The sequence below is a fragment of the Magnolia sinica genome, chromosome 3 (assembly GCF_029962835.1).
Source record: "Magnolia sinica isolate HGM2019 chromosome 3, MsV1, whole genome shotgun sequence".
NCBI lineage: Eukaryota > Viridiplantae > Streptophyta > Magnoliopsida > Magnoliales > Magnoliaceae > Magnolia > Magnolia sinica.
Window position 1 is genome coordinate 129,403,911 of NC_080575.1, and position 72,089 is coordinate 129,475,999.

At 42.0% G+C, this 72,089-nt stretch overlaps 5 protein-coding genes across 5 annotated transcripts; 4 read left to right on the top strand and 1 right to left on the bottom strand.

Annotated features, from left to right (window-relative positions):
- Positions 1 to 4,914: 4,914 nt before the first annotated feature.
- Positions 4,915 to 9,794, top strand: LOC131241304 (protein trichome birefringence-like 24). Its single transcript, XM_058240095.1, has 3 exons — positions 4,915 to 5,292; positions 5,718 to 6,004; positions 8,736 to 9,794. The coding sequence occupies exons 1-3, from the start codon at positions 5,061 to 5,063 to the stop codon at positions 9,507 to 9,509; spliced, it is 1,293 nt and encodes a 430-aa protein (XP_058096078.1). The 5' UTR covers positions 4,915 to 5,060; the 3' UTR covers positions 9,510 to 9,794.
- A 16,581-nt stretch (positions 9,795 to 26,375) lies between these two features.
- LOC131241305 (high mobility group B protein 6-like) lies at positions 26,376 to 29,675 on the top strand. The gene is made up of 11 exons (XM_058240096.1): positions 26,376 to 26,864; positions 26,992 to 27,123; positions 27,407 to 27,649; positions 27,741 to 27,769; positions 27,862 to 27,967; positions 28,094 to 28,159; positions 28,240 to 28,305; positions 28,384 to 28,488; positions 28,585 to 28,676; positions 29,200 to 29,284; positions 29,394 to 29,675. Exons 1-11 carry the CDS (start codon positions 26,418 to 26,420, stop codon positions 29,523 to 29,525), a joined length of 1,503 nt encoding a protein of 500 aa, XP_058096079.1. The 5' UTR covers positions 26,376 to 26,417; the 3' UTR covers positions 29,526 to 29,675.
- A 3,069-nt stretch (positions 29,676 to 32,744) lies between these two features.
- LOC131241306 (uncharacterized) lies at positions 32,745 to 33,363 on the bottom strand. Its single transcript, XM_058240097.1, has one exon. It carries the CDS (start codon positions 33,293 to 33,295, stop codon positions 32,888 to 32,890), a length of 408 nt encoding a protein of 135 aa, XP_058096080.1. The 5' UTR covers positions 33,296 to 33,363; the 3' UTR covers positions 32,745 to 32,887.
- A 15,318-nt stretch (positions 33,364 to 48,681) lies between these two features.
- On the top strand, positions 48,682 to 55,777 carry LOC131241307 (probable GABA transporter 2). Its single transcript, XM_058240098.1, has 7 exons — positions 48,682 to 48,981; positions 49,179 to 49,409; positions 51,342 to 51,439; positions 53,427 to 53,613; positions 53,940 to 54,070; positions 54,474 to 54,710; positions 55,197 to 55,777. Exons 1-7 carry the CDS (start codon positions 48,900 to 48,902, stop codon positions 55,584 to 55,586), a joined length of 1,356 nt encoding a protein of 451 aa, XP_058096081.1. The 5' UTR covers positions 48,682 to 48,899; the 3' UTR covers positions 55,587 to 55,777.
- A 6,282-nt stretch (positions 55,778 to 62,059) lies between these two features.
- LOC131241308 (uncharacterized) lies at positions 62,060 to 63,052 on the top strand. Its single transcript, XM_058240099.1, has one exon. The coding sequence runs from the start codon at positions 62,112 to 62,114 to the stop codon at positions 62,559 to 62,561; it is 450 nt and encodes a 149-aa protein (XP_058096082.1). The 5' UTR covers positions 62,060 to 62,111; the 3' UTR covers positions 62,562 to 63,052.
- Positions 63,053 to 72,089: the final 9,037 nt, after the last annotated feature.

Consider the following 72,089-nt stretch of genomic DNA (forward strand, 5'->3'; position numbering starts at 1 on the left):
ACACATTACGCTCGAATCCAAGACATTTGAAAATTTTAATTATGTTTGGTATTTTATAATTGGAATGCACTGGAATCAAAAGTTATTGTTTTGCTGCATGTATTTTGAAACGATTGGATTCCTATATTATATTTGTAGAAGTTAAATTTGATTAAATAAATCATTCACAACATTCGAAAATGGTAAACATACATTGTAATAAGTCAAATCACAACATACATTTTGGGTAAAACTTAAGGTAATTCTTAACATTAGGTAGGTTATAAAAGTGAGTCACAAATGAACAATCATTTACTTTTCAATAGCTTCAATAAGCTTTGGGTCAAAGACAATCACGTAGGAGCCCAGTGATATATATTTGAAATCTACTCCTACCATGAAATGGGCCATCCAATGTTATACCTATGGTCAAAATTTTAGGTTGACCTGCAATTCAAGTGGGGCCCACTAAAGAAATGTATCGAAACTTGCATTCGATCTCTTTAGAATCCTTGTCACTTCGTCCCACCAACCATTTAGTTCACTTCACTCTTATTTCAAAACCATGTAAAAATCACATCAATTAGATGATAATAAGAGACAAGGAATTGGACCCCAATCAAATCGTGGATTTCAAATCTAATTTAATTGAAAATTTTCAAATTAACCCCTTTCAAATTCCAAGAAAAATAAAAGAAAAATGTAAAATTCTAAAATTATAATTCTTTTCAACTATCATAAATTTCTCTCCCCTTTTTCTCTTATACCCTTATAGTAAAATCTAGACTACAAAACATAATATCTAACTTTAACATGATTGGAAAATCAAGCTGTGAAACATAATTGAAAGAATGAGGGCATGTTTGGGAGCGTGGATTTAGAACACCCTAGATTCAAAACCCCTTGGATTTGAAACCCCCTCGATTTAATATCTTTTTCTTGTGTTTGACACCCTATATTAGAAATTAACTTTAATCCAAAAGTAGCTATGCATGGTATATTTACAAGGGTTTGAACTTCCTTATTAAATCGACTTTAATATATCTAACTAGTGAACATATATAATGTTTGATACAATGGTTGTAATAAGTTGTTGGAAGATATGTTTTGCCCAATAACGATGAAATTCCAGGTCTCGGATGGGCTACAAGCACAAGATTATGTCCGAGTGACTATCCAACAATTTTTTACCATTGATTTACATGGACAATGTTTGGACAACGCTGATCATCATATTAAAGTACTTATACTGATGCAATTGATAATTTACTTGTTTTGGGATATCATTAGTGGGCCATGTGCCCAATAGATTAAGGGCTTGTTTGGGAGTGTGGATTTGAAGTCCCCTGATTCAGAACCCTTGGATTTAAAACCATCTAGATTTGAAATCCTCTTATTGTATTTGGCACCTTAGATTCAAATTCCCTTGTAACCAAAAGTAGTAATGCATAGTATATTTATAGGGGTTTGAATTTAATTAATAAATCAATTTTAATATCTCTAATTAGTGTACGTATGTAATGTTTGACACAATAGTTATAATAAACTCGTTGAAATATATATTTCGATCGAAAATAATGAAATTTCGAGTCTTAGATGGACCACAAGCACATGATCACATTCGAGAGATTAACCAATGATTTTTAACCATTAATTTATATGAACAATGTTTGGCAGTGCAAATCATTGTAATAAAGTGATTATAGTGATGCAATTGATAATTTGATTGTTTAGGGATATCATTAGTGGGCCATGTGCCCCATAAATTAATAGTCTAGTGACACATGTTACACATGCAACTTTGTGAAAAATTTTAGATAAAATCCAAGCTTTCACCTTGAATTTGAAACCCTCCCAACCCCAGGTTATTTTATGGTGCCAATTATATAAGGGGATTTGAAATCCCCTCAAACTCCTCCACATCCATCGTGCCAAATGACCCCTAATAGTTCAATGACACATGTTACACATGCAACTTTTGGCAGGATTTTAAATGTAATCCAAGCTTTCACGGTGGATTTCAAACTCCCATCTTTGAGGGGATTTGAAACCCCTGAATTTGAAATCCTTAATTACTTTATTGTGCCAAAAAATCAAGGGATTTAAAATCCCCTCAAATCCCCCTAAATCCATGGTGCTAAAGGACCCTTGAAAGTCTAGGATTTAGAGTCTTAAATAAGAATGAAAATCCAAATTCATGCCGCCCAATAACCCATAACATCTGGGACTCGTCCTATCTCCAACCAACAAACTTGCCACTGACTGTACAGCTTGGATCATATAATCAGAATGATTTATGAAGGCAGATTAAGAAGAGTGGAATGGACCTAATGGGCGGGCGACATCTTTGATGGTGACGCCAATAGAGATGGGCCCATATGCTAGATGAGAGAGAGACATTTCCAATAACATATGATTCGGAAACCAAAAAGACCCATTCGCTGAATAAGAGAGAGGGAGGGGCCCGTTTGCTAAATGAATGAAAGAGAGAGAGGCAAGTAGATGGTGGCTTACTTTTTCAAGGAGATTGAGAGATGCTGAAATTCGATTAGAAAATGATGCATTGTATGGCGTTGCGTATGTATGTGGTCCAACCATCCTATTAAAGAATCCATGCCTTTCCAGCTGTTCCTGCATCATTTATTTTATAGGACGCGGATTGCGTCCTACTCCCACCCGTACGGTAATCCGTCCGGGCAGGGCTATGTGGGGCTCACCGTGTTGTAAGTGTTTTATCCACTCCGTTCATAGTTTTTCTCAAATCATTTTAAGATATGAACCAAAATATAAGAGAGGTCCACGGCTCCAATGGAACACACCAAAGGAATCTGTAGTGATAAAGACATCCACCGTTGAAACCTTTCTAAGGGCCACCGTGATGTTTTTTTTACCATACAATATATTAATAAGGTAACGTAGACATGGATGAAGTGAAGAAACAAATATCAGCTTGATCCGAAACTTCTCCAGCTCCCAAGAAGTTTTTAATGGTAAAAGTTAAATCCCCACTTGGTGGTCCATTTAATTCTTGTATTTTCACTCATGTTTTGATTCTTCATTAAAAATGATCTGAGAAAAACGATTAACGGCGTGGACAAAACACTTACATCACGGTGGGCCCGACATAGCCCTACCCGGACGGATTACCGTCCGGTCGGGGGTAGGACGCAATCCGCGTCCTATTTTATGTATTCATATCGGGCGAGACTTCGCTGCAACCGGAACCAGCTTTGTTGGTGCGATCCTGACTGTAAGGCCCGCCTTGATGAATGAATTGTATATCCACGCCGTCCATATATTTTTACAGATTATTTTACGTCATGACACCAAAACTGAAGAAGATAAAAAAATTTAAGCGGACCACACCACATGAAACAGTGTTTACTGACCATTAAAAACATTTTGTGGGCTATCAAAGTTTTTCATCAATATTATATTTATTTTTTAATATTTAATCCTGTCTTTTTGACCTTATAAACAGGTTGGATGGTAAAAAAACGTCACGGTGGACCATAGAAATTTTAATGGTGGGCGTTTACCAGCCACTATTTATTTTGGCGCAGTCCACATAAAACTTTGAACTTCTTCATTTTTGGTAGTACCCCTTAAAATAGTGTGGAAAAACATATGGACGGCGTGGATTTACAATGCATGCATCGAGGTGGGCCCTATGGTCAGGGTCGTACCCACGTTACTGGTTCTGGGGTCGCAGCCAAATAGTTCTCATTCACATCAAACTTCACTCCTCTGATAGTTTTGCACCACTTAAAAAATATTGGTGACTCTTCCAACCATACACACGGCATGGTTTTAAGGAAATCTAGACCGTCTAAATTTCTGACCCGATTGTGTACTTATGGTAAACTAAAAATTGTACTATGAAGATAACAATGATAACCATTTGTTTTTCCCTTCAAATTAGTATCACTCATTATTACTTCTATCCATCCATTTGATAACCATTTTGTTTTGATGGTTAGGATTGCTCAATCAGTGCTCCATCCACATTGGGACCCAAAACTTGGATGGTCTTGATAGCTGTAGACCAGTGCCAGGTGTGAGGAGGATGAGTTACCACTACAACATAAGAGTCTGGCCCCAGATCAAATGCCCACCTTGGAATTGATTAGATCTCACTTCATTTTTAACCCAGATGATAAAGCAAGGTCAGACGAAGAAAATGTTGTTTTCGGAGGGTAAACCAAAATCGATCAGGTGAAAGTACCACTTTGCCCTTCTAGCACACTAGAAATAATACAGTGGTTAGAAGGATTATGTAACACCTAATCAAAGGCTTTTTGGGCAATCCTTTGCAAAGGTTCATCTGATGAGACGTAGAAAGGCTACCACCCACTGTTATCATTTCAAGAACATGGCTCCTTTTCTAAGTTATTAATGGCAAACAAGGTTGGGAAATTAGTCAATCTCACAACACTGTACATTCACTGGTGGGTATATCAGATCAACGGCGCCGATTACTGCACCATGGGCCAGGTTGATGATCATATAAAAGTTTTGGGGTTATTTCAAATATATAAATATCCAGCTCTCAATCTATACAAGTGGGGCATCAGATCCAGACCGCTGATCAAATGGGTCTAACCATGGATGGACAATGCTGCAAAGATGAAACTCGGTGCTTTTTTCTATGAATGTGGATGACTGACTCAACGTGTCCATTTACAAACAAGAATCAAACGGTTCATGTCTATCATTGGAAACTATTGGTGCAGGGCCCACCTGATGATTAGGGGACCCTGTGATGTGGGGGCCACACAAAAGATGCCGATTAGATCAAGGGCATTATGGTCAATCTATAAAACAAGGAAATCCCGCTGTAACCAGAGTAGATGCATGTACTTAATTACTTCCTGTTTGATTTAAATTCTCTTCAGCATACAGCTGCAAGAAGAGACAAGAAGGTTTTATTTCTTTTTCTCTTTTATTTTTTATTTTTCAAGTCACCATTTCTTTTCGACATTTGGGTTGTTTTCTGAAATCTCGAAGAGAGAGGTGGAGGCTGTTGGGTTGCCTTTCTTATCTTATTTCCAGAGATTTGTTTTTCTCATGCAAGAGAGAAGATGGTGAAGGAAACAAGGCTTGATTTGAATCAATGGTCTCTCCACAAGCAAAGTCACATCTTTGTGAAGCTAGCCGTTTCAATCCTTCTCGTTGGCCTCGCTTTTCGCCTCTTCTTCTCTCAATCCGTCGGGTTTTCGCCCGTTTCAGACCGCCCCTTGGTGGAGATTGCCGTGACGCCGGTTCCTGGCAAGGCCTTGGAGGCTGAAGAAGATCAAGAACAACCTCAAAAGGGTGTGTAGTTTCAAACATTTTCGAGTTGGGTAAAAAAAAAAAAATCACAAGAAGAGGAATACAATTGGATTTGTGTGTGTGTGTGTGTGTGTGTGTGTGTGTGTGTGTGTGGAAGAAATTAACCAAGTACTCTGTTCTCTTTCGTTGGGTTTTTGAGATAGTGTTGCTGATATCTCCTGAAAAATCTGCATGTTGTTCAAAATAAAGGACTTTTTTTTTTCTTTGGTGTTTGAAGTTGTTGGGTAATTGATAAATGAGTTGGTTTTCTGATGGGAATGAGATTCAAGTATGAACATGTTGAGTGTTTGGCTGCTCTGTTTTTTTTTTTTTTTTTTTCTAAACTGTAGAAGAATTTCATGGGTTTTGCTCTAATTGATGTGGGATTCTGAGTATTTGATTATGTTTTGTATGATCTGTTGTGATAGGTAATGTGGGAAAATGTAATATTTTCAAGGGAGAGTGGGTCCCAAATCCGTCTGGACCGATCTACGACAACGAGAGCTGCCCCATTGTTGAAGGCCATCAGAATTGCATGAAGAATGGGCGGCCCGATTCAGGATATCTTTATTGGAGATGGAAGCCCCGAGACTGCGAACTACCTCCGTTTGATTCAGTGAGATTTCTGGAGTCTATGAGGAATAAGCATTGGGCATTCATTGGTGATTCAATCTCCCGCAACCATGTCCAGTCATTACTTTGCATTCTCTCTAAGGTGAATTGGCTGGCTACTTTTGAATTTTACTGTTTTCATGGCACTGTATTTAGAGGAATTATAGGTTCCTGCTTGCTCATCAGCAATTATATGGTTTGCGATCCACAGGATTCTTGCATGCGGGATATGGTTCAATGATCTAAGCCATTGATCTGATGTAGTGCTGTGGATGAGGGGTTCTCTGGAAATCTTAACCTTCCATCTGTATGGCAGCATACAGATGTAGAGCTATGGTTTGCATTCAAAAGAAAATCGGCTAAATATTTAAGGATTAGCCGATTCCAATCTGGGAGATTTCTGGGCATTACTCATGATTGTTGGAGCTCATCAATGGTTTGGATCACCTATCCTTGGGTTCCACATGCACAAAAACCTGTCCCTCGACGGACTGTAGAAGTGTTACTGAGCAGGAGCTCATAATCCTCTTGGATTTAATATCATGAGATTTGAATTTGGTGAAATTGGCGCTGCGTGCATGCTCTGTTAAATAGGATACTTGAGTAGACATGGATTCAAGGACTCGAGATTTGATTTTGGTGAAATTGGCGTTGCGATCATGCTATGTTAACTAGGATACTTGAATAGACATGGATTCAAGGACTGGAAATTTATTTATAGAGAAAAAAAGAGGTTTTGTTTTTGTTTTAACAAATACATATAAAAGGAGGATTTGTTGAGGACTCCAGATCTATTCAGAACCATGTAGGATATTGTTATGAGATTTTAATTAATAACATGTCACTATGGTATGGTGATCTACTTTTATTCCTTAGAATATTCATGACAGTTTTCATAAGTCATGTTATCGACATACTGTATCATTTCATGAACTATTCAGTTAGGGGAGGAGACAGGTATTGTTAAGGTGTTGATCATCATGTTGACATTTGATCTCCCTTTTTAGTTTTGCACTATTTTCTTGATACCCATCTGTTTAAGACAAAGATGCGCAGATATGGAATCCTCATAAAAATGGAACCCCAAAAAGATTGAAACTAGAAGAAACAATACTGAGAACCTCAGTTCTAAAATCTTAGCGGTCTATAGTTGTTGGAAAATGTTCGAGCTTCAAAACTATAGAAGCCAAGCCATTGAACCGGACCATGTCTTGCTTTAAAAAGTATCGAGTGATCCAAGATTAGACCAACCAAAGCCAAGCTGAGCTGAGATGAGAGAGAGAAAGCTGTACCAAACCATCAAATCAAGCCAAGCCATTGAGCCGGACCATGTCTCTGTTTACCCATGTAACTCTGGCCATTGTACTGCATTCATCTAAATCCAAGTCTGCTAGGCTCATTTACATAGTGATACTGTCAAGCTAATTTACCAAAATGTAGTCACCTAGTTAATAAACGATGATGATGTTTTCTTACTCTATTTGTTATGCAAATGCTGCTGGAGTCATCCAATCCTACAGTGCTACACCCCACACTTCTAGGAGAACTTTGGGCCATCACCTTTCTTACCTAAAAATACTATTGCAGCGACCCAAGAAAATTGTTCAGGGCTGAATTAATCTAAAGGGAACTACTTCACAGCATTTGTCCTGTTAGGGGTGCTAACTTCTCATGTTTTTCGTGCCTCTTTCTCTTTCCTCATTCTTCCATAAATTATGCTGGTATGGTCTTGCCTATGCCACTTTTACTGTTCATTAATATAGCAAACTTGTCTAGGTTGGTGCAACCACTTTTATTTCCTAAAAGGATTTCAACCACCCCCCCCCCCCAAATTCTGGAATGGGGAAAGTGACTCAGAAAGGGTATGAGAGTGCTATGAAAATCTTTAGTGTGGATATAATCAAATCTTTCTCTTGTCCTTGTAAACACATTATGATGGTGATAATAACATTCTGGACTATGGTTTGTTCTGTCATATTTCAGCATGCAAAAGCCCTTGAACTGTCTTTCCTCAGATGCTTTTCTTTTCATCATTTTTTGATGTTCCAGTACAGCTGCCTAGGACAACATGTCAATTAGCAATGTCACATTGCCCAAAGTTTCTACTACCCCAGCCAAGGTCCCATTGCATAAAAATTAATAGAAGCCTAAATGGCCACTCTGTGAAATTCAGCTGTTAACCGCATTTCACTCACTTGCCACTTGAGCTGGTTTGATTGCTTTTCTCTGTTGAGTGGGCTTCAGAAATCAAAATGGGGTCTCCACACTTTCTGAATAAAAGCCTATTAGAAATAGCACAAGTTGGTGCCGTTCAAATAATGCTTTTTCCAAACTGAATGTTACTGGTTGAACACATTGATCTTTAGAGAAACCGACTCATGCACATACATCTTGACCTTAGCATTGAATGTGGTTCCAGGCCATCTCCTGCAACTCTCAGCTCCCTTACGAAGAATGGGTCAGATGAATATTAAAATCAATGCCAGCTTATAATAAGGTCTATTCCCTTTTTGTCTGTTTTGTAAACGATTATTTTGTTATTAATGGGCACTAAAATCTTTTGTATCATTTGGACTGGCATTTTTCAAACATGGGCTTGCTAGATCTTGTTCTTATCTTGTGATAACATTCAAGATGAAAAAAAATGGTGGGGCCTAGATTCTGTATCCCACATCCTAAAACTGTTCACTTGGTATTCATGGACAAAGACCGGGACAGTTCATTAGGTGGGCGCTGCCATTTGGGGTCTGTCAGATGATTGTTTTATATACAGAGTGTCAGAAATCATGTTCCTGATGGTATGATTGATCAATTTGAATTGTTGTGTGCCTCAGGTGAGTGAAGCTGTTGAGGTGTACCATGACGAGGAATACAGATCCAAAAGATGGCAATTCCCATCCTACAACTTCACTCTCTCTGTGGTCTGGACCCCCTTCTTAATAAAAGCTGCCATCTTCGAAGACATGAATGGTGTCTCAACATCTGAAATTCAGCTGTATCTTGACATCCTCGACGAGACATGGACCAAACAATATCAGAACTTTGATTATGTGATAATCTCCGGTGGGAAGTGGTTCCTCAAGACAGCAATCTACTGGGAGAACGACGAAGTCATCGGATGCCACTACTGTCCAGGGAAGAACTTGACAGAACTTGGATTTGAGCATGCTTACAGGAAAGCCCTAGAGCTGCTGCTTAACTTCATGATTGCATCTGACCATAAAGCCTTTATTCTGTTTCGGACCTCAACACCAGATCACTTTGAGAATGGGGAGTGGTTCAGTGGAGGAACATGCAATAGAACGGTCCCATTTAAAGATGGAGAGATTGGGCTGATTGACGTGGATAAGACAATGCGGGACATTGAGTTGGATGAATTTGAGAAGGCAGCAACCTTAGCATCAGAGAAGGGATTGAATATGAAGCTTTTGGACACGACCCATCTTTCATTGATGCGGCCTGATGGGCATCCAGGTCCATACCGGCAGTTCCATCCGTTTGCTGAGGATAAAAATGCCAAAGTTCAGAACGACTGTCTGCATTGGTGCTTGCCTGGGCCAATAGACAATTGGAATGATTTGGTCATGGAGATGGTGCTAAACGGTTGATAGCTTCGATGGTGGGCCGTTACAATCAGCACCCATATTTATTGCCTTTAGAGCCACCAGTTTTCAAGGATCCCCACACAGTGACAAAAGGGCTTTGACAAATCCACTGGGGGATCAGAAAGGAACATGCTGTGTATATTACACGTCATTTTGTTAGTAGGTTTTGTATCTGATGCTGTCGTTGTCGATGTCAATCAGCTGGAAATTCTAAGCTTTATTTGGGTCTAGCATTTGCAAGTTTCGGGACTCTACGGTGAAATTCTCTCATATTTTGTTTTGCATGAATCTCATGTCTCTGCTCTCTGTCAGTTTTCTTTGAAATCTGCATGTATGTTTAGTAAGAAATTCAGTCCAGGATTTCAATGAACAATAACTACTGCTGCTTGATCCTCTGTTGATGGCACAGGTCAAACAACTCTCGAATCAACGCCTTGTTGGAAATTTTCGATGGTTTGTAATGATGTGTTTGGAAAATAAAAAAGTAATGAATGATACTTTTTCGGATGGTGTTCAGATCCTTCTTTGGTGGCAATGGAAAATGCAGATTGCGAGGCTGGCGAGACTGCTGAGTCTGCAAATTGCTGGAATAGGACTGTTTGACGCCCTTGCCAAAATGCATTCTGTGGGTTGCACCCAGCTGTCTCGTCCACATATTTTTACACCAGGTGCAGGTGCTAACAGGTCACGTGTGTGGGATCTGAGCCATTCATTAGGTAAGTTGCACTATGAACATGACGTAGGCCACAATTCAGGAAGGTTACACATGTGCAGACAGTCAAAGTCTGTCATGTATTTCTGACCAGTAATTTTTCGTGTCCAACTGTAACAAGCTTGATTAACGGACCAGTCTGACTTTTGGAGAGGTCATCCTCAGGCTGACCTACCTGATGAACAGCCCAGATCTTGCACACGTATGCCATGTTTTCATGTTTGCTCCAAAGTTGAAGCTCCCTCTACACTTGGGCCTTTGCATTTCCTGAATCTGTCAGGGTTCCTTCTAAAGAGGAATTGTATGATGATCCCACAACCTCTATTCTGACTAGTATTGTCCCTGATTTGGTGATCCAGACCATCGTTTTGTTGTGTCACATGCTAGATGGACCATGCCTCTAAAAACTTCTTCCAAAGGGCTTTCTGAAACCTTTCGTTTTGTGGCCCACATGTAGACATTCAATAAAAGAGCTGCAATAATACTCCAAATTTTAACTAAGTCCCTGATTGGGTTACCAATTATCACGGAAATGTAAAAAAGGAAAAGTAGAGCAACGATTACAAATGACGAATTGGTAGTTTTGAGTTCTTAATGATGAAACTTTTCCTTTACATCAATGACATGATTTGCCAATCCAAACAGGCTCTAAAAATGGTCCAACCATCAGTTACTGGAATCTTCTAATTTGGGAGATCTTTGAGGCGTAGCCATGGAGGTGGGACTCAACTGGCTAGTGTGGGGCCATGGCTAACTGATCCATGAATCTCCCTGATTGGAAGATTCTACCCACCAGTTTTGCGCCATGTTTCTGTTGAATCTGGACCATTTATATTAAGCTTGGCCTCATTTGGCACCTTGGATTTGGAAAGTTCCTTTAATCTAAAAGTAGTTATGCATATAGTATATTTACAAGGGTTTGAATTTAATTACTAAATCAATTTTAATATCACTAATTAGTGCACGTATGTAATACTTGACACAATGGTTGTAATCAGTTTTGGCTGCAAATGATGAGATTCTAAGTCTTGAATGGGCTACAAGCACAAGATCACATCTAAGTGACAAACCAGCAATTTTTAATTGTTGATTTACATAAACAATGTTTGGACGGTGCAGATCATTCTATTAAAGTAAATTTAGTGATGCAATTGATAATATAATTATTTTGGAATATCATCAATGGGCCATGTGCCCTATAAATTAGTAGTGGTGGCAAACATGTTGCACATGGACTCTTGGAAGGATTTTAGATGTAATCTTATGATGTAGAGCGGGTCGCGGACAGTTTCATGGCCAAGATGGATCAGAAAAGGCCCGGTTGACGACAGAAGTGATCCAGACCGTTGGACCTTAGATCGGGCATATCTTAGAATCCGAAATGAGTTACCTGACGTAAAATATATGATTTTGGTGTAGAATGAGCTACTTTAGCCAACCAACCCTGCTATGCCGGGTTACACAACCCGGAATTGCGAAAAACTCCTGGATCGACGGTCGTTTTCCTCCTTTAATTTCGTTTTTAGTATAAATAGTAAGTTTTAGTTTGATTATAACTCTTCACCCGTCGGGCTTTAGGAGTTGCGTCCAACGTGAAAAGAGCTTAGAAAAATTAGGGGAACGGTTTGGTGAAGCCAAATAGGACACTTACTATTTTTGGCCGAAAACCATGCGCACTAGTAGACATCACGACAGTCTATAAATAGTAAGTTTACTATTTATAGTAAGTCACGGATTCTAGGAGTTTTAGTTGTAGTTTGATTCTGATTTCTTTCTCATTGCTTGGTACCCCTATTTAAGGGTTGTAAATTCATTTTTAGTTATCAATTAATCAATTTTGAATTTCTTAGAATTTATTTATATTTTCTGCTTTCCTTCCCCGTGGATTCGAGAAGTTTCTGTGAGGAGTCCAGAGAAGCTCCGTGGATTCGGAATAGTTATCCTCATCACGTTCATCCCTACGTTAATTGGTATCAGAGCGAGGATTCCCCTCGGGCCAATGACAAACAACAAAGGTATGAATCAAAATCCTGTGGACGGTGATCAAGGGATTCGTTATTTTTTGGAAAGAATGGAAGCTTTCCACCGGGGAGTCAATTGACCATGCAAGGGCTGCAGGCAACTCTCGACCGTCTTGCGGATACGCTACTTCCGCCCCGAGCCCTAGGCGGTGCTCCACCACCCATGGTTGCTGTACGATACAATACCGATTTTCATAGAGCACTACCAGTGGCAAACCGCAGGGCTACATCAGGTGATTCAAGTTCTAGCGACGAGGACCTTAATGAGGGTTTTGGCCGACGACCAATCCATGGATGTGATCATCTAGATCGTGCTGAAAGAGACTATCGAGGTAAGGCTGAACTTCCTAGTTTTAACGGTTTATTACGTATAGAAGATTTTCTCGATTGGCTAGCCAAAGTAGAGAGATATTTTGATTATATGGACGTGCCAGATCATAAAAGGGTAAAATTGGTAGCGTTTAAATTAAAATCTAGTGCTTCTGCATGGTGGGAATAATTATAACTCTCACGAGCCCGCCAAAACAAGGCGCCCATCTCATCATGACCATGGATGAGACGTCTTCTTCGATCACGATTTCTCCTCAGTGATTATGAGTAGATATTATTCCAGCAATATCAAAATTACCGACAAGTAAATCGAACTGTCATAGATTACATTAAAGAATTCCAACAGTTGGCTACACGAAACGATCTGTCAGAATCTAAGTCACAGAAGGTGGCACGATTTATAGGTGGATTGCGACCGATAATTTAGGATTGAGTTCATATGTACCCAGTCGGGACCGTGGATGAAGCAGTTCAATTAGTGGGTAGGGTAGAAACACAACTTGTAAGAGCTCATTCTCGTCCATATCCTTCAACTTGACCCCCATGACAGGTCCCACGCAGGATCCAGTGCTGGTGCGAGGAAAAGATTCACCAAGCCATTTATCAAACACTTGTCTTCAACGTCCAGCAGCACACTTGACTATAAACGAAGGGGGGCACTGAAGATGAGGCCGCAGAAGAAGACCATGACTTTTATGAATATGAACAAACCACTGAAGAAATAGCAGGTGGCGATGAAGTAACGAGCGAGGATCGTGGCGAATTTCTAGTTGTGAGGCGATTACTGTATGCCCCACGAAAGGAATTACATTCACAGCGACACAATATATTTCGTACTCGGTGCACTGTCAACGGAAAGGTCTGTGATATGATCATAAACAGTGGTAGTAACGAGAACATCGTCTCAAGAGTAATGGTGGACAAGTTGCAGCTACCAACGACGAAGCATCCTTCCCCGTACTCAATTGGCTGGATAAAAAAAAGGTGAATGAGACCAAAGTAACTAAACAATGCACTATCTCGTTTTCAATTGACAAAAATTATAAGGATCAAATACTTTGTGACGTGGTCGACATAGAAGCTTTTCATATGCTACTCGGTCGACCCTAGCAGTCGAACCATGATACAACCTATCGGGGACAAGATAATGTCTACATATTTGTCAAGGATAGTCGAAAAATAATCCTTACCCCTATGGCACAAGAGAACCACCCTAAAGCTTATAAAGTGGAGGGGAGTTCCCTCTTGACCATTTTAGATTTCATGGAGGAATCTAAGGAAACCGGCGAGGTATACGCCGTAGTGGTGAAGGGCAAGGAAGAGGAACCCTCAAACATCCCTCCAAGTTTAAGACTATTGCTAAACGAATTCAAAGAAGTTTGGCCTGATGATCTAGCTGATAGATTGCCCCCTATGAGGTACATCCAACATCACATAAACCTCGTCCCTGAGGCTAGCCTGCCCAACCATCCTCATTATGGGATGAGTCCGAAGGAATGTGGGATACTTCAGGGGCAAGTGAAGGAATTGATCCGTAAGGGTCTCTTGAGAGAGAGCATGAGCCCATGTGCTGTATCAGTATTATTAACTCCAAAAAAGATAGGAGCTGACGTATATGTGTCGACAGTCGGGCAATCAACAAAATTACCATCAAGTATCAGTTCCCAATACCACGGTTGGACGACATGCTCGATATGCTAGAAGGGGCCAAGGTGTTATCTAAACTAGATCTAAGGAGCGGGTGCCATCAGATTCGTATTCAACCCGGTGATGAGTGGAAAACGACATTCAAGACCAAGGAAGGGTTGTATGAGTGGCTGGTCATGCCCTTCGGCCTATCGAATGCACCAAATACCTTTATGCGTCTAATGAATCAAGTTCTAAAATGGTTCATTGGCCGATTTATGGTAGCATATTTTGATGACATATTGATATATAGCCAGGATGAGGCGGAGCACAGGAAACATCTCAAGCAGGTGCTGTAGGTCCTACAAATTAACAAGTTGTACCTCAACTTGAAGAAGTGTAGTTTTTTAGCTGACAGCCTGTTATTTATAGGATTTGTTGTAACGTCCACAGGCATTCATGTGGACGATGAAAAGGTGCGAGCTATTAGGGAATGGTCGATCCCGACAAACATTCATGAGGTGAGGAGTTTTTACAGGTTGGCGACTTTCTATAATCGATTTGTGAGAGATTTTAGAACCATAGTCACGCCTATAAAAGATTGCATAAAAAAAGGACTGTTCCAATGGATCGATAAAGCTGACAAGAGCTTTTATGAGATCAAGCATCGTTTGTCTACAACACCGGTCTTGGTGTTTCCTAATTTTGACAAATTGTTTGAGGTTGAGTGTGACGCTTCATACTTCGAAATTGGGGGATTATTATCAAAGGAAGGTAGGCCGGTAGCCTTCTACAACGAGAAGCTCAGTGAAGCCCGAAAGAAGCGGTCGACTTACGAGCTTGAGTTATACGCAGTTGTTCAGGCGCTGCGATATTTGCGGCATTATCTGATTCAAAGAGAGTTTGTTCTGTACACTGACCATCAAGCATTAAAGTTTATTAATGGTCAGACTAACGTGAATCGTGTGCATGCTAGATAGGTTACATTTTTACAGGAATTCACGTTCGTTCTGAAGTACAAGTCAGGGCAGCAGAACAAGGTGGCTGATGCACTTAGCTGTCGTGCATTACTACTTGTTACAATGAGCAACAAGGTTGTCGGCTTCGACTGTCTCAAGGAGTTGTATACCGAGGATGAGGACTTCAAAGATTCTTGGGTGAAGTGCCAAGAAGGTCACCCCAGTGACCTTCATATACAGGATGATTTTCTCTTCAAAGGGAATCGATTGTGCATCCCCCAAAGTTCTCTGAGGGAGCAGATTATTTAGGAGCTACATGGAGGTGGCCTCGGTGGACACCTTGGGCGAGACAAGACTCGATCTCTTGTGGAAGAGCGGTATTACTGGCCACAATTAGTACGTGATGTGGGAAAAGTAGTACAACGTTGTCATGTTTGTCAGACTTTCAAGGGGCAATCTCAGAATACGGGCCTCTACACCCTGTTACTTGTGCCTGACGGTCCTTGGGAGGATTTATTAATGGACTTTGTGCTTGGTCTCCCACGAATACAATGAGGTATGGACTCAGTGTTCGTGGTGGTAGATCGTTTCTCCAAGATGACATACTTTATCCCATGTAAGAAGACCCTTGATGCAATACACGTGACGAATCTATTCTTCAAGGATGTCGTATGGCTACACGGGGTCCCCAAGACTATTACTTCTGATCGTGACACGAAGTTCATAGCCACTTTTGGCGGACTTTGTGGACTCAATTCGATACACGACTTGAATTCAGTAGTGCTTACCACCCACAGACTGATGGGCAGACTGAAGTTGTGAATCGTACGTTGGGAAACCTTCTTTACTGTATTTTAGGAGAAAAACTGAAGCAGTGAGATTTGGCCTTGTCTCAAGCAGAGTTTGCATTCAACAACATGGTGAACCGCTCGATAGAAAAATCACCATTCCAGATTACTATGGACGAGTGCCTTGCCACATGCTTGACTTGGTCCCTCTGCCCAAAGCACCCAGGCACGAGTATTGTAGTAGAATATATGACATACAAGATCATAGGCATCCATGCAGAAGTGCAGACCAAGCTACATGCCTCTTACGAGAAGTATAAGGAATAAGCGGACAAGCACCGGCGACAAAAAGTGTTCGAGGTGGGCGGCCGCATCATGGTCCATCTGTGGAAAGAGAGATTGCCAACCAGGACGTACAACAAGTTGAAAAAATAAGAAGATTGGACCCATCTCAATCATTCGAAAGATCAATGACAACGCTTATGTTGTTGATCTTCCAGATGACATGACGATCTCACGGACTTTCAACGTCGCGGACCTGACCGAGTATCATGAACCAGCGCAGGATGAGAACTCGAGGACGAGTTCTTTTGAAGTGGAGGGGACTGATGTAGAGCGGGTCGCGGACAGTTTCATGGCCAAGATGGATCAGAAAAGGCCCGGTCGACGACAGAAGTGATCCGGACCGTCGGACCTTAGATCGGGCGTATCTCGCAATCCGGAATGAGTTACCTGACGTAAAATATATGATTTTGGGGTAGAATGAGCTACTTTAGCTAACCAACCCTGCTATGCCGGGTTGCGCAGCTCGGAATTGCGAAAAATCCCTGGATCGACGGTCGTTTCCCTCCTTTAATTTCGTTTTTACTATAAATAGTAAGTTTTAGTTTGATTATAACTCTTCACCTATCGGGCTTTAGGAGTTGTGTCCAACATGAAAAGAGCTTAGAATAATTAGGGGAACGGTTTGGTGAAGCCAAATAGGACACTTACTATTTTTGGCCGAAAACCTTGTGCACTAGTAGACATCACAACTGTTTATAAATAGTAAGTTTACTATTTATTGTAAGCCATGGATTCTAGGAGTTTTAGTTGTAGTTTGATTCTGATTTCTTTCTCATTGCTTGGTATCCCTATTTAAAGGGTTGTGAACTCGTTTTTAGTCATCAATTAATCAATTTTGAATTTCTTAGAATTTATTTCTATTTTCTGCTTTCTTTTCTCGTGGATTCGAGAAGTCTCTGTGAGGAGTCCAGAGAAGCTCCGTGGATTCGGAGTAGTTATCCTCATCACGTTCATCCCTGCATCATCTTAGCTTCTACTTTGGATTTCAAACCCTCTCTTTGTGAAAATCCTCTAGATTATTTTTATTTTTATTTTTTGTGCCAAACGACCTCTTAATCTCTCCAATTCAAATGATAGGATTAATTTCTTCTCTTCTGTTGAGAGCATGATCCATTGGAGGTAGTGCCCAAGAGGCCAGTTCTCTGGATCACCAAACAGTGGGCCCCACTTGTACAGACCTGATGCAGACTATAATGGTCTTATGCATGGCAAAGGGCCGGCCCTGGTCCCTGATCCTCGGGGCTGAAATGGAGCAAAAATCGGACCAATTCTTAGGTGGGTGATGTAGAGCGGGTCGCGGACAGTTACATGGCCAAGATGGATCAGAAAAGGCCCGGTCGACGATAGAAGTGATCCAGACCATCGAACCTTAAATCGGGCGTATCTTGTAATCCGGAATGAGTTATCTGACGTAAAATATATAATTTTGGGGTAGAACGAGCTACTGAAGCCAACCAACCCTGCTACGTCGGGTTGCGCAGCCCGGAATTGCGAAAAACCCCTAGATCAATGGTCGTTTCTCCGTTTTAATTTCGTTTTTACTATAAATAGTAAGTTTTAGTTTGATTATAACTCTTCATCCGTCGGGCTTTAGGAGTTGCGCCCAACGTGAAAAGAGCTTAGAATAATTAGGAGAACGGTTTGGTGAAGCCAAATAGGACACTTACTATTTTTGGCCGAAAACCTTGCGCACTAGTTTACTATTTATAGTAAGTCGCAGATTCTAAGAGTTTGAGTTGTAGTTTGATTTTAATTTCTTTCCCATTGCTTGGTACCCCTATTTAAAGGGTTGTGAACTCATTTTTATTCATCAATTAATCAATTTTGAATTTATTAGAATTTATTTCTATTTTCTGCTTCTTTCCTCGTGGATTCGAGAAGTCTCTGTGAGGAGTCCAGAGAAGCTCCGTGGATTCGGAGTAGTTATCCTCATCATGTTCATCTCTGCGTCAATTGGTATTAAAGCGAGGATTTTCCTCGGGCCGATGGCAAAAAACGAAGGTATGAATCAAAATTCTGTGGACGGTGATCCAGAGATTCGTTATCTTTCGGAAAGAATGGAAGCTTTCCACCGGGAGAGTCAGTTGACCATGCAAGGGCTGCAGGCAACTCTCGACCGTCTTGCGGATGCGCTACTTCCGCCCCGAGCTCTAGGCGGTGCTCCACCACCCGTGGTGGCTCCACCACCCATGGTTGCTGTACGACACAACCCCGATTTTCGTAGAGCACTACCTGTGGCAAACCGTAGGGCTACACCAGATGATTCAAGTTCTAGCGACGAGGACCTTAATGTGGGTTTTACCCGACGACCAATCCATGAAGGTGATCATCTAAATTGTACTGAAAGAGACTATCGAGGTAAGGCTGAACTTCCTAGTTTTAACGGTTTATTACGTATAGAAGATTTTCTCGATTGGCTAGCCGAAGAAGAGAAATATTTTGATTATATAGACGTGCCAAATCATAAGAGGGTAAAATTGGTAGCGTTTAAATTAAAATCTGGTGCTTCTGCATGGTGGGAACAATTACAACTCTCACGAGCTCGCCAGAACAAGGCGCCCATCTCATCATGGCTACGGATGAGACGTCTTCTTCGATCTCGATTTCTCCCCAGTGATTATGAGCAGATATTATTCCAGCAATATTAAAATTGCAGGCAAGGAAATTGAACAATCACAGATTACACTGAAGAATTCCAACGGCTGGCTACACGAAACGATCTATCAGAATCTGAGTCACAGAAGGTGGCACGATTTATAGGTGGGTTGCGACCGACAATTCAGGACCGAGTTCAGATGTACTCAGTCGGGATTGTGGATGAAGCAGTTCAATTGGTGGGTAGGGCAGAAACACAACTTGTAAGAGCTCCTGCTCGTTCATATCCTTCAACTCGACCCCCCATGACGGGTCCCACGTAGGATCCAGTGCTGCTACGAGGAAAAGACCCAGTACCTCAACTTCCTATAACCGCAAACCGTGATACGGGGAGCGGCTCATTCAGGCCTCAACGTGCAGCACCTACAACAGCGAGTCCGAGTAGGATTCCAAATCCTTATGCTCGGCCAAGGTCGAACAATTGTTACCGCTGTGGCCAACCAGGCCACTTATCAAACACTTGTCCTCAACGTCCAGCAGCACACTTGACTATAAACGAAGGGGGCACTGAAGATGAGGCCGCAGAAGAAGACCATCGCTTTGATGAAAATGAACAAATCATTGAAGAAATAGCAGGTGGCGAAGAAATGACGGGCGAGGATCGTGGCGAATTTCTAGTTGTGAAGCGATTGCTGTATACCCCACGAAAGGAATTACATCCACAACAACACAATATATTTCGTACTCGGTGCACCGTCAATGGAAAGGTCTGTGATGTGATCATAGACAGTGGTAGTAGCGAGAACATCGTCTCAAGAGTGATGGTGGATAAGTTGCGGCTACCAACGATGAAACATCCTTCACCGTACTCAATTGGCTGGATAAAAAAGGTGAATGAGACCAAGGTAACTGAACAATGCACTATCTCGTTTTCAATTGGCAAAAATTATAAAGATCAAATACTTTGTGACGTGGTTGATATGGAAACTTGTCATATGTTACTCGGTCAACCCTGGCAGTCGGACCGTGATGCGACCCATCGGGGACGAGATAATATTTATGTATTCGTCAAGGATAGTCAAAAAATAATCCTTACCCATATGGCACCAGAGAACTACCCTGAAGCCTCTAAAGTGGAGGAGAGTTCCCTCTTGACCATTCGGAATTTTATGGAAGAATCCAAGGAAACCGGCGAGGTATACGCTGTAGTGGTGAAGGGCGAGGAAGAGGAACCCTCAAACATCCCTCCAAGTTTAAGACTGTTGCTAAACGAATTCAAAGAAGTCTGGCCTGAGGATTTACCTGATGGATTGCCCCCCATGAGGGACATCCAACATCACATAGACCTTGTCCCTGGGGCTAGCCTGCCTAATCGCCCTCATTATTGGATGAGTCCTAAGGAGTGTGAGATACTTCAGGGGTAAGTGGAGGAATTGATCCGTAAGGGTCTCTTGAGAGAGAGCATGAGCCCATGTGCCGTACTAGCATTATTAACGCCAAAAAAGATGGAAGCTGGCGCATGTGTGTCGACAGCCGAGCAATCAATAAAATTACCATCAAATATCGGTTCCCAATACCACGGTTGGACGACATGCTCGATATGTTAGAAGGGGCTAAGGTGTTCTCTAAACTAGATCTAAGGAGCGGGTACCATTAGATTCGTATTCGACCCGGTGATGAGTGGAAAACGACATTCAAGACCAAGGAAGGGTTGTATGAGTGGCTGGTCATGCCCTTAGGCCTATCGAACGCACCAAGTACTTTTATGCGTTTGATGAATCAAGTTCTAAAACTGTTTACAGGCCGATTTGTGGTAATATATTTTGATGACATATTGATATATAGCCAGGATGAGGCGGAACACAAGAAACATCTCAGGCAGGTGCTACAGGTCCTACAACTTAACAAGTTGTATCTCAACTTGAAGAAGTGTAGTTTTTTAACTGACAGCCTATTGTTTCTAGGATTTGTTGTAACGTCCACAGGCATTCGTGTGGATGATGAAAAGGTGCGAGCTATTAGGGAATGGTCGATCTCGACAAACATTCATGAGGTGAGGAGTTTTCACGGGTTGGCGACTTTCTATCGTCGATTTGTGCGAGATTTTAGCACCATAGTTGCGCCTATAACAGATTGCATGAAAAAAGGACCGTTCCAGTGGACCGATAAAGCTGATAAGAGCTTTCATGAGATCAAACATCGTTTGTCTACAACACCGGTCTTGGTGCTTCCTAATTTCGACAAATTGTTTGAGGTTGAGTATGACGCTTCATACGTCGGAATTGGAGGAGTATTATCATAAGAAGGCAGGCCGGTAGCCTTCTATAGCAAGAAGCTCAGCGAAGCCCGAAAGAAGTGGTCCACTTATGAGCTTGAGTTGTACGCAGTTGTTCAGGCGCTGCAACATTGGTTGCATTATCTGATTCAAAGAGAGTTTGCTTTGTACACTGACCATCAAGCATTAAAGTTTATTAATAGTCAGGCTAACGTGAATCGTGTACATGCTAGATGGGTTGCGTTTTTACAGGAATTCACGTTCGTTCTGAAGCATAAGTCAGGGCAGTAGAACAAGGTGGCTGATGCACTTAGCCGTCGTGCATCACTACTAGTTACAATGAGCAATGAGGTAGTCGGCTTCGACTGTTTCAAGGAGCTGTATGCTGAGGATAAGGACTTCAAAGATTCTTGGATGAAGTGTCAAGAAAGTCACCCCAGTGACCTTCATATACAGGACGATTTTCTCTTCAAAGGGAATCGATTGTGCATCCCTCAAAGTTCTCTGAGGGAGCAGATTATTCAGGAGCTACATGGAGGTGGCCATGGTGGACACTTGGGGCGAGACAAGACGCGAGCTCTTGTGGAAGAGCGGTATTACTGGCCGCAGTTAGTATGTGATGTGGAAAAAGCCGTACAACGTTGTCATGTTTGTTAGACCTCCAAGGGGCAATCTCAGAATACGAGCCTCTATACCCCGTTACCTGTGCCTAACGGTCCTTGGGAGGATTTATCAATGAACTTCGTGCTTGGTCTCCCACGAACACAACGCGGCATAGATTCGGTGTTCGTGGTGGTAGATCGTTTCTAAAAAATGGCGCACTTTATCCCATGCAAGAAGACCCTCGATGCAACACACGTGGCGAATTTATTTTTCAGGGAGGTCGTTCGGCTACACGGGGTCCCAACACCATTACTTCCGATCGTGCCACGAAGTTCATTAGCTACTTTTGGCGGACTTATGGAATCGATTCGATACACGACTTCAATTCAGTAGTGCTTACCACCCACAGACTGATGGGCAGACCGAAGTTGTGAATCGCACGTTGGGAAACCTCCTTCGCTGTATTTCAGGAGAAAAACCGAAGTAGTGGGATTTGGTCTTGTCTCAAGTAGAGTTTGCATTCAACAATATGGTGAACCGCTCGACCGGGAGATCACCGTTCCAGATTATTTACGGAGGAGTGCCTCGCCACACACTTGACTTGGTCCCTCTGCCAAGCACCCAGGCACCAGCATTGCAGCAGAACATATGGCAGACAAGATCATGGGCATCCATGCAGAAGTGCAGACCAAGTTACATGCTTCGAACGAGAAGTATAAGGAACAAGCGGACAAGCATCGGCGACAAAAAGTGTTCGAGGTAGGTGACCGCGTTATGGTCCATTTGCGCAAAGAGAGATTTCCGATCGGGACGTACAACAAGTTGAAAAATAAGAAGATTGGACCGGTACCAATCATCCGAAAGATCAATGCCAACGCTTATGTTGTTGATCTCCCAGATGACATGGCAATTTCACGGACTTTCAATGTCACGGATCTAACCGAGTATCATGAACCAGAGTATGACGAGAACTCGAGGACGAGTTCTTTTGAAGTGGAGGAGACTGATGTAGAGCGGGTCGCGGACAGTTATATGGCCAAGATGGATCAGAAAAGGCCCGGTCGACGACAGAAGTGATCCAGACCATCGAACCTTAAATCGGACGTATCTTGCAATCCGGAATGAGTTATCTGACGTAAAATATATGATTTTGGGGTAGAACGAGCTACTGAAGCCAACCAACCCCGCTACACCGGGTTGCGCAGCCCGGAATTGCTAAAAGCCCCTAGATCAATGGTCGTTTCCCCATTTTAATTTCGTTTTTACTATAAATAATAAGTTTTAGTTTGATTATAACTCTTCATCCGTCGGGCTTTAGGAGTTGCGCCCAACGTGAAAAGAGCTTAGAATAATTAGGAGAACGGTTTAGTGAAGCCAAATAGGACACTTACTATTTTTGGCCGAAAACCTTGCGCACTAGTAGACTTCACGACCGTCTATAAATAGTAAGTTTACTATTTATAGTAAGTCGCGGATTCTAAGAGTTTGAGTTGTAGTTTGATTCTAATTTCTTTCCCATTGCTTGATACCCCTATTTAAAGGGTTGTGAACTCATTTTTATTCATCAATTAATCAATTTCGAATTTATTAGAATTTATTTCTATTTTCTGCTTTCTTTCCTCGTGGATTCGAGAAGTCTCTGTGAGGAGTCCAGAGAAGCTCCATGGATTCGGAGTAGTTATCCTCATCACGTTCATCTCTGCGTCAGTGGGCCACATGCGTACATGGATTCAGACAATTGGCTGTCCATTGTTTTCAACAGGTGCAGCTTGAATTTATGCACCATGTCATTTTTCCGTTAGAACCCACATTTTACCAGACCCAACAGCCATGGACAATTTTAGGGGTAACAGCCCGGGCTAGGCTAATCTAGCCATTTGTTATTGGCCCAAAATCGGCCCAGCCTAATTACAAGCCTGGATTTCCAGCCCGCACCCCGCTCCAGGCCCTACATGGCTAGACGGACCTAAAAAATAGGGTGGGCCAGATAATGTGAATCGGACGTGGGCCTATATTTCTTGGAATGATCATGTACCTCTCAGGTTTGCCTGTAACTAGCATAAGCATTCTATTTTTGTCCAGACACCCCGCCTGAGATCTAGGCCTTTCTTTTGGTGGACCAAGCGGTCGCATCCAAAAAATCAAGACACGGGTATTATATAATGCTTGTTTTTTTTTTTTTTTTTTCGTACTAAATAATGCTCGGGTTGAAAGATTGTACAGTTTGCGGGAGCTTTCAGTTTGTTGGAAGTGGGGGGGACCATGGTGCATGATCCAACGTTGATATGATGGGACGTGCCTTAGATGGGCCATGCATAAAGAAGAACCACGAAGATCCTAGTTGCAACTAGGTACTGAGAGGAGTCAGCCTGAGTCTGATCTGAACCGTCCAAATTCTCATTACTACCGTAAATAACTTATTTTCTGATATTCACGCTTCTTTGATGATAGTAAGATTTTATTTTTGGGGATGAATGATAGCCATTGAAAATTCTCTTTTTGTTTTCACACTTCAAAATTCATCTGCATATGGTGATGATTGGAATAATCCGTTCAGTGTAATTTTATTATGAAGGGTATGGAGTCGACAAGATGGACGGTTCCTATCATTGTATCAGTTAGAATGCGTTCTCCAGCGGGCAGCGAAATCCTAAAATAATTATTTCTTGACCATAGATGTGCATTTATGGGAAAGTTCAGATGTGCCATCTTAACAGCTGATGTATGATGGACATCGAAAATCAGAGCCGTGCAAAAGATGGACCACACAATGAATATTACCTTCCATGAAAATCACACCAATCAACTAATTAGGTGTACCACCATCATATGTACGTCGAATCAGACCATCATCAATTCACCCTGATTTTCTCCCAAGCAGATCATTACGATGTGATGAACCTCTCAACGGGTCGGATTGTCTCTCCAAGGCTCGCAATCCAGCAAAATTACTGTGAGTTTTGGTAAGCTGATGGGCACTTCTGCAAGTGGGCAGTAGCTACACGGCCAACTTGCGGATGTGCTGATCAGTCTGATTTTTGGGCCAGCTTCATTAAAAGTGCGTCTCATGTGATGCATGGTTTGGATGTTGCACAAGCATTTCAGGCACGCGTGTTGGTCTGGATGTTGCACAAGCATTCAGGATACCCGTGTGGCCGCGCATGGACGTGGTTCCTGGGCGTAAAAGGGGCGCGGATTCAGTCAGGTCGGGACCTCATCGATTTCCGTCCGGTCTTTTCCGTGTGGCCCACCTATATGTATTTATTGTATATCCATGCCGTCCATCCGTGTTTTATTACATATATGTTAGAGTATCAACCCAGAAATGAAGCAGATCCATCTTAGAAGGACCACACAACAGGAAACAGTTGTGATTGACCATTAAAAACGTCGTGGGCTACAAAAGTTCTGAATTTATCTGATATTAGTGTTTAACATAACCCAGTTCTTTTTGACATTATCAACAGGTTGGATGGAAAATAAACATTAGGGTGGACCCTAGGAAGTTTTTAATGATAAGCGTTCAATGATCGCTGTTTCCTATGGTGTCGTCTACCTGAGATTCATTATTATTCATTTTTTCGGTCCTTATCCTTAAACGAGCTCAAAAAACGAATGGACGGCGTGGATATACAACATGTACATTGAAATGGACCCCACGGAAAAGACCTGATGGAACTTTGTGAGGTCCGACTTGACTGAATCCGCGCGCGCTCAAAAGTGGATAAAAGGCATGCTATTGGCCGCGCGTCCACACGCTCAAAAGTGGATAAAAGTGCTCCAAACGTGCCAGCGTGGTGTGCCACATGCAGGTATTCATCGTGCCCTGGTTCGGTGGATGCTGACTGTGGGGTCCAACTTGATGTATGTGTATTACATCCACGCGGCCCATCTGTTTTGAAAGCTCATTTTAAAACATGATCCTAAAAAATGGAACAGATCCAAATCACAGGTGGACTACAGCACAGAAAACAGTGGTGATTGAAAACCCACCGTTAAAAATTTCTTAGGGGCCGGCTCAACTTTTATTTTCCATCCCATCTGCTGTTGATAAGGTCTTTAAAGGGCCCACACAAATATAAGCCTGATCCAAGACTCTTGTAGCCCATAAGAGGTTGTGAAAACGGATATAAGGCACATACATCACCGTGGGCCCCACAGTCAGTAAACCACAGAAGCTGAGCCCGTATTTATCTGGCCGGTCTGGCGAGAATTTCTCCCAGGCCTTAGAAAAGTCATGCTGGTTGGCCCACTCATCATGGGTCATACGTTGAACGCAGACCATTAGATATTTTCTCCAACCATCCACATTTTCACAAACGTGTTGCCCACCTGATGCGGACAGGATGGATCTTTTGGGCTAATGGACATTCCTCATGGGCCCTGCCTATGAACGGCCAGGATCTTGAACACATGTCTAGCTCTGATAAAAGTGGGAAGCTTGTTTGGCGTGTACCGGGGCTGCTGCAAATACCGTCACTGAACCGTATGGCAGCCGTTGGCGGAACTCAAATTCCCATCAATTCACTTATTAAAACCCATTTGAATTCGAAAAAACTAGCCGTTTGGATTGTCTCCATAGATTCTCCCTATAAAATCATCTCTGATCATCTCAACCCCCATCTGTCCATCTCTATTCCCATTTCTGCAATCAGCTATGGCAAATGCCACTGCCAACATGCCAAAAGACGTCGAAGTCATTCCTACCAAGAAAGGGCGGACTAGAAAACCATTGAAACCAAGAAAACCGTCCGAAAATGAGGGTAACATCTTGGCAGGAAACCCTTCTCCTTCCCCTCAGGCATTTGCAGACGCCGGAAAGGAAAATCAAGACGGCCTTCGGTTGCTTCTTTCACCGAAGAAAACCAAACCTGCTTCAAAGACAAAGAATCCCAAGCAAACATTCAACGATGAGCTACAAGAAATGCAAGAAAAGCTGCAAAAGATGCGGCTCGAGAAGGAGAAAACAGAAGAGCTGTTGAAGGAGCGAGATGAGATGTTGAAAAGAAAAGAGGAAGAACTTGAAAACCGGGGCAAAGAACAGGAGAAGCTTCAGCTGGAGCTGAAGAAGTTGCAGAAATTGAAGGAATTCAAACCCACCATGGTTTGTAGATTCTCCCACCCATGTTTTGTCACGTCTTCTTTGGATTTTTTTTTTTCTCTCTTTTTTCTTTTTTGGTCTATATTGGTTTTGATTCTGATTCTGTTTCTTGTTCTTGGTGTTATCACAGAGCTTTCCTCTTGTTAAGTCTCTGAGAGAGAAGGAAGAAGAAAGGAAAGACAAGAAGAAGAAGAAGGCATGCCCGGAAAATAAGAAGCCATCTCCGGCATATATTCTATGGTGCAAAGATCAATGGAATGAGGTAAATAAAAGGAAGGGATTAGATACCAACAATCAATCAGCGGTATGGTGGGCCCACACCATTGATCTGGTTGGCCCCAACAGATATAAATTAAGATGCATGGTGGTATCTTTTACGTATCGCCGGCTATATGAACAATTTGGATTGCCAGATGTTGGCCCCCAACATTCTTTTTATTGGGCAGAGCAAATGTTCGATCTATCACCGTATACCAAAAAATAGATACAATTATGCTTGGTCATGAACAAGAAATCCAAAATCATAACATTGGTTTGTGATTTAGGTGAAGAAAGAGAAACCTGATGCTGATTTCAAGGAAATCTCAAACATCTTGGGTGGGAAGTGGAAGAACTTGAGTGCAGAAGAGAAGAAACCCTACGAAGAGAAGTACCAGGCAGATAAAGAATCATACTTACAGGTCGTAGGGAAGGAGAAACGTGAGAAGGAAGCATTGAATCTTCTCGAAGAAGAGCAAAAACAGAAGATGGCCATGGAATTATTAGAACAGTACCTTCAGTTCAAACAGGTTCGGTTGGGACTCACCTTAATTTATCAAGACGAGTCGCAAATTTTCTAATTACAAGAAATGCTAAAAATTGATCGAATCTTTATTGCAGGAAGCGGATAAAGAGAACAAGAAGACGAGGTAAGGCCCTAATTTGTAAAGTCCATCAAGTTTCTTTATGAAAGTCTTCAAATATGTTTTATTTTTAAAAAAAATTTTCCTTTGTTTTGCAGGAAAGAACGAGATCCTTTGAAACCTAAGCAACCTCTAACGGCTTTCTTCCTGTACTCTAATGAACGTCGTGTGGCTCTGCTTACAGAGAATAAGAATGTTTTGGAGGTAATTTGGGTCCCATCTCAGATAGGCCCACCCTTTCACTGATCTTTTACAATCTTGTTTTTAATTTGTTCGTGATTAGTAAGAATTGCTCAACTTGTTGGTTTCTGAATTGGGATCCTTTGGTAGGTTTCTAAGCTATTAGGGGAGGAATGGAAGAACCTATCAGAAGAAAAACGGGCACCTTATGAAGAGGTTTTGGCTTGTTGGACATTTTCTTCTCCGCCTCTGCAAGTCTACAAACACTCTTAATTTCTGTTTCTTCTGTATTTCAGATTGCCAAGAAGCAGAGGGAAGATTACCTGCAACAAATGGAGCTTTACAAACAGAAGAAGAATGAGGTAAGTTTGCATACAAGCAATCAGATTTCTTTTAAGACAGATCTGCAGAAATTGAGAATACATGTTATTTGGAAATAGGAAACGGCAGCTCTTCAAAAGGAAGATGAGGAACAGAGAAAGGTTCAAAAACAGGAAGCCCTGCAACTGCTCAAGAAGAAGGAAAAAACAGAGAACATTGTCAAGGTTTATATACATTAGCTGTCATTGCAGATTCATCCATTCCCGTCATGGTAGTTGGAGAAGGTACATCTGATTGTATTTCATTTTGGCAATGCTCAGAAAACAAAGGAGAAGAGAAAGAAGCAGAAGGAAATGCGGAAAGTCGATCCTAATAAACCAAAGAAGCCTGCCACTTCTTTCCTTCTCTTCAGGTAAAATGACTGTAAACAGACCCAAATTGATCCCTGGATCGCCACCAAATGCCATTTAGATGATATGTGGACAGCTCTAGGGATAACGATGATAATCCGATATCACCCAAACTTCCTGACATCTAATGTTTTTGCAGGATGCACCTAACACCACTTTCCAGAAATATGCAATATTCCATTACCAAACTGATATCACCCAAATTTCATTTGGGAGCACATTTCATGCAGATGGAAGTTTAGCACATCCTACACATCATGCAAATTCGTGTTTTTGCAAGATGAACCAAAAACACCACTTCCCAAAATCAGTTCCATTAATATCCTGATAACACCCAAATGTCATTTGGGAGCGCATTTCGTGCAGATGGAAGTTCAGCACATCCTACCAAACAGCTCCACTTTCCCATAATCTGCAATAATTCAATTCTCATTTTGTGAGAAACACCCAACCAAACAAGCCCAAAGCAAATGCCTTCTGCAGGCAATAGAGTAATAATACCTGGGTTATTTATGTGCCTCGCAGCAAGGAAACAAGGAAGGAATTGTTGGAGGAAAGACCAGGCATCAATAACTCTACTCTCAGTGCTCTGATTTCAGTGAAGTGGAAGGTATTCTATACTAACTGCCAATGAAAAGCAACCATATCACATATCCCCTTTTTGTTTTGTTTTGTTTTGTTTTGTTCTTTTGCTGACGACAGAGATGGCCTTGGTGTAGGAATTAAACCAAGCAGAGAAACAGATATGGAATGATAAGGCATCAAAAGCAATGGTGGCATACAAAAAGGAACTAGAGGAATACAACAACAAAACAGCAGTAGCTGTAGATTGTAGCGACCCACACAGCTAATTGTTTAGTTTGTAAGCATGTTCAAGTGGTTCTGTTGAACATGAAGAGTATTTTGTAATGTCCTGCGAGGAACGATTTTCTTGCAATTCTATCTTCATGATTTCATTAAAAAAAAAAAAATCCAAAAAATTTATTGGTGTTCCATTTACATTCTATTAGCACAAAATTTCAATGTTTGAAAATTGCAAATTTCCTGTACTGCTTAAGCAACCCCACTCCTGCAAACGAGACTGGGAAACTGGATACGAGAACCAGGGATAGTCCACTCGTGAATCAGATTTTTGAATCTTTGTTGCCACCTTGGCCTGATTTCCAGTGATCTGGTGATCATGCCCCACATTTGCATGGATTGGATATCTAAAACAAATGACATATATCCGGCCGATTTTCATACCAAGTGATCATCTGCAGTCCACCTTTAGCATGGATATTATGGATTGGCCTGATTTCATATCAAGTGATCGTCTACACACACGGTATATGGATCGGCCTGATTTCATAAAAGGCAATCACCATGGTGGGACGTACTGTGATGAATCTGCACAGATTAGGAATGTGCATAAGTGACATTAACAGAACTTCTGGTGCCACTGTATCTGATGATTTCTCCAAATGACAGAAGTGATGTGTTTAGTAGCTCCAGGCTAAACAAGAAAGTAAATAAAAAGGAGAAGAAGATTCTTATCAGGTGGAAAATCAATGGAGTTGCACACAAGTGATGTGCAAAAAATGGGTGTTTATCACAAAACGACTCCTTCACTCAACTTACAAAAGCTCGAACACCCTCTTCACTGCCATAATAGATCTCCTGTGAGCTTCTGAATCTCTGTACCCTTCAATTCTGATAGACATCTTTCTTTGAATATAATTCATATAAGAGGTTTTTTTTTATGTTTTTCTATTTTGCTCGAGGCCTCCCAATCTACAAAGAAACTAGGCCTAACAATCATCTATTTCCAACCACGTATCCTCCCAGGATATAATTCGCACTTCTTTTTCCTTCTAATTTCATCAATTTTCAACATCATTTGATATTTTTCTGCAGCCTTTGAAGTTTTAGAAGCCTTCTCTGAAGGTGCCGGAATCCTCCACCAGTTCCTAGGCATCTTGAAAACAATATTCACTTCCCACTATCATACTTTGAAGATACATACCACCATCTCATGTCACTTGTTGTAGCTCAGATAGAACTTTGAACAGAAAGGTGACTGCAACGATCATCTTAGGACATGCTCGAACTTGGCATCAATGCCATAACTGGTATGGTAAGTTGATGCTTAAACCCATCAAGCGATCAAAGTTTCTGTTTGTGAATAAATAAACAAAAAATCACATCATCTGCGAGATCACTTGAAGCTCTTTAACATTAATTGCTTGTTTAAGACATTGCTGCTCAAAATATCTCATCCTCCCCTATCGGGGAAGCGTGTTGAGTAGGAAATCTTCGAGTCAGCTTTGTATAATGAAACAGAAGCACAAAGACACTTTGTAGGGATTTATTCTCTCTTTTTTTCCCAGCAATTTGGATATCATCATCATTATTATCATTCAAGTACAAGTTGAAGGAGTAAAAAGGCAAGGGAAGGGGATGGCCGGAAAGGAGAAAAGGAGGAATTTGGATACATCTACCTTACACTGATAAATTTTCAATTTTTTAAAATTATGTCATCATTATTATTATCATTTAAGTACATGTCGAAGGAGTAAGGCAAGGGGATGGATGAAAAGGAGGTGGGTGGAGGTGGTAAGAAAAGACATGATGACCTTTAATGGAGTATGGTTGTTGATGACCTTTAATGGAGTATGGTTGTTGATGGAGTGGAATAGCCAAAGTCAATTAATTGGGAGCAATATCAACAAGAGTGTTTTCCTTGAAAATAGGCACAACAGAGTGGCCCACATGATCCGACGGCTTACACAATATGGGACCTTCACAAAAACTAAAGACCTATTATGCACGTCTAGTGGTCCATCTAATCACTATGGAGCAGAGAAGTAGCAGAGAAGTCTCCACGCCTCTGATTCTACAGTTAAGATTGCCTTGGATCACAATAATGACTTGTATTGTATAAGGGTGGGCCAAATGGACATATGGTATATGATAATCGCCCTCTCTATTTTCTCTCTGGACTTTCGAAATTACTGAATGTTGTTTCTGAGAAATCTTATCCCTGTTTAAAGAGATTGCTTAGAGAGTTTTAAAAAAAAAGTGAGAGAACTAGAATGGATAACCAGGAAAACTCTCGTGGGACCTGCTCACTAGTAGCCGCCCACTCCCTCCCTCCCTCCCTCCCTCCTTATGTTGTAATTGAGAAAATCGCAATGTAATCATCAACATCGCCTCATCCCATCAATAATTGAGAAAATTATTTACATTTCAATTTCTTCTCTTCTGTCAACTCATCTCAAGTTATTATCAATTTCCTTGGCTGTTGCCAACTATCATCACCTTCCTGTATGTTAGAGAAGCCACATTCAGGTAAAGGACACTACTAGACTCGAAATCCCCTCGAAACATTCAAGGGGTGACATTGTGATGAATGATCTAATAACGCACAGGTTGAAATTTGATGGAGAACCTCACACGAAAAAGAAGAAGAATCGAACTGAAAATGAAATTATGAAAATTAAGTCAGACCTCACACCGGTTTGTGTACGGGTCCAAGATGGACCAGATCCAGTGGGCCATTGGGTTGACCCAACCAACTGATAGAGCATAGGTGACCATTTTCTGGTAACTGGAAATATAAGGCCAGGGCCATCGATTGGGTATTTTGTTTTACTCAATGGATGGACCCCATTAAACTGTTGACGGTCACGATCATTTTCGAGTTACTAATCCCGTTTTGAGGACAATGTCCACAAACCGCAACCCATGATACTATTTTCCTAAAAACCAAAAACGTGTCAACATCCATTAGTCCATGCCCAGTGGGAAAGAAAGGGCCCACCAGATGAATGAGTAGAATCGTTAGATAATGCAGCCACGTGGACCCGATCATGGATGAGCCAAGGCAATTGACTTCATACACTTGAGGCAAAACCTCTTGCATGCTTTTGATGCCGTTGGTGGTTGCAAGATCGGGTTGTCTTGACCACACGCTTAAAATAAAAATCGGATTGATCATTCCTTTCATCACCCAACCTGATGAACCGTATTCGATCATCCCATCATCCTATGATTTTTCATAATAATCATAAAATCACTATCCTACTCGCTGCACAAACATCTCAATTTATCATCCATTTCGGAAAATTATACAAATTCATACAATACCAAAAGAAAATAAAAAGGAAACTAACCCTAACCCTAAATCCTTTTTTTACCAAACCCAAAACCCTCATCATCGGTACGGACATCATCAACTGGTGGTTGGATTATCAGAGGAAGGGTTCTTGTCGGTGGGACCATCTTCATGGCCCGGTTTTTGGAAGGAGGGGAGAGGGTTAGAGCCCTTGATGATCCAACCAAGGGCGAAGAAGGAAGCGCCGGCGAGGATGGCAGTCCCCCAGGCGTGGGAGTACCATTTGCTGTACTGCCGGATCGCAAAACGCCACTGCTCCCTCAGCGTTGCTGCGTCTGGGATTGCCGTCTCTGGTGGATTTGGGAATTGGGGCGGTTTAATCGTCCTCTCTGGTGGATTTGGGAATTGGGGCGGTTTGATCGTCGTCTCTGGTGGATTTGGGAATTGGGGCGGCTTCCTCCCGGCTGTAGATCCCTCAGTAGGAGGGAGGTTTTCTGCAGAGTTCGATTTTTGCAGGTCTGTCATCTTTCTCCTTTCTTTCTCCGGTGCTTGGAGTAGGATGAGAGAAAGGGACGGAGAAATGCCGCAGGAGAAGCTACTAATCCCTTTCCAAAGGAACAATCTTACGAAAGGCGCGTGGACAGTGCATTCGCTCACACGTGGAGTCCTGGATCACGCGTGTAAGATCTCAGTCGGCCCATCTCCAGTCTCGAGTGGTGAAAATCAGGGTGGATACGATCGTGAAGCTGTCTCCTGACTCCACATTCGTACAAAATAATTGATCGGTTTGGAGAAGTTCATGAACGGCCAAGTTCTTTGTACAACTGTGGCCCACTTGATGGTCTAACGGACACTATCTTTGACACATACCATGAAATCAATGGCGATCGCCTGATGGGAGGTTCAGATCTATGACCCGTGTTCCACTTTTCCACATGTGAGTCGGAATGCACTTTCAAAGTCCACTCTCGCGGGTGTAATTAGCACTTTCAGAATCTAACCCATGGTTGTCTTGGGGGGTCATTGGGCCTTTGATTTTAGGCCCAATCCTGCCTGTTTTTATCATATATTGGCCTAGATGAAGGATCAAGAATCCCTTCTTGCTCTGGACAGTCCACTGCATCCAAATGGCACTCTTGCAGTAATAAAAATTAACCATCTTTAAAATGGAGAATGGCAGGTACCCGATTTTTACGACCCAATTTTTACACGTTCGGATCTAATTTTTTGGACCCACCAAATAATTGGGTTGGGCCAGGTCTCCTTTTGGGACCCAGTTAAAGTTGGGTCTAGTCAGGTTTGCATTGGGTCCATCATTAACATTGGGTCCGGTCCTGGTTGGGGCCAATTAAATTTTCCAGTTAATCTGTTAAATATATTAATTGTTCTAATAATGTAATAAGGTTTCCAAAGCCATGCGCATGTAAGAGAGACCAGACCATCTACATAGCGCACGTGTCAAAGTTGAACATGTGTGTTCATTGTAATCCATCCATCGGGTGGGCCAAATCATGAGAATGTCTTATTTAACCCATATCAGACTCAAAACTTAGATTAAAGATCCCACGATACTCTCCACAGATACCTGAGCCTGATCGGATCCAAGGCCAGGTCTTTAAGAACGTGACCCAGACATAGCAAAACCCCAACTAGGTCAAATTAGCTACTGGTAATATATGACGGGGCTTATTGATACATGAGTGAGATCCAGGTCGCTCGTCGGGTGGGGCCAATCATGATATGGGCAGTCGTGAAAGTAAGCCGGTTTATCTGGTGGGCCATTCATGAATATGTCTTATTTAACCGGAAGGCCAGAAAGGCTGCGTTTCTCACTGTAGATTAGGGCTGTTGATGGTGCAAACTCTGCCCAAACCAGCTAAGTAAAACTGACTCCTGACCCTGGCTCTGGCCATTAACCGGCCAAAACAAATAGGCCTGAGCCTGAATCAAGCCCAACCATCCACTTTTGTGCAAGATCTGGGCTGTTCATTAGCTATGCTCCACTATGATTGGTATGATTAAAAAAGCCAAAAGAAAAGGAAATAAAAAAGCACTTGAAACCTTTATTGGGCTGGGCCGAGTAAATGGGATCTGAAAGCAGCCCAAGGCCGGCACAGTTAATAATCGGCTTTAATTTTAAGCTTGTGCCCAGACCTAGGTTCTAACATTATAGCATGAGCCAGGGTGTGATACTGATCCATTAACAGTACTACAGTCCATTGGAAGGCCCAGGATTGGACATTCAGGACTATAATGATTTGTGCTGTGCCTGGATCCAACCTACAATGTGCCTTTTTTTTTTTGGGACTGTTTTGCACCCTTTTTTCTTATTGGAGGATATGTATGATACGTGGCTGATGTAGAGCAGGTTGCCGACAGTTTCATGGACAAAATGGATCAGAAAAGGCCCCATCAGTAGCGAAAGTGATGCGGATTGTCCAAACTGTAAAACAGATATATCTCGCAAATCGCAATGAGTTATTTTGCCATATATGATTTTGGGGTAAGACAAACTACTTTAACCACCCAAATTTGCAAAATACCATCAAATTGACGGCCGATTTTATGTTTTAATTTTGCTGTTACTATTTGTATTAAGTTTAGAATAATTAGGAGAATGGCATGGTGAAGCTAAATAGGACACTTACTGTTTTTGACAGAAAACCATGTGCATTGTATATAAATAGTAAGTTTACTATTTACAGTAAGTCATGACTTCTAGGAGTATTGGTTGTAGTTTAATTTTGAAACTTCTTTCCTGGCTTTGTAAACTCATGTTTTAATTTTGTTGTTACTACTTATATAAAGTTTAGAATAATTAGGAAAATGGCATGGCGAAGCCAAATAGGACACTTACTGTTTTTGGCAGAAAACCATGCGCATCGTCTATACTTATAGTTGTAATTCGTGATTTTTATGAGTTTAAGTTGTAATTGAATTTTGAAACTTCTTCCATGGCTTTGCAAACTTTTTATTGGAATTATCAATCAATTTATGAATTTTTTAGAATTAATTTTTAATTTTCTTACTCCTTTTCTCATGGATTCGAAAAATCTCTATCGAGTTGTCCAATAAGCTCTATGGATTCGAAATAGTTATTCTTGAGGAAGACGGTGATTGACCTCATCACGTTCAGCACAGCCCACATCTTTGAATGGTATAAACAACTCGTGCAATTCCAAGTATGACAAATGGGGCATTGGGGTCCATGGTTCCCTAATCCAGATCATTGGTCAGTTGAATCATAACGCGGACGGAGATTGCATCTCTGTCACTCCCTTTTAGTTTTCCTTCCATGAAACTAAACCATCTTCCCGTTATCTACATCTACACGAATGGGTTGGGACAGGCATTTTGAACCCTTTTCTCTCCTTTATTATGGTTTGTTTACATCTTCATTCTTGGACATTTCCTGCCTATGGTGTTTGGATGTCTTTCTCACGAGACCAAATACGTCACACGTTTGGTGAACGAAATCGAAAGGAGCCGTCTTATCTTTCCTCTTCAAGTATTTGTTGCAAAAGCATATCGTGTACGAGAAGTATTTCCACTAGAGACAATATTTTCGATACTCTGGCAGAACAGGATCATCCATATGCAGCCACTAACTTGCCCTATACAGAACGCAGTCAAGCATCAACCCAAATATGCCACGAATGTTTCAAAATCGGGGAAAGAGTTTTCTACTGTTGAAACCTTACTGAAATATATGTCGATGTTTATATGCCACGAATGTTTCAAATGGTGCCTGTCCAGAAGCGAGGTGGACCATCTTTTTATAAGATGTCAAGTCCACGCATTGTTGACGTGTTCAAGTGCTAAATATGTAACTCTGTTCTGTCTCTCCATTTCTCCACGGAAATATAGTAAAGAATACCTTGTAAACTATATAAACTCTCCATCTCTAAGTGACGTGGGACAAATAAAAAAACTATATTTTTTTTAAAAAATTGAAAATATGGTTGGGAGGGAAAAAAATTATATTCGAAATTTCATTTGAATTTTTAAATTATTATTTTAAGCAGACCTTGCCCATTGCCACCACTGCAAAATGTAGTGAATGGACAGTAACTTTTCAGTAGTAGGGGTTCTGCACGTTGAGAGCGTGGATCACTGCTTTAACGTTCATTTGATTTTCACCTAGTAAACGTGAGGGTAATTTCACTGCGAAAATCGATACAAAATTGTCCACTTAAATATGTGGACCCCATTGTAATGTATATGATATATTCCTGCTGTCTATCTATTTTCTTAGAACATTTTGAGGCAAGAGCTGAAAAATAAGGCAGATGCGACGTGAAAATAACCCACGTGAAAGGAAGTAGTGGCCTTAATTCATACACCGCTAAAAGCCGTTTTCTTCATAGGGCCCACATTGAGGTTTATTCATCATCTTATCTATTCATAAGGTCACTATGCCTGTACATAAACTAAGCTAGATCGGTTGGCTCACCCAACTTGACTTGAAAAAGCTCGATTTGACTCAATTTGAAGGTAAGTTCGAGCCAAGTCGAGCTGATTTTTTGAGCTCAAAAATGAGTTCGAGCTAGCCCTAGCTCAACTCAAATTGGATCGAACCCAACTCGAATCGAACTTGGATCGAACTAGTTTGGTGACTCGGTTACTTTGATATTGATGTTGCTCAACAAGTGTTTGATGAAATGACTCAAAGAAGTGTGGTCGGTGGCAAGGAAGGTATGTATATGAAGCCAATATCCTTTTTTTTTTCTTAATTTTTATATTACTTGGAAGTTGTTTGATAAAATACTTGTAAAATCATTACTGTTGTCTTAAATATAGTGAGATTTTGAAGGTGCAGTCCAGGTGTTTATGAAAAACTATAATTGCGAACTCGACTTGATCTTGGCTCGAACTGGCCAGAGCAATTGGCCGAACCGAGCCAAGCTAGCCAATCATGCTCAAGAACCGAGCCAATCCAAGTTCAAGCTGAAGTCAGCTAGTGGCCGAGCCGACCAGCTCAACTCAGTTCAACTCAATGAACAACCAAAAAGTTTTAAGTGCCCCAAAAAGTTTTTAACAGTAAGCGTTAGATTCTCAATATTTCCAGTGATGTGGTTCACTTGAGCTTTAGATTTGCCTCTCTTTTTTTTTGGTTCATGCCCTAAAATCTGCTAGCATAACAAATGAATGGTGTGGATAAGTTATATACATCACAGTGGCCCCACATTGATTTCATAAATTTCTCCCTTTTGGGAAATCGCTTGCAAGTTGCATGCTTTAGGAGTAGGTACCGTGAGACTTAATATCCCAAACGCAGGAGAGATAACATGACGCCATGGAATCCACACCGTCCATCAGGTACACCACTCCTTGTTTCACCTTGAGTCAAAAAATCAGGCAGATTGGACAATGTAAGACCACTAAATTCACTTGGTATGCCCCGTATGAGTTTTGGAATAGTGTGATTTTTATGCAATTCTTCCATCCTGATGAGGCATATCAGATGAACGGATTGGATGGAAAATAAACATCACAGTGGGCCCTACAGAAAACTAATGGTGGGCGTTCCGTCCATATAGTTTCCTTCGTTATTTTTTACTTGAATTTTAGATTATAATAATTTTTGGTTTCAACGGTTAAAATGAAGCAGTGTAGCTGATGGACGGGGTGGATCTCATGAAAGTCCCACTCACGTGTCTTTTGGCTTCGAGTACCCATAGGTGGTGAAATTCCAATAGGACGTACGTGTGTGGTGGTGTGTGCGTGTGTTATAAAAAATAAAAAATAAAAATAAATTAAAAAATATTGGTGTGTGTGCGTGTGTTATAAAAAATAAAAATAAATAAATAAATTATTATTTTATATAAAAAAAGAAAAAAAAAAAGAAAAAAAGTGTGCATCTTCCACAGAAAAAGTGCAGTGTCCGGCAAGCCAGTGGGCAATTGATTACTAGTGCCACAAATTCGTTCTGTTCCCTGGTGAGTGGGCCCAGGAAGCAATTAAAACATCTGGACCGGTATTCAATTTCATTGATGGGCATGATGACAGTACAAGACAATTTCAAAGATCCCGTTTCTTTCATTGCACCTTTGGCACACGTGGCGGCTTGATGAATGGACCGTTCTAAATTTTCATATATCTTCAAGATAAACCCGGCTGATGGGCTGGTCAGATGCAACACACACTTTTCACGTTAGCATGTGTGCTGCGTGTGGTGCTAATAAATCTCAAAGCATGAGCTCTGCAAGACGGGTTATGTGAAGCCCACCGCCCTCTACAACTACAAGTCAGCTAATGCACACGCTAGAACATGTGCCCGCGTGGCACATAGGTTAAATGTCCAAGCCGTCCATCGTGTAAAACTCACCTTGCAGATGCTCCTGCAGAAGGATAAAGGTGGTCCACTTAGGAGGTATGCCATGATATTATAAATAAGTGGTCAGGTTAATAAAATTCGCTAAATAATTTGGCTTGATTTTTTTCACGCTTGTAAGTTTGTTCAGTTAATTATGGATTATTTGAATAGTGACCAACTTAATTCTCGGCATATGTAATCTACGTAATGACACCCTTCTAATGGATAGCTTGGATATGTTGCATGTGTGCCAAGCTTGCATTTGTGGCTTCATGTGCATTAGCTTACCTGTACACGCGCGTGGGCTTACCAGAGCACCTACCAGATAGTAGAAGCTCTCTATATAATCATATATAAGAAATAATTACGATGGGAATCTCTTCGCTTGCAATGGAACCCGGCTTGAGAATAGTACTACCACTTTTTTCGGGTAAATATTCGACCCAACATGATTTTCCTGGGTCCATCTCTCACAGCCGCTCGTGCCAATGATGGCGACACTTGGCGTAATCAAATCCTACAGCGTAAGGTTACATGTATCTGACAATAAGCTGGGAACCCAAAGACCAAACCTTAATGGGCTAAAGAGAGGCGGGGGGTAAGGTTGGGCTAGGACTAAAGATAGGTTGCATGTATGCTAAGTGTGCAATTTGCATAGAATTAATGATCGTGTGTTTATGAACGTTCATGGTCTTCCTAAAAATTGAAGATTTTTGGACCCACGTTAAATAAGATCATTCATTCACCTGTGGATTGCACCCTAAACATGAGCCAGGTCTTGATATATGTGTTGTATATCCGTACTATCCGTTAGTTTTTGATGGGTTCAATTTTTAGGCATGGTCCCAAGAGTTAAGTAGATATAAATCTCACGTGGACCAGTGGTCATTGAACGCAGCCATTAGAAACTTCCTAATGGTCCCAAGAGTTAAGCTCCATCAAGCTCGTATTTGTATTTACCCTTGACCTGAACATTTTGGTGGGCCCTAAGAAGTTTTTAATAGTAGGTGTTTAATCACTTAGTGTAGTTCACCTGATAATTGGATCTGCTTCATTTTTGGGCTCATACACTAAAACTAGCAGGTAAAACGGATGGGCGGCATCGACATAAAACATATGCATCATGGTCGGGCCCACAGCCACGGATCCACCTGCCTCCTTGGTTCCTCGATCCACCAAAACCGCGTCCCAATAACAAATGGCAGCAGACTATGCCGTTCCTGCAGCGCATTCAATTTCGCGCCGAAAACGCAACAAATCGAAACCGTCCGTCAGAGTTCCATAGCTACTTGTGAGAGTAACGAATGTTAATCTTACTTTCCTGCATGCGCCAGTCTATACGTGTGGTCGGGATGGGCTCCCTTCATAAAGTGGGTCCCACTACCTATTCGATGGTCCGTAAATCATGCCAGTCCAGTCATCATGCGGGCCACAAAAGTATGCCAAATGTGGACCGTGGTCAATCTTGTATAACCGTCCGTTCCTGTAAACATCTGCTCCACGGAATGATCGGACAATCCTGGTTTCTACGGCGCACACGCAAAGCTTCTGGACAGACGAACAGTCCGAATCTGATTACACGTGCTGCGTACGCGCGTGACGGATTAGGAATAGGACGGCTACCCGCGCTAGCAGCCATCGCATTCCACCGTTTCGTGGACGTTACCCCCGAAAAATATCAAGCGGATCCTCTGCTTGGAAAGGAAATTTATCCGTTCCGAACTGGAAGTTTGGTCTTACTTTAGGAGGTATTATGTTCCAGATATTTAAAGAGTGGCCTTTCAAAGACTTTTGGATACCGTTTTGGATGATAATATCTCTGTCCTTGGTACAGAAGAAGTGGTACGGTCTTAGAGTGAAAAAGGAGTTACTTTTTGTTTCAACCTCTAAAAGAGTGGCAGATTGGCTACTTCCCCTACCACCAACCAATGGCTGGTGCTTGGTGGTTTGTGAGCCCCACCACCATGTATGTGTTTCATCCATGCCGTCCATATATTTTTTCAGATCATTTCATGGTATGAGACAAAAAATGAGGTATATCCTAATATCAAGTCAACCACATTACAAGAAACAGTGTTGAATGAGCGAAGGCCATTAAAAACTTTTTGGGGGCCATAAAAGTTTTGGATCAAGCTGATCTTTATTTTTTCCCTTCATCTGTGTTTGTATGAACTAATCAACAGATTGGATGTTAAGTAACCAGTACAGTGGGCCTTAGGAGGATTTTAATGGCTAGGTAGTAAAGGAAGTAAACATGTCGAAAACCACGATCCATATAACATAACAACCACGACTCATATAACATGACAACTACGACACATGCAAACCACGACCCATATGGGGCCACATTGATGTATGTGTATAATCCATGCTGCCCATCCTTTTTGTCGTGTCATTTTAGGGGTAAGGCCCAAATATCAGCCTGATCCAGCGCTCGTGTGGGGCACAAAATAGAAAATAATGGTGACTGTTAAAACTTTTTAGGCTTACCGTGATGTTTGTTAGAAGTGGACACTGCCTAAGTCACGACTTTTTAGGCTCACGGTGAACTGACCGACAAGGTGAATGGATTAGATCACCCTATTGTAGGCCTTAAGCTATGGTACCAATTGTTTAGTAGAAAAGAAAGTAAACACGTTGAAAACCATGATCCATACAACATGACAACTACGACCCATATAATATGACAACTACGACCCATGCAAACCACAACCCAAATGGGCCCACATTGATGTATGTGTATAATCCATGTCGCCTATCTTTTTGTCGTATCATTTTAGGGCTAGGGCCCAAATATCAGCTCGATCCAGTGCTCGTGTGGCCCACATAATAGAAAATAATGGTGGCTGTTGAAACTTTTCAAGCTCACTATGATGTTTGTTAGAAGTGGAAACTGCCCAAGTTAGGACTTTTTAAGCCCTTGACAAGCTAGCTAACAAGGTGGATGGATCAGATCACCCCATTGTGGGCCTAAGCTATGGTATTAATGGTTTGGTAGAAAAGGAAGTGAACACGCTGAAAATCACAATCTATATAGTATAACGACCACGACCCATATAACATGGCAACTACGACCATGTAAACCACGACCTAAATAGGCCCACATTGATGTATGTCTATAATCCATTTCGCCCATCCTTTTTGTCGTGTCATTTTACGACTAGGGCCTAAATATCAGCTCGATCCAATGCTTTTGTGGCCCACAAAATAGAAAATAATGGTGACTGTTGAAAGTTTCTAGGCTCACAGTGATTTTTATTAGAAGTGGACATTGCCCAAGTTAGGACTTTTTGAGCCCAGCCGAGCTAGCTGACAAGGTGGATGGATTGGATCACCCCATTATGAGCCTTAAGCTATGGTACCAATGGTTTGGTAGAAAAGGGATTGAACACGTTGAAAACCACGATCCATACAATATGACAACCACGACCCATATAACATGACAACTATGACCCATGCAAACCACGACCCAAATGGGCCGCAGTTGTATGGATCATAGTTGTCATGTTATATGGGTCTTAGTTATCCTATTATATGGGTCTCAGTTGTATGGGTGCAGTTGTCATGTTATATGGGTTGCAGTTGTCCTGTTATATGGTTCGCAGTTGTATAGATCGCAGTTGTCCTGTTATATGGTTCGCAGTTGTCTTGTTATATGGGTCATAATTGTCCTGTTATATGGGTGACAGTTTTCCTGTTATATGGGTCGCAGTTGTATGGATCGTAATTGTCATGTTATATGGGTCGCAGTTGTCTTGTTATATGGGTCGCAGTTATCTTGTTATATGGGTCGTGGTTATCATATTATATGGGTTGTGGTTGTAATGTGATGTGTGCAGTTCATAAGGGTTGAGGTTGTCATGTGACGTGGACCCCACCTTGATGTAGATGTTTAATCCACGCCGTCCACCACCTTCTCCATATTATTTCAAGCTATGAGCCAAAAATGAGACAGATTTGAGTCCCGAGTGGACTGCACGGAGGGAAACAAAGTCCCACTGTTGGAACTGTAAGTGCTATGTTTTCTAGCTCCTATGATTGTCAAATTTCGTAATGCCAAAACCTCTTGGAATCTGTGTCTTGTGTAGCTCATCTATATATTTAAGATCATGCATCTCATGTACAAGAACAAAGGTCTTTACCTCAAGAACTTCAAATGCAAGATCAATAGATATACAAGTTCAAGTTCAAGTACAACACTAAGTGTTAGTTCAATCTTTCAAGCTTCAATAGTTAAAGGTTTCAAAGCTTCATCCATGTCAAGACAAAGTTCTTTACTTTGGTACTTAAAGCTCAAGATGAAATATAAGTTAAGTATCTCAAGCTCAAGCTTCAAAGCGGTTCAAATTCAAGCTTCAAAGAGTTACAAGTTCAAGCTTCAACATACTTCAAGATGTCGAGCTTCATGTTCGTCAAGATCAACTATCAACCGAAGCAAAAGAAGATTCAATGTTCATATATCACTTATAAGGTATGAATGACCCTATATTGACCATAGGTTGGGTCATATTGATTGCATACTTTAATTGGGTCACTTTATACATATATAGATTGTTTTCTAGACTAGTCTTAGCCTATGTTCGACTAATCCTAGTACTGGCTCGACCAGTTCAAGAAATTCTTCGACTAGTCTAAGGTTTGTTACTAATTTTTGAAATTTTTTGTTATAGTCTCGACCAGTCCTAGAGATTGCTCGACCAATCGAGTGAACAGTGCTCAACTCAAAGTCCAGCAACTAAAATGGGTCTCACACGACCAGTTGAGAGCAGGGCTTGACCGGTCGTAGAGGCCACTCGACTGGTTGAGCAAGCCCTTTGACCAGTTGTGGAATGACCTTATTTTATCGTACCTAAATTTTTAAAAGTTTGTTGGTCCTTCGACCAGTCGAGCTGTCCTCTAGGCTAGTCAAGTGAACAGTTTCTGTACTTATAAATAGAGCACGGTTTTTAGAGTTTGGTATCTAATTCAAGCAAAATCAAGATACTACTCTAAAAGATAAGTTTGTGATATTCTTAAGCTATTTAGTGCTCATTTAATATTCTCTTTAATTAGTTTTTTATATTTGAATTTGTATTCTATATTCTAATCTTATTTGAAGAAGGGATTGAAAATTTTTCATTTCTTAGAATCAAAATCAAATCAAGCTAGCCCAAGATGATTTAATCTAAAAATCATTTAGAACATAAAACATTTTCATAAGTGAGTGTGGACATTGAACATTTACGTTTAACTTCTACTCCGAATTGGTTCTACCGGGCTACATCAAAGGAGAATATCCAGATAAGTATTTTACAGTTTTGTAAATCTATTCCTTTGGTTTCTTTGAGATTGTTCCAGAAAAATCTCTTTCTTTTGGTTTGTCTGAGGTGATCTAGAAAACTCAGAGTATGAGGTTTTTTGAATTGTATAAGCCCACTTGAAAGACACAATTGTGAAGGTTTTAGGTGAACCTTGAAAAACCTATTGTATAGTGAATGCTAATATCCACTGTGTGAGGAAATTAAGAGTGGAGTAGTTGTGTGGCTATTTTTCTAAACAGTTGGTGTACAAACAAGCGAACCACTATAATTTCTGGTCTTGTGGTGATTGATTGATTGTGACATTTTGTGGATGTTGTAATTTCCTTCTACGCATTTGTGGAGAATGTTGTAATCTTTTTATGCAAGTGTGAGAATGTTGTAATAACTTAGTTATTTTCTTTGCTATTTTTACTCTTTATTCCTTTGTATCGGTTTGAGATTTTGATACACAGACCGTTCTAGGAATCAGGTTATCCTACCATAAACTATTGGTTTTTGGTGTAAGATTGTCCTTAGAACAACATCTGTATCAACCTCTCAATACTTGTATATTTGAGATTGTTATTTATTTCTACATTGTGGGATTGTTTAAGTGATATCTTTATTTATATTTGTTAAATTTCGCATTTAATTTTTTAATTTGGCATTGTCCCCCCCCCCCCCCCCCCTCTCTAGGACTCTTAGCTCGACCATTTTAGGAACTTTCTAAGGCCTACTGTTGTGTGTGTATGGGTTGTGGTTTGTATGGGTCGTAGTTGTCATATTATATGGGTCGTGGTTGTCATGTTATATGGATCGTAGTTTCCATGAGTCGTAGTTGTTATGTTATATGGACCGTGGTTGAGGCTTGTTAGAGAATTAGGTTCACATCAGTGGTTGGAAAACATCATGACTTAAATTCATGGGTTGACTCTGAGGTAAGTTTCTATCTTTTCTTATTTTTTATTTAATATCAACGTATGAATATTATATCACACATTTTTCTCATTACGTAGGCCATCGATTTATACTTAAACTACCTATCAACACGTCAAGAAAATCGATCGCGAGGTAGACAGGACTGCGCATTTGTCCCGTCACTATTTACGGTAATGTGAATTTTAGGACCATAGTTTTATTTAAAACATCATTAATTATTTATGTTTCTAACACTATCCAATGTCTCAATAGCAAATCATGAAAATTCAACTTGGCTTGTTGCGCACTTATGAAGCTGAGAACTATAAGGATCGACAGGTCATGAAGTCTGAAAAATTGAATGAAAATCTTATAGATATAGTCGCTAGTGATGGTAAAACGAGACCACTATGAAAATATGAAGTGGTAAGATCTTGGTAATGAGGCCTCTATGCAATTTTGGAAGTGAACCACGATGCATTCCATCTTGGATGACTATCACAATCCATGTAACATGAGAACCACGACCCATGTAGTAGGAAAACCTTGACCGATTATAACCATGACCCATCTTACATGATAACCACGATCCAAGTAACTTTAGAACCGCGACCAATGTAATATATCAACCATAGACCATGACAAGGCCTTTTATGACCGAAAATGGCAACCACGATCCATATATCATAACAACCACGACCCATGTGACATGATAACCACGAACCATAACAACTGACAACCACGATCCATGCAACACGACAACCACGACCCATATGACACGACAACCACGAACCATAACAACTGACAAGCACGATCAATGTTTCATGACAACCACGACCCATATAACATGATAACCACAACCCATATAACATGACAACCACGACCTATATAACATGACAATCACGATTTATATGACATAACAACTACGAACTATAACAACTGACAACCACGATCCATGCATCAAGAAAACCACAACCCATATAACATGACAATCACGACACCTATATAACTGTAAACCACAACCCACATAACAAGTCAACCACGATGCAACATAATGGGGCCAACGAGTTAGGACTTTAATGCGGCCCTTACAACCACGACCCTTACCATATGACAATCACAACCCTCACCACGACCATATATGACATTTTATTACATTCAAAAATTACATTATACGTGAACTCCGTAAGATAACTATAAAATCAACAAGTGAACCTTTCATTTAATTACAAAAAGAATAGGACAAGGAAGAAGAAGAGTGGCTGGATGGGAGCTATAGGTGGACCGATTTGAGGTCTTTGAATTTTTTAGCGGCCTCAGCTTTCGCTTCCTTTGCCGCTTTACACCTCTTGATCCAGATGCACCCTTTTCTTGTTAAAGTCCTGCTCGCAATTATAGTGCAACCTGTTCTTCCTAGCTGCTTTAGAGCGGGCTGACAGAGCCCTACACTCAGCACTAAGCGACGACAGGTGAGACAGAGCAGAAGAACACCGCTCAATTTCTCTATCTACCTAAGAGAAATATCTCCGAGTTGTTGGAGTTCTAAAATTGTCTTCAAAATTTTCAGTGGAGGCCATTGATCTTCAGGAAGATCGACAACATCCCTGAGAAAAAGGAATGGATTACCCATAATGGAAGAACACGAGAAGGACTCGATGCCTTCTTCGAATATCTCATCCATTATTTTGATTGAAAGAGAAAAGAAATTTATAAATGCTTAAGGTGTTCCAATAAGGATTCTGGTTCGGATTGACTTGTAAAAGTAATTTAAAACCCAAATACCACTTTTATAGGCTGGTGAATTAGTCGTTAATGTGATTAGGATGCCGTGCGATTATTGATTTTTTGATGTTAGGAATACCATTTTTCGGGATTATGGGGAAGTAGCGAAATGAATGCGATTTCCCCAAAAAGAATGTGGCGCTATTACCGAAGGGTCGTGGATATGACGAACAATGGGTCGTGGTTGTCATCTACAATGGATTGTGGTTGGGAACCACCACCTAGTGTGTATGACAACCACGACCCTGTCGTGTGATCGTGGTTCACATGCACATTGATTGTGGTTCACATGCACATTGGATCGTGATTGTCATCCACGTTAGATCGTAGTTATGATGAACAATGGATCGTTGTTATATATAGGTCATTGAACGTGGTTGCTAACCACGATCCATATACCGTGACAACCACGACCCATGTAACATAACAACAACAACCCATAACATCTAACAATTACGACCTGTGTAACATGAAAACCACGACCCATATAATATGTCAACCATGATCCATAACAACTGGTAGCCACGATCCACATACCGTCACAACAACGACCCATATAACCTGATAACCACGATACAAGGTTATGGGCCAAGCGAGTTGGGCCTTGCACAGGGCAGTGAAAGGCACGATCCTTATAACATGACGACCACGACCTATCTGACATGAAAACCACGACCCATAACATCTGCCAACCACGACCCATAACATTTGCCAACCACCATCCATGTAACATGATAACCACGACTCATGTGCATGTGAAAAGCACGATCCTTATAACGTGACAACCACGATCCAATGTGCATGTGAACGGCGACATTTGGCCCTTCCCAAGCTCATAAATGCTTCCGTATTCTCAGGGAAAAACGGACTAGCTACTCCCCCTATCACCAGCCATGGGCCCAACCATGATGTATGTGTTTCATCCATTCCATTCATCCATATTTACAGGTCATTTTAGGGTTTGATCCTAAAAATGAGAGGGATAGAAATCTAAGGTGGACCACGACACAGGAAAACAATAGTGATTGGATATCCACCATTAAAATCCTCCTAAGGCCCATTGTACTGTTTATTTGACATCCAATCCGTTGATTAGGTCGTACAGACATAGATGAAAGAAAAAAACAAAGATCAGCTTCATCCAAAACTTTTATGGCCCCTAAAAAGTTTTTAATGGTCTACGACGCTCATTCAACATTGTTTCTTGTAATGTGGTCCACTTGAGATTGAGATATACCTCATTTTTGGTCTCATACCATAAAATGATCTGGAAAAATATATGGACGGCATGGATGAAACACATACATGGTGGTGGGGCCCATAGACCACCGACCACCAGCCATTGGCTAGTGGCATGGGGAGTAGCTAATCCGTTACTTTCTTGGGGGTTGAAATAGAAGGTAACTTCTTCTTCACTCTAGAATCGTACGATTTCTAAACCAAGAACAGAGGCATTTTCATCCGAAATAATTTTCAAAAGTTGTCAGAAGGCCACTCTTGGGATATTTGGAATGTAATACCTCCCAAGGTAATTTAACTAAACGTCGAGGCCAATAGGGCCACATTCCCCTCTTTAATTCCATGTATGTGTATAAAAGTACTTTCCTGTAAATAATTGTTTCCAATATCTTCTTGTATCCGGATCCACTGCTTGAAAATTCACTTATTCTTTATTTAAAAAAATTCATGAAATAAATTCCTCTTCATCTGTTCTTCCTTTTTATCTCATTTTCGATGCTCCCGAGAATCAAATTCGTGAATTCCTCCTTAAATCAACTGTCATGAAACACCCCATCTTCATCTGATCTTCTTTTCCTCACCTTCTCTACCATCAATGGAAACGCTGGAAACAAATGGGTATTCTGATGCCCAACGAGACGACGACGCCGGAGCGGCTTTCGTGCTTGAATCGAAAGGTATAAAACCAAAATTTCCTTTCAATATAATCAAATTTTGGTAATTTTAATATTATATGATCATGTTAGTGGGCCATGAACTATGGTATGGCCCACTAGCATGTACTTGTGTTATCTCTATATGTGCCAACCATTGGATTTTCCTGGCCATATACATTAATAATAATAATACCCCATTCGATGTGTGATTCTTGTAGGGAATTGGCGTCATGCCGGATTCCATCTGACTACGGCGATTGTGGGGCCGACGATTTTAACGTTGCCGTATGCGTTTAGGGGGATGGGGTGGAGTCTAGGCCTCTTTTCACTGACGGTGACGGCCGCCGTTACCTTCTATTCGTATTATCTCATGTCGAAGGTGCTCGATCACTGCGAGAAGGCCGGCCGACGGCATATCCGATTCCGGGAACTCGCTGCTGACGTCTTGGGTACGTGAATTGAACCTTTTGACATTTTTTCGGTCTTCGGGTAATCTAAGGGAGGGTAGATGGGCGTGGGCGGTGTGGGGGGTTACGTTTAGGACGTGCGCCTCCATGGAGCATGATACATGAGCTCTCTTTGACTGTTTCAGATCGTTGCATTGGGTTATTTGAGCCCTTTTTTTGTACAGTATTTTCAATCCTTACGAGAGGGGCTGATTGCTTGATAATCCAGACCATTGGTATGTGGTGTCCTACCGTAGAGACCATACCGCCAAAAAACCTCCTTGATTGGGCAATCCTGACCGTTTTGATTTGTAGCTAAGATCTTGCAATCTTGGAGATTGTTTCACGAATCACAGTGGGACACTTTAGTGATTGAATTACGGAACAAGGAAGGCTACGCGTCAGAACTGAAACGAAAAGGAAAAGAAGAAGAAAAAAAAAAAACGATTAGTGCAGAGCCTAGTGTGGCAAATGGCCAGGGCCAGCCCCGGGTGACCCAGGGCAGGGGCCTAAAGCCACTAAAATTGGCCTAAGGACTGGCCTCAGAATTTGAAATTTAGGTCAACTATTCGGGCAAGGCTGGGTCAGGACCAGTGATAATGGTTCAGCCCGTTTTCCTGTTGTGTGCTACATAAAATTTTTTTTTACAAAAAAACAGAAACAAATAACCATGGGCTATTGAATTTGTACTCTGGTAGAATCTGATGGATGATATGCAGGTGCTTATAAACTATCTAAATTGTGAGCCTCACTGCAAATGGTGAAAAGTATATTGATGCATTTATTTAAGTTCATTTTACAGAATTGATTATTGATTGAGGCATATGCTTGGTCAATGGTGGATGAATGATCTTATTTGACTTAGTACATTGCGTAAATACTTTGATTCTCTGCCAGAATATGATAGTTTATAAAAACCTACTTACACTTTATACATGTAGTATATATGTAACTTAGCGTATTGGCTGGTCCAACCACTGCCCAATCCTAGGTCTGACCAAACGCCAGCCTGGCCCAGAGGCAGGGGCTAGGGTTGAGGCTTCTTTGGTCCATCAAGCTTGGGCCGGGCTATGACTTAGCTTATGGTTTAGGTGAGCCAGGGCTACCCTCTACCCAGCCCCAGCCCCAGCCCCAGCCCATTACCACCCTAGCAGAGCTCCACATCAGCGATCCCGTTGCTTGAAGTGAATCATCTGATGGGCTGTCTCTGGCTTGCCAAAGAGAAGCCGATTGCCTGGTGACCTCTACCAGGATAACCCTAGTGGCAGGCGTTTATGAGTCCACTGTGATGTATATGTTGTATCCATGCTGTCCATCCGTTTTTCCTGCTCATTTTAGGTCGTGGTCCCAGAAATGAAGTAGATCCAAAGTTCAAGTGTACCACACCATATGAAACAGTGGTGATTGAACACCGACCATTAAAAACTTCACGTGAGCCACAAAAGCTGATATTTGTGTTTTTCCCATCATCCAGTTGTGTGTGACTTTATCAACAGGTTGGATGGCAAATAAACATCAATGAGGCCCTAGGAAGGTTTCAATAGCAGGTGTCATTATCTTCACAGTTTCATGTGGTGTGATCCACTTTAGCTTTGCATCTGCCTCATTTTTGGGCTTGTTCCTAAAGTGATCTGATAAAACTGATGGACAGTGGATATTAAACACATACATCATGGTGGGCCCCACAACACGTGCCACCAGGGAGTCCGCTTCCGTGAAAAGAGGACGGGACTTTTCACCCACCACCTATTAAACTGTCAAATTAAGCAATAGATATTCCGTGAGATATGATTAGGTATCTTTTGGAAGTTAAAACCAAAAAGAGAAAGAAAAAAGGAAGATATGATTCGTTATTTTGAAAGAGTCCGTTAGAAAATTTATAAATATGTGTTTATTGTACGAAATCTAATTAGATGGGCGTTTTGGTGTTGGTAGGGTCTGGGTGGATGTTTTATTTCGTGATTTGTGTTCAGACGGCCGTTAACACGGGAGTTTCGATTGGATGCATCTTGCTGGCGGGAGAATGTCTCGAGGTACACCTTACAGTCTGTACTTTTTTATTCCAGCTACAAAGCGATTCGTTTGAGGAGAGATTGAGTGCACGCGATCCCCAGCTGTCACACGTCTTTAGCGACAAGTCTGCCCAACTCACTCGTATGAAGTGAACAGTTGGGAACAAAAGCACCCATCGTCAATTGTTTAATATACGGCCATGGCCCGACTTATGACCGTACCAGCTTGGATTTGGAATTGGGTCAGGTTAGGCTCATAAGGACTGGATTTATTACACGTTTGCCGGTTCACCACGTGTTCCATACACCACTTCAATCTCTCCTCGTGGAATAAGCTCATTCTACAGGGACTGGGCCGGGCCTGGAATTCAATTTGGCCAGGTTTTGAATTGGTGGGGCAGGTACTATTCAAACTTCGAATTTTTCTGGCCCATTCATAGGCTTATGAGGACGAGGGCATGCCATGAAGGGTGTAAATAGGCCTATCTGGACATGTCCAAGGATTGTCTAAGCCCCCAGCCAGAGTGAGCTGTAAGCTTGACCCCTTTCAGGCCCAATATCAAAGGAACTGATTGTTAAAGAACTAGGCGGGCTGGGCTATTCTGTCTCCAAACCAGGCCCAGAGAATTCTCCAAAAAGAGAGAATTCCCGACAAATAATCCTAATCTCGATGAATGTGTAGGTTAGTAAAGGGCACATGCTGTTTTGTTCAGTCAGAGGAGGTATATCTAGCAACTTGCAAAATGATTATAGTATGGTTGACCCAAAGTGGCACGCACTTCTGTGGACTAATCCATGTTTATTCCTTGCCATTGGACGACTGAATTAATTACTTTAGATTGCCTAATGTCTTAATAAATAAATAAAAATGATAGGAAGGAAACTTTGGTCATTTTTGGCCCCATCGTCGAGGGAGCACAACTCAACAGTTGCGCATGTCTGGTGCTCTAGCTGTTTGAATTTGGACTGCGACTATCTTCTTTCAACCGTCCATGTAAATGGCCACCAATTGGATGGTTAAAACTTAGTATCATCCAATCAGTGTGATTTTCAAGCGATTTGGATGGACTGGATTGATTTACTTGTACACCATGCTTATGGTGTATGAGTTTCTAAAATTTCATTAAAAATTGTGTCCAAGGACACACCTAGCATAGCTCTTTATTTCATATAAAGGCACCCAACTAGAGGAAACATGGCTTTTGTTTAGCAGTGAATCCCACCTTTCAGTAACCCAAGCCATTGATCTGGTGGGCCTGTTATGAGGTGAGCCATATTGTAATATTACCCATATCAGAAGATGGTAACCATCTAATGAAATGAAAATGCACATTTTTAACACCCATGTTTCACATTTAAGAGGGATCAGATTGGATGGTTAGGATCATCTGATGGGGGTATTATTGAGGCACCCTTCGTCTAACCCTCAGAGCTAGGTCCCACCTAATGGACAATTTAGATCAGCGAAAAATGGACCCCACGCCCACAGTTTATCAGGCCATTCAATTGTTCAATCACACATTAAATATCTCCTAATTTTTACAAGGGAGAATGAGGTGGTAATGGTACAGAAATGTTTATTACCAAAACAATATCATCTATCTGAAATCTCCATGCTAGATTTCTGTATGAAATATTTCCAACGCAGTCTAATCTTGATCATAATACCATGTGGTGTAGGGATCTGCACTTCAATGTGGCCCCCACATCCAACAACTGTCCGATATAAAGATTTCATGACAATGAAAATGTGGCTTAATTACTTGTTGTGGGCATTTTGTACTGGATCATTCCTTATATATACTAATATAAAACCATGATACGATGATATTGAAGTATAACATTGACAACATAGATATCGATTTGCTCTAGCGATAGATAATTTGCTTCTTGTATACCATTAAAAATTAATAGTTATAGTTAGTTATGTGCTTTCAAAAATTTTCACTAACATTTTTCTCTTGTTTTCTTACCCAAATCATTGCAATTTTTGTTGCTGTCATGAAAGATCATGTATTCCAGTCTCTACCCACATGGGCCCCTCAAACTGTATCAGTTCATAGCAATGGTGACAGTGGTGATGATCCTTCTTTCTCAGCTGCCATCTTTTCACTCCCTCAGATACATCAGCCTAGCTTCTCTTCTTCTTAGCTTGGGCTATTCTTCTTTGGTTGTCATTGCCTGTATTCGTGCAGGTAACACATACATAAAAGATCTCTTATGTTTTCTTTTATTTTTCGAATTGGATATCTAATCTGGCCTAAACATGGTATGCTTTATATTCTAATCTTAATCAAAGGGCATTTAGGCCATCTTTTGGGATTTCTACTCTTCATAGAATTTCCTTAATTTATTAAATGATATTCATGTGCATCTGAAAGACCTCCATTTCTCAATTTTGGAGATTCAAATAAGAGTAGACTTTTTTCTCCATCCCTGAAATGGCAATGGATATTATTCAGGAATGCTTACTTTTATTTGATTTCTATTTTTCAGCAGTTTTGCTTGTTTTGTTGTGTAGGTTACTCCAGAAATGCCCCTCCCAAGGACTACTCCTTAGAACCTAAGAAGTCGATACGAATGTTTGATGCTTTCGCATCCATCTCCATACTTGCTTCGCTTCTTGGGAATGGGATACTGCCTGAGATCCAGGTATTTTCACATCCCAAATTGATTGATGGCCAGGAATGGATCTCTAAAGACAGAAGTGGCAACCCATCCACAAACATTTCACATTTAAGCGGTAGAAGTTGCACCAATTGGAAGATCATCCACTGATTGGTATAATTTTTGGGCATGCCCCATCAACAGTGGGGCTCGCATGATGGACATTCCAAAATCACCAGAAACTTTGCACATATTTGAAGTGCATGGTTGGTATGTTTAACCATGCCTAATGGAAAGAAAATGGCATCATTTACAAATCAGTAAAGCAATACTGACTTATGATCCGAATGGGTCTCAGATGATCTGATCCATTAGATAGAATCTCTTCCAGTGGATCGTTTCTGTAATTTGCACTCTGTGATGTGTGGCTATAATGTGGTTGATACAGGCTACAGTGGCTCCTCCTGCTACAGGAAAGATGGTGAAAGGGCTTGTCATGTGCTACTGCGTTGTATTCGTAACATTCTACTCAACTGCAATCTCTGGATATTGGGCATTTGGTAACAAGGCCAGTTCAAACATTCTCAAGACCCTGATGCCCGATGAAGGGCCTTCTCTGGCCCCAACATGGCAATTGGGCCTTGCAGTCATTTTTGTTCTCTTGCAGCTCTTTGCAATTGGCCTGGTAAGCTTTCTATCTTTCAACCAATGATTTAAAAGACATATTCCTTTGCGAACGTACCCTCGATTGAAGATCATATGATAAAACTGGAATTAAAATCTGCAACTTTTGAGGCATTGATGAACTTTAAGGTTCTTTGCAATGAGTCACACCTGATCATTGCCACTCTTAATGTGTATGTTGTTTGTACTGATAGTGAACTAGGATGGTCCATCTGGTGAGCCTGAATAAGGACAACCAAGGCCACAAGAAGCACACTGACTTGAAAATTCTATCCACGTATTCATTTTCTTTCCCCTCTTGAATGTGGACCAGTTATCCTTTTTAATGCTCACATTGTTGCATGTTCAATGTGATTTTCCACTGTGGGCCATCCATTGTTGATCCTACCATTTCGACAGTTGGGTCCACTGACAGTAAAATCCTGTTTTTAATAGAACAGTAATGAGCCATTTTCATGTTTTTATCCAAGCTTCCGTTGCTAAACAGGTTTATTCTCAAGTGGCTTATGAAATCATGGAAAAGAAATCAGCAGACGTGAAGCAAGGAGTCTTCTCCAAAAGAAACCTAGTCCCAAGGCTACTTCTCCGAACCGTGTATATGGTATGCTGTGCATTTTTTGCAGCAATGCTACCATTCTTCGGTGACATAAATGGTGTAGTAGGAGCTATTGGGTTCATTCCATTGGACTTCATCCTCCCCATGCTCTTATACCACATGACGCACAACCCTCCCAAAACTTCTCTAACCTTCTGGCTCAATGCTTCTATTGTTGTTGTGTTTACTGGCACTGGAATCTTGGGCGCCTTCTCTTCTGTAAGGAAATTGGTCCTCGATGCTAAAAAATTCAAGCTTTTCAGCAGTGATGTTGTGGATTGATCAACAGACTTTTTGTCTAGAGTTGTTTTTTCATGGCAGTTAATGTGCTCAAGCTGGTGGAATCTCTTACAGTTACACATGGTGCAACTAAAAAAATGGTGTGGTGCCGACGGTGAACAAATTGAATTTTATGAACTGAAGTTGATGGAGTTAAAATTCTATTGTATTGAAGTATGCCGTTTGGTGGGCCATTCTAGCTTATTGTCATCTCGCATGTTTTTGTACACTACTTTTGTGAAACCATACATGAAAGTTGAATTATTTGAAGAGAATTAAAGTTCTAGGTTGGTTGCGTGATGAAAGATCAAGATCTGGGCCATACATGAATGGCGAGCTGTGATGTAGTAATGTAAGACAGGTTGTGAATGGATTTATGGAGGCCAAAGATTGAAGGACGAGATGCTACTATCTTGAAATTTAAATAACAAAAATGACAGATTCAAATGCCATTATTTAAATACAAACCTTACTGTTTATTCTAGTTATACATGGTAGAGATAATCGTCTGCAATTGTGCAAACAAGTGCACATGAAGCGATCAGCACCGTTGATATGATGGTCGATTGTGCTTGATCCAAACCATTCATAATGCTTTCTTCAATGAAGATAACATCTGTACCAAAAGTCCAAATTCGAAGATCGTAGCTGTACAATATGTGGCCTTTTCCTGGTTGAATGCAAACAGTTGCCCTATTCAATATTAACCATATCTTTTTTCCCCACTAATCAAGGGTTAGGATTTCCTTTCGGGAGTATCTTTGGTGCACAGGCCATCCACAGTAGGATCCATAATACCTGATCCCATACGCTTGTAACGCTGTCTTTCACGGGAGCCGTGCGCGAGGGCTGTTAGGCAGGCAAGCAGAAACACGTGTGTAGTACAGGTTACGTAAGTTAAACCGTCCAAATCATGGTCCCCACTTTGGTCGTTTTAAACTAAAAACGACATTATTTGATTTCCTAACCAACTTATTGGTGGACATCCAATGGACGGTGAAAATGAAAAATATTAGCCAATGGTCCAGATCCAACAAAGAAAATGCTCACTAATCAGGTGTCGGTATCCTTCATTCAACCCTACGTTTGCATCACGGTCTATTTACCGTGGGCCCAATATTTTGGCCCATTTAATTTGAGTTGATATATGCTGAAAACTTACGATTGCCAGGTGTATCAACCATTACACTATGCCAGAGTATCAAATTGCTCCCCTAGTTGATCGACAGCTTTAGGTTTCAGTGGTGACAATGGTCCATCCGTACAGTGATAGTGGGTCCCATCGGCATATTTATAGGTCTAGGTCACCAACTGAATGTAAGTGGGCCTCAATGTTACCAATAACTGCCCTGGGCCCAGTCAGCGAAGAAATTCACCATTATGGACCGGGAGAGCCCTTCGGGGTTTCGGGCCTGAGCAAGGGCTTGACTACCGGCCTGTTGGTCTCTCAGTCCAGCGCCGTTGGGTACCCAAACCCGTCCCGACACAGGCCAGCTGGAAAAATTTTAAGCCGTTGATTTAAACACCATGGACTGCTAGATCTATGTGATGATATTTATTTAAAAATAAAAATAAAAAAAAATCATGGACGTGATTTTTCAAAGCTACAGACCCACGTCTAGACTGACTACCAAACATAACCTCTTGTCTATAGGTTGTAACGCCCTAAGAAACTATGAATCTAAAACCACCCACACACATAATTCTAGAACTGGCTGTTACGGTGCATAATGGGATTAACCAAGATGGGCATGTTGTTTTGTTAGGAATGCTGTTAGGAACATTGGCTTTCCCCAAATCTCCATAAGAGGCCCTAAAGTCAAGGTGGTATTTGGATAGACAATTATATTTATTAATATCTTAGTTTTAAATATGATTTAATTGACAATGGAAGACTATAATAATAGGTTTAGGGATAGAGTAGATGATAAATGAATTAGGTCTTACCAGTAAACCTGTCCATCCTTTCATGAAAAGCACCTTTGATTGTAGATGCCGCTACTAACGTGTGCCGTGTGGACATTTCTTGCTAATGTGGCCCACCATCTAAGGTCACATTCCTGCTTAAATAATGCCTTTTTTTGGCTTCATCTTCATTTCTTATTTTCTTAATCACAATCATGATAATAAGGACCGGAATCCTCCACACACGCCTTGGCTAAGCTAATGGGGCTCACCATATACATGTTGTATATGTAAAATCCACTCCGTCCGTCCATTGGGTTTCATCCTCAGTACTAAGATCATGGGCAGGAAAAAAAAATGCCTTATCCGAATATCATTCGGGCCACACCGTGTGGACTTGGAGGTTTTAGTAGCAGTTTAAATTATTAACATTGATTTGGCCCATTAGAGTTGTTTTAGCTGGATGATGTTTTGAATGTACGGTTCAAATAATGCTTCTCACCTGATGGACGGAGGGGATTTACATATAAAAACTTGTTGGTCCCACAGAGCTCGAGTGTTTCACGCAGCTGCGTGAAATAGGTGTTGTGAAGCTACCGGTAACTTACTCGAACAAGAAGATGTGAAAACCCCGAGTGTACTCGTTCAAGTGCCCTTTATAATTGTGGTTACCACACATGTGGAATTGAGGCACATGTGTGTGAAATCCGTGCCCCTACTCTATGGATGGCAAATCTCAAACATCAGGCATGCAGATATGGTCGTTAGGTGGGCGACAAGTTATAGAAAACAAAAAAAGGTTAGGATCAATGGACCATCTATCACAATTCCGTGTACCCATGGCCGCTACAGCGGGGATGGCCAGATGGGAAGCTCCCTTGGTCTTACACACGCATGCATCCTCCGCACATGTGATTCGGAACCCCTTGAGTTTGAAATCCTTATATTTAAAGGGGTTTGAATTGCATTACTAAATGAACTTTAATATCTCTAATTAATGTATGTATGTAAAACACAATGATTATAACAAGCTCGTTGAAGTATATACTTAGCTTGAAAAATGATGAAATTGCCAATAACAAGCTCGTTGAAGTATATACTTAGCTTGAAAAATGTTGTTTTACATGGATAATGTTTAGACATTACAAGTCCTTGTATTAAAAGTAATTATAGGGATGCAATTGAATTGACAATCAAATTATTTTGGGATATCATTAGCGTGTCATGTGCTCAATGAATTAATAGTCTAGTGGTACACATGTTGCACGTGCAATTCTTCAAAGGATTTTAAATGTAATCCAAGCTTTTTCCATTGATTTCAAATCCCTTCTTTAAGAGGATTTGCAACCGAATGGATTTGGAAACCCGGACTACGTTACAATGATGCTAAACACATCAGGAGATATGAAATCAAATGTCTCCTCAAACCCCTCCAAATCATGGTGCCAAACGACTTCTAATCCTTCTCGTAAGAATAACAGGAGGTCCACGATAACACGTCACTGTCTATCCTAGTGGGCTAAAGGTAGGTGACACTCATCGAGGGAGATGTATGTGCCACGTCAATCTTACCATCATCTACCCTTGATCTTTTATATCCGCGTTTGGCTGTGAGGATGGCGGATTGAGATTATGCCCGGATGGACGAAGTTTCCTTGTCGGTAGCGGACGCGGATTGCCTATGGATTCTTTGGCAGGACTTCCTGAATTGGAAAGCTAGGTGGGGTCCACTGTGATGTCTGTGAGAAATCCACACCGTCCATCCGTTTTTACAGATCATGTCAGTACATGTTCCCAGAAATGACGCAAATCCAAAACTCAAGTACGATACACAAGAGAGGATTGGACGTTCACTGTTGAAACATTTGTGGGGCCAAAGAAGTCTTGGATCATTCTATTTTTTGTGTTTTCAGTTCATCTCCGTAGGAATGAACTTATGAACGGCATGGATGGCATATAAACACCACGGTACCCCCAGGAAAGTTTCATTTATCTACCCGCGTTTTCTTACCGTGCGGCCCACTTGAGTTTTGGATTTGCATCATTTTTTTGGCTCGTCTCCTGAGATAGTCTGGCAAAACGGATGGACGGGGTGGATTTTCCACAGACATCAAGATGGCCCAACCTAGCTTGCCGTCCGTCGGGAGCAACACACTGGTGCCACGCGTCATTACAGTATGCACTATTGCGACAATGCGTTTCACTCACAAAATGGGTTCATATCGTAATCGCACCACCGTACATTTCCACTACTCCACAACATGTTCCCAAAGAAATGCTCTGGGATTCGCGGCGAGGATAGATTGAAGTGTCGATTCTCAGAACATGTACTGTACCGGCACGTTTATAAGATCCCGACCTCTCATCAGGTGGAGCCTACCAGTAATCAGATCATCGATTCAACGATGGGTTAGATGAGTGGATCAGTTCAATTTACAAAAGGAACAACCAAGTGTAGTTCAACCTGATTTAGAAAAGAGATGACTGGACGCCGCTGATTTTTGATACGTGATACTGATGTAAGAACCCACCTGATAAACGGTCCAGATCTCACATGTGAATAACCTTTGACATTTCTTTGATACCGTTCCCTTCGGCGCTTAAAACGGTAGATATGCATACTTTGTACGAAACATTAAAAAACCAAAGGACAAAAACTGTAATACCATGGCAGAGGGTAATAGATGATACACAAATACTTCGAAATTATTTTAAAATTACACACGTGGCGTACAAATAGTTAAAATAATGGTATAGTGTATTGTATCATTAGCCCAAAATTAAGCTTATTTGGTAATCTGACCATCGGATTGGTGGACATTTATTGGACGGTTAAAAATAAAAAAATCCAGTGGGTCCTATTTCCTCAAACAGATGTCCACAAATCAGAGGTGAGGATCATTCAACTAATCTTTTCTTCGGATTGTGACTTGCGATAGTTTGATGCACCATCTAGTCAGTTTGATTTGAGTTAATACATGCCACGTGCGTAATTTCTGAGTGTCCGTGCATCAAGCGTCATACGCAGCCTGAGTATCATATAACTCCTAAAAAAAACAAAAAGGGCATCCCACCTTTTGTTACAAGTCATGCCTAACGCATGAAAGCTATGCCTAATCTTCCGCTGACCTGCGACGCGCACTCTGCATATCATGCGCGGATTTTTAATTCCGATAAGTGGGGCCCATGGATCAGGTAAATTAGATCTAATCAGTTGGTCTACTGCAAGCCACCGTGGATGGAGTACTCCCCCCAAATCTCCTAGATTTCATGATCTTCACCTCTCAGTGGCTAATAAGAGAAATGTGACAACGGTCCATATCCAACTGAAAAAGGTCCTGATAATTGCCACTGTGATCTTCCAATTAGGAAGACTTTTGGGTCATGGTCCATCCATGGAGGGATTCAACAGATCAATGATGTGAATTACGTAACCATGACCGCTAGAAACCGGTGTACGACTATTGCACAGAGCCGTGGGTCGTGGGTATCATACGGCTACTGAAGATAATGCCGGCATCAGAATTACTCACATCCAACCGGTTGGACGAGTAGTTTCCATCCACCAAGATAACTTTCAAGACATCATGTACGTACCAAATCCACCCCATCCAATAGGTTGGTACCACCATGAAGATAACGATGTAAAATAATTCATTCTCATGCACTCATTAATTGGGCAACACAATAGAAAATAATGTATAACCGCTGATAAATAAAAAAATATAAATATGATCTGCCTGATGGGTGATGGGGCTGATTTTAAAAAAGGTGAACCCATGGTGGTGCAAACCTATCGGACGGGTTGAATGTCAAAAGCAGATGGCATGTTGGAAGTTATCCGATGGGTTGGATGGGAGCATTTCTCCACGATAAATACTAATTTACAAAATGTCATATTTTTAAAATGCGGATGCGTACTACCCCTCTGAGTGGCCACCATGATGTATGGGATTTATCCACACCGTCCATTCATTTTTATCATATCAATTTTGGGTATAAGAACGAAAATAAGGCAGATACAAGGTTCAAGTGGACCACACAGTGGGGACTAAACACTTACCGTTGAAAACTCCTTGGGGGCCGAAGAAGTTTTGAATCAAGCTGATATTTGTGTTTTTACTTCATCCAGGTCCATGTGACCTTATGAACAGGTTGGATGGAAATTAACCATCATGGTGGGCTCTAGGAAGGTCTCAACGGTGGGTGTTACCACCACTGCTGTTTCTTGTGGTGTGGTCCACTTGAGTCTTAGATCAGTCTCCTTATTGGTATTATAAAGTAAAATGATATGAGAAAAATGGATGGACGGTGTGGATAAAATCTACACATCACGGTGTGGATAAAATCCACATATCACGGTACCTAATCCGCGTTTCATATTTTTATAACACATGGATGATGAAAATTAGTGGTAGTGATGGAGAGGACGTGGAAATTGATGGCCGTGATGGAGAGGGCGTGAAAATTAATGGTCACGATGGCGAGGACGTGGAATTCGTCAGTCGTTGCTAACGCGTCTAAACCGACACCAACCATGTGAAAAACTACATCTTCAAACCTTCCCATTCAAACGTTCTTGTATTCTCCTTCTGAATTGGATTACTTCCAAAAGAGGGAGAGATGGAGAAAACGCAAGAAGAGCAAAATCCAAAGCAATCTCAAGAATCCAAATCTCTTGTTTGGGATTGTGATAGCTCCCTCTACGATTCTTTCGAGCTAAAATCATTCAAACGCCAGCTGGATTCCGCCATTGCTTCCAGAAGCCTATCGATGGCGCGCGAGGTGGACCGTCCGCAGCTTACGACATCAAAAAGATCTTCCAAGATTTCTCGATCTCTTCACAAGCTCCTCCGTTCGGTCTTCCGACAAAAACCCGCCTCCGATCCGCTTGTCCGCATGGATGACCGGTCGGAAGACGGGTTCTACGTCGTCTATCAACGGTCCGGCGGGCCCCTAGGAACTAAAGGCGATGACTCCGTCGCAAATTTACCGGAATTCGATTTGCTGGTGAGAAGAACCAAGTCGGAACGATTTACCGATGCTGCCGCCCTCCGTATACCTTGCGTTTGAGGACGATGATTCTCCGACTTCGTGATGGAATATTCCGTTTGCATGGTGTAAGATTCCGGTATTTATCCGTTGGTGTGTGTGTTGTAACTTTTGTAACAGTTTAGTGTAGTTCAATGTTTTATTATAGTGAGAATTTATGTGGGACCCAACTGGCAGTGGGGCACTGGATAGGAGGGATTTGGCCATGGACAGCACATGATACAATATCATCTTGATTTGGCTGATGGATGGTAAGACCATTTTTTGATCTTACCGTCCGTTTTAGATGCCTTAATTGAATGGCCGTGATCACCCAATCACAGTTACGATTGGAACATGTGCAATATACCGTTGGTTTTTTTTTCCTGTCCAATGGTCTTTGTTAATTATAGATGGGCTAACTGGGCCCCACATGAGAATTCTCACTTATAGTAAGGCAGATTAGTATTGTATCATAGCATCTGTTCTGTGTGTGCGAATGTGAGAAATCGTACGTGTTTATAGAATATAAACGGAACCTGAGGTGTGTATGTTAATGGGCACCGTCCAATGTTGTAATTGGATGGTGGTGACTATGGGATCAGTCTGAGACGGTCCATAATCGGGCAAATTGGACGTTCATTCATCGCCACCTTTGATTTGGATTGGGATATGCACCGATTTTTTATTTTTTTTTTCCATACGCGATTTCCTGGATTCTCATATTTACGCAGAGGGGTTGGATCAAGAATTTCAAGTACACGTGGCAGGTTTCTAGGGCAATCCGAACTGTTCATCTGGTGGACGACACTTGGTCGGACCATCTTATCAAACGTTCCATGACTTGATAAGCCGTGCCATCTGATCGGTGATCTTTGGGCCAAGCTAAATAGGTAGTATGTCGGGTTCAAGCTATAAAATGTGGCCCATTGCGACACGGGTCGGGCTTGGGTTGAAACCTAGCCACATCAACGGGCATGGCCGATGACCCGATCTAACCTGGTCCGAAATCCCAGACAAATTAACTAATACAAGATGTGCATAGGCACATACACATAATGTATCTAGTCTATGTGTCCGATAATGGTCTAGGCTGGGCGAACCGAGTTTTCATATTGGTCTGCACTATGGGTCCACCATGGCGTGTGTTTTTTATCCATACAATTCATCCATTTTCCCATGTCATTTTAGCCCATGAGCCCAAAAATGAGACAGATCCATACCTTAAGTTGACTGCACCATAAGTAATGGTGGTGATTGAACACCGACCATCTAACTTTTTCATTGGGTCACGCAGACATGGAGAAGGGGAAAATATAAATATCAGTTATATTCAAAACTTTTGTAGGCCCCCAGGAGTTTTTAATGATAGCCGTTCCATCATCATTATTTCCTTTGGTGTGGTCCACTTGAGATTTGTATTTGCTTCATTTTTATGGATGGCCAGTATGGATACAACACATATCATGATGGGCCCACAGGACCCACCAGTTCTGACGTCAGCAGTAAGGGGGTCACCGCATAATCTGATTCCGGCAGAGAGTGCATTTCTAGTTTTAGACTATTCACTTTCGGATGTCCTCTGATACCGTGCTTAACCCTAGCCCAACCCAAGATTCTTGTATCTTAAACCTAACCTAACCCAGCCCTAGGTTGGGATTTCTCAACCCAAGCCCAACCCAAGCGGGCTTGGTCAGTGGACACACGCTAATATTTTTGTAATTACATTAGTCTATCATATTTTAATACACATCTTATTTTTTGTACTTATAATTTTATTAATTATATATTTATTTATAATAAAGAATTTTGTTTTTTCTAAACAAGTAAGCTAAAATATAAGACAAATACTCCTTTAAAACTAGTGTTGTGTAGCCTGCAGTTTATTTGGGAGAGAAATTCGGCATATTTTATTAGCTTAAGTCATCAGAAATGGCAAGGACAATTAGACTTGTCCGCACGGAAATTTCTTATGCCTTCAGCATAGATGAATTTTAACTGGTCGGAGCGGGGCGGGCTTCGGTAGACCCGGACCCGATCCATTGCCCCTCGTGCCATTATTGACCAGAGACCCGTGTATCTCCAAGGACATCGCGCGCGTGCCTCTTTCCAGCAAAGCTCGTATAATAAAGAAACTGTATCAGAGCCCGTACACTTCCCACGGCATCTAATCACGATGTGAGTTGTAAAACCAGGGACCACAGTAGGGTGTGAGATGTGGGCCCATTGATCGGACGTGCCCTCACCGTATCGATTAAATGCTATTTTCTCCTTCTGATAAAGAGATTGATCCAGATATGTCCATGAAGTTTCTGATATTAATTTTTAATGCTACAGTCATAAATGCATCACGTGAATCATGACTTCATAATAACTTCTCCTCCAAGATAGATTTTTTTATTTTCTGTTTTTATAACTGGTCCGTGCGGCCCACTTCATGGGACGCGGATTAGATACTAACAATGTCAGTGGCGAATTTGCTAATTAAGTGACGTCACCAAACTATGTGGGTCTTACCATGATGTATGTCTTGTATCCACACTGTTCATCCGTTTGGAGAGATCATTTTATGTCAAGATCCAAAAAATGAGGTAAATCTAAAGCTCAAGTGGATTCTACTACAGAAAACAGTGGGGGCAATGACTCCCACCGTTGAAACCTTCTTAAGGCCCACCATGATGTATTTCCGAGATCCACCCTGTTCAAAAGTTACATAGAGATAGTTGAAGGGAAAACACAAATATCACCTTGATCAAAAACTTATGGGGCCCACCGTGATGTTTGTGTTATAACTACTCTATCCATCCCTTTTGCCCGATCATTTTTGGACATGAATGAGGAAATCAAAACTCAAGTGGGCCACACCATTGAAGGCGGTGGGGCTGGAAATCACTATCATATAAAAATCACATAAGCCCGTAAAGGTTTCAAGGGTGTTTTTTTTTTTTTCACTGTTTCCTTTGGTGTGGACACCTAATTTTGGATCTTATTATTATTATTATTATTATTATTAACTAGAGTAATGTCCAAAAATGAGCTGAATGGCTGACTAATGGAATTAGATACAGTGCAAGGGAAGTGGATTGGGTGGTGACCTCGACTGCCACCCAGTTAGGTTAGGTGGTGTTGGGCACTGTGGGTTTTACTGTGCTGCATGTGTTTTATATCCCAGTAGCTTTATTATTATTATTTTTTCTTCTGATTATTTTAAAGCTTTAGCCCAAAAAATGAAGCAGATCGAAGCTTTAATAGACTACACAGGAAACCATAAGTAAGGTCATGCAGACTTAGGTAAACAAAAAACACAGATAATGGCTTGATCCAAAACTTTTGTGCCCTTGAAAAAGTTTTCGGTGGAGACCATTCAATCACCACTTTCCTATGTGGTCCACTTGAGATTGTGAATTACTTTAATATTTTTTGGCTCATGCCTCGTACTGACCTGACAAAATGGGGTAACGATGGCCCTACAACACCTAACACCACCTGCCTTGGTGTGTCGGGGTCACCTGCCGTGCATGTCATAAACTATTTACCTGTTGCCCCTAAGCAACAAATATCCACATTTAATACATAACAAAAGTATTCTGTATTAGTCTAAGGATATGGTTGGATTTTGGAAACCTAGCCCATCAACAGTAGCTTGCATCAAACAAATCTACAGGGTGCATGATAGAGATGCCGATGGCCTGCCAAAGCATTTTTCAGCAACTTCTTGGGACCAAAAGCTAGGTGAACCCGGTTATTATGTTTGCAAGGAATCCACCCCATCTCTCTATTTTGCTACATCATGTTAGGACATAACCTTTCAAATGAGACATGTCCAAAACTTTATATATATATATATATATATATATATATGTTGATGACAAAATTTGGATGGCTCTCCGCTCCGATCCACGAATTCTGAGTTAGTTGAGCATCTTGAACCTGTACACTCACAATGAGCAAAGGAGACCCTGGTCTAGGCAGGGGACCCTCTGATGCCTAAATCAGGTCAGTGGAATCTGAGTCTAAGTTTGTGTGTCGTAAGGGAATACAAGATGTTCTGTACCTATAGCAATGGGATTCCCTTGTGTTTATACTTGCCTATCGGGCAGTCTAGGTCCGTTAATCTCGGTACAATACACTCAATTAGTGGGATACTATGATCGTGGAGATATCATCCGTAATCCAGGGATTTTGTAGCATATCATGCCTTGGAGGGGCGTATCTGTAGGCGAGATATTCGGTAGTATCCGCTTAAGGCAGTTTCTTAGTTTAGTGCATGTAATGTTCACATCCGGCCTCGGCCTCAGCTTGGGATCTCAGACTAAAGAGGCCCTGACTCCGAGCCTCGGACCTGGACTAGTATACACATGGACTTTTTCCATTGAGTTATTAAGCAAGGACTGCGTCCAGGGTCCAAGATGAGCTCCGGTCTAGACTCATGGTGGACTCGGCCCTGCTTTTCTATCGTATACCTTTAAGCTTTTCCCTCCGAGCTCCGAGGCGGGTAGAGGGCTTAACTCATTTAGTTGAGTTCCCCCTAACAGGCGACATGCAGATGTGGGTGGTTAAACGATCTGTCTCTGGTCGAGCAGTAGTGGGATGGCCCAAGACCTCATAAGTAGGCTTCGGTTTGAGCTTCACACCAACTGCCCCGGCCTTAGATTAATCCAAACCGACTGCCTCGGAGCAGGAGTGCAACTGTGGCTGGGCTGAGAATCTTCCTCCCCTTCAATTGTTTTCATTATTTCAGATTAACTCTTATGTATCTGATCAGATTAAGATGACATCGGACCTCGGAATTGAAGGGACTCAGATCTTCCCATAACAGAAGCCCCCTACTCTCCAAGTTCGGACATGGACTCGGAGAGTAAATATATGCAGAAGATCAATAGCTTCCCCTATCGTACTTTCCACGCGTGCAGTTGCAATTATGATTTCTATGTCTGAAGAGATACATCCTCAGGATTTTTTGTCCACGGGCTAACCTCCAATGGACGTGTGGCGACGGTTAAGATCTCGAATCGTCGTTGAACCCATGACTAACCGCCATGTATGCCATGGGAGACGTTCGAGCGATGCTTCCCCTGCTCGAGCGCCCCTTCCGCTACCCCAAGCTCGTAACCCAATGTCAGAAGCATGCGACCTAGCAGAGCTTGAGCTAGTGACCTACAACTACGTGTACCCTGAAGTCGGCTCGCGACTATTCAACTGCGGCCATCATGCCTTGCCATTAATGTGAAGACCCTTCCCATACTATATAAACCCTAGCATTTCGAAAACTTTCCTCATTTCTACATTTCGAATTTGTGTGGCTGCTGGTTCCCTGAGGAGGCAATTCCAATCGATTTGAATTTTTCGGTGAGGCGATTCCGACGGATTCGAAGATTCTGACAGAGGCGATTCCCAGCGACCGTCCGGTGAGTCCCCCCTTTTTTCTAGCATCGCTTCTATTTCCTTTACCTTTACGGGATGTCGGCCAATTTAGACATGGTCTGAGAAGATTACGACCTGGATGACGACTCCAGGCCGGGGAGCTCGGGTGATATGAGAGGGGTCTCTGAAGGCCCCTTAGAAGCAGTATCTCTCTTCCCCCCGCCCCAAAGAAGCAAAGAAGTGAGGGCTCAGACACGCCGCACAGGCACGAAGAAAACTACCCGAGCCCCTCGAGACTCGTCGGCAGGCGGTGCCGAGATGCCTGTAAGGGGGCAAGCTTCGGAGATCATCTCGGGAGGTTCCGTGCTGGTGGAGTCTCAAATGGAATGGATCTGATCGGAGTTCGAGATCCCGGACTCCGTGCAGATAAGTCGCCAGAGCCTCTCGACACCACTGGTGCCCCTGCTGAAGGGGAAGTCGCCATTTTTCTTTGTGCTCTGCAATGTGGGCTTCAACTTCCTATGCATCCCTTCGTCCAAGCCCTGACAGCTTACCTAGGACTAGCTCCCAGTCAATTTACCCGCAATGCTTATAAGGTTTTAATCTCTTCCTTCATCGTCTGACGTTAAGTTGGGAACTAGAGCTGACACCAGAGGAGTTGATAAGCTTGTACTTAGTCAAGCATGACAGCCCAGAGCCGTGGTATTACTTCGCGACTCACGGCAGCAAGGGGTCGGGGTTGGTCATGAATTTTTCATCCTCTAACAAGGACTGGAAGAACAAATGGTTCTGCGCCTCGGGAGAGTGGGAGGTACCGGCAGCGGAGTTCGAAAAACTGATGATTCGGGTCCCCACCCGATTTGCCACTTCAGGTCGAACCTTGCACATTTTCTATTTTCTATATCCCTTTTCCTCATGTTGTGATTTGACTAAAGCTTTCCTTTTATTTCTGTAGACTTTCCGAGAGGTTCGCCTCTCCTTACCTCAGACCAGAAAAATCAGGTTATCAAGGCCAAGGTGCCCTCAGGAGACCTCCGCTCCTGGCCGAATCTGATCATAGTCACCAACCTTCATTGGTCCGGACTTTGCAAGTCCAAGCCACTCCCTACTTCCTTCAGTAAGTTTTTTCTTTGCCCCTTACTTTGAAAGGACTGAATCTCTTAACTTGAATGTTGATTCATTCCTTTATATGCAAGCATGGCCAAGGCTTCTAGGTCTCGGAGGAGGAAGTCGAGGAGATGTTGAGGGTCGAAACCCCAACAAAGACTACTGTCCGGAGGAGACCGATGGCTCTTCGCGGCGTGGGCCCTTCGGCCCCAATTTCTGTCGCTGCAGCTTCAATTTATATTGTTGCAACTCTAGCTCCAACGCCTGTTGCGGTTGAGGTCGTTGCTGTCAATGCTCCGGCTCCAACTCTTCCCGCGCTGTCGCCCCTCATGTTGCTGAAGCACCTCTCACAGCCCCCGAGCCCTGCATAGCCGTCCCATCCTCATCCGAATGGGAGGAGGCCGTTCGGATGGCTAACGCCATGCTCCCTCCACCCAAAGTCGGGAATGATCTTAAGGCTGAGGCTCAGGCCTCAGCAGGCAGTAGGACTGGGGCCAGGGAAGTGATAGGGTCGGCTCAGGTGGGAACGAATGGGGAGAGGTTTCAGCCGGGCTACCACATGTCCTGCTTGGTCCACTGGGTTGTCAAGCATGCCCCAGAGGAGGAGATAGTCAACCTTCTCAACAAGTCGGACAAGTCTTTCGTCAATGACATAGCTTCCGTCTTCTACCGGGTACTTCTATTGGCTTATCTTGCCTTCAGTTTTTACTACGTTTGAATGCTCATTCTTTTGTTTTTGTTCAGTCCGTCCCGAGGCTTCTTCTGACTTGGGAGAGATTGAGAGAGCTTGCAAAGAAAGACGTCGAGGTGGAAACCCTCAGAGGTGAGGTCGGGACCCTGCGAGACAAGGTCATATTCCTCTGGATAGAGCAGGCGGAACTGCGTCGGCAGCTCGACGATGAAAAGGCCTATGAGCTCCAGATAAGGGGGTCGTGAGCGATCTTGAAGCCAGATGCGGTGCTGCTGCAGCTGAGCTGTCCCGGGCCAAGGCCTATGCAAACTCACTCGCTAAGGAGAACGCCTGGTTGGTGAATGTGATGGAGGAGACCAGAGCCGAGACGACGGAAGAGCTGCACAGAGTAGTCTCCCAGGCGAAGGAGGTTAATGAGCTGAAGACGAGGCCTCCCTAACCTCGGCGGTGGCTGCCGTAGTAGATGCCTTCAAGGCTTCAGAGGAGAGGGCCACCGAATCTACTAAGTTTTACTACTATGGCTTTGATGCGATCCAGGATCTGTGTCCAGACCTCAACCTTGAGCCTCTGCTGCTCGAAGATGCAGGGGAGAAACCCTCTGGAGACGCTCGCCCGGATCAGGCTCCTGCCTCCCAAGCTCCTCCTCCTCCTCCGAATGAATAGTCTTCAACATTTCTCTTTTTATGACTTTTCTGAACTTGTTTTTTTTTTTTTTGTTTATGAATGATCTGATGGATGATATTTTTTGACCCTTTGGAGAGGGCATGTGGATGATGATTTTTATATATTAATCCGTAGTTGATTTTTAGATGGTAATTGTTAATTGCTGATTGCCGACCTGATTCATTGACAGGTTGGTTCATTTCGGGGCATTGCCGAGCCGACTCCTTGACGGGTCAGATCATTTCAATGTCGTTTCGTAGAACTCTATGGTATTGCAATTGTTAGGTCCAGACCCCTAGGGGATCGGTTCCTCCCACAAGTGGCGAGCAACTGTTAGTAAACCAGTTGGTTGGACGATGAACTGACTTCTCTGTCAGGGAGTCGGGTCGTCTAAGGGCTTTCCCCCCGAGTATGAGGGGATGCCCTGGAGAACTTTCGTGGGATAACATACTAACCCCTTCTCTTAAGGCATGAGTTTGTTAAGTCGGCCCCTGCTTACGAGAGGTAACTTTTTATTAGTAAATAATCCACTCATGTAGATGCGAAGAAATGTGAATTTTATTGGGGGCCTTAAAGGCTAGTCACTCGGAGGCGTACATTTATTGGGGGCCCTCGACGGCCATTACATCAGGGATAGTAGACTTTTAGGTGCTTGGCGTTCCAGGTGTGGGAGAGCTGACGGCCCTCGAGATCTTCTAAGTGGTAGGAACCAGGTTTGGTTGATCGGACCACACGATACGACCCTTCCCAATTAGGCCCGAGTATCCCAGCCCTCGATTTTTTGGTGTTCTGGAAGACTCGGCGAAGGACTAGGTCCCCTGGACGGAACTGCCTGGTCTTGACTTTAGAATTGTAGAATCGTGCCACTTGTTGATGTCGAGTAGTGACCCGAAGTCTAGAGATGTCTCTGGCTTCTTCAAGTAGATCCAGGTTCGCTGCCATCGGCTCGACGTTTTGGTTCTCCTGATAGTTTCTGACCCGAGCTGTAGGAATGCTAATTTCAACTAACACCATTGCTTTCGAGCCGTAGGAAAGCGAAAATGGGGTCTCTCCAGTGGATGACTGAGCCGCAGTCCTGTAAGCCCAGAGGACGAATGGGAGCTTCTCGGCCCAGTTACCTTTCGCTTTCTCTAATTTTGTTTTAAGATAGTACTTGATGACCTTGTTAACTACCTCCAACTGTCCATTGGATTGCAGGTGCCGAGGCGAATAATACGCATTTGTGTTATCGAGCCCTTGACACATACCTCGGAACTTGTCGTTATTAAACTGTATGCCATTATCAGACACGATGATGCGTTGAATCCCGAATCGATAGATGATGTTTTTCCAGACAAAATAGACTACCTTCTGTTCTGTGATCTTTACAACAGCCTCAGTCTCGGCCCACTTGGTGAAGTAGTCAACTGCGACAATGGCGAACTTGACTTGCCCATTCCCTGTGGGTAGAGGTCCGATGATGTCGATCCCCCCACTGAGCGAACGACCACAGATCGCTCATGAGAGTCATTTCTTCTGCAGGTTGCCTCGGCATAGTTATGTACTATTGACAGTTATCGCACCTTTGAACATAGTTCTTCGAGTCCTTCCTGATGGTTGGCCAAAAATATCCTTGGTGGAGTATTTTCAGGGTCAGGGCTCGACTGCCAGAATGATTTCCGCATATGCTGTCGTGAATCTCCTGAATCACATAATCTGCCTCATCGGGTCGGAGACACCTGAGGTAGGGCTGTGAATGCCCTTTC

What these genes read in the sequence shown, in the direction of transcription:
- LOC131241308 (XM_058240099.1), top strand. Translation starts at nt 62,112, where the DNA reads ATGGAGAAAACGCAAGAAGAGCAAAATCCAAAGCAATCTCAAGAATCC.
- LOC131241306 (XM_058240097.1), bottom strand. Translation starts at nt 33,295, where the DNA reads ATGACAGACCTGCAAAAATCGAACTCTGCAGAAAACCTCCCTCCTACT.
- LOC131241304 (XM_058240095.1), top strand. Translation starts at nt 5,061, where the DNA reads ATGGTGAAGGAAACAAGGCTTGATTTGAATCAATGGTCTCTCCACAAG. An exon ending in TCAAGAACAACCTCAAAAGG is followed by an intron (nt 5,293 to 5,717) that starts GTGTGTAGTTTC and finishes CTGTTGTGATAG; the next exon opens with GTAATGTGGGAAAATGTAAT. An exon ending in TACTTTGCATTCTCTCTAAG is followed by an intron (nt 6,005 to 8,735) that starts GTGAATTGGCTG and finishes TGTGTGCCTCAG; the next exon opens with GTGAGTGAAGCTGTTGAGGT.
- LOC131241305 (XM_058240096.1), top strand. Translation starts at nt 26,418, where the DNA reads ATGGCAAATGCCACTGCCAACATGCCAAAAGACGTCGAAGTCATTCCT. An exon ending in AGGAATTCAAACCCACCATG is followed by an intron (nt 26,865 to 26,991) that starts GTTTGTAGATTC and finishes GTGTTATCACAG; the next exon opens with AGCTTTCCTCTTGTTAAGTC. An exon ending in ACAAACAGAAGAAGAATGAG is followed by an intron (nt 28,306 to 28,383) that starts GTAAGTTTGCAT and finishes ATTTGGAAATAG; the next exon opens with GAAACGGCAGCTCTTCAAAA.
- LOC131241307 (XM_058240098.1), top strand. Translation starts at nt 48,900, where the DNA reads ATGGAAACGCTGGAAACAAATGGGTATTCTGATGCCCAACGAGACGAC. An exon ending in TGGCGGGAGAATGTCTCGAG is followed by an intron (nt 51,440 to 53,426) that starts GTACACCTTACA and finishes CTGTCATGAAAG; the next exon opens with ATCATGTATTCCAGTCTCTA. An exon ending in CATTGCCTGTATTCGTGCAG is followed by an intron (nt 53,614 to 53,939) that starts GTAACACATACA and finishes TTTGTTGTGTAG; the next exon opens with GTTACTCCAGAAATGCCCCT.